Source organism: Helianthus annuus, chromosome 13, assembly GCF_002127325.2.
Source record: "Helianthus annuus cultivar XRQ/B chromosome 13, HanXRQr2.0-SUNRISE, whole genome shotgun sequence".
NCBI classification, from domain to species: Eukaryota; Viridiplantae; Streptophyta; class Magnoliopsida; order Asterales; family Asteraceae; genus Helianthus; species Helianthus annuus.
The window spans coordinates 31578699-31650787 of NC_035445.2; the positions used below are offsets into that span (position 1 = coordinate 31578699).

Genomic DNA, 72089 nt, shown 5'->3' on the forward strand with positions numbered 1-72089 from the left:
CTAAATGGTCCTGAATATTTTCCTGTGTGTTAGGAATTAATTGTGTTACAAAAATATATGTATAAGACGCCTTACGAAATAATTAAACACTTTAACGAAACAGTATCCGACCGAACAACCGGACATTACCCGGGACGCCAAATATTTGTCAAACACATTATTTAATTATTTTTGGCTAGTCATGGTCCCCGTATGCCATAACACCCACCACAAATAAACTGACTAACAAGTGTAAGTTTATTACTTGGAATTTAACTACCTTGTTACATTTTAGTCAAAATTTTTACACTAGACCCCCCCCCCCAACCGTAAATCAGCCCCCATGGACCCCACCCAAGATCTTAACCATACTTCCAATCTCCTAACTAGATTATGATCTATTATTTTAATTGATTTAGCTTGTGAAAGTTGCCAAGATATATGAAACAATCTTTATAAGTATGGAACTCATGGATCCAATCTCCTAACTAGATTATGATCTATTATTTTAATTGATTTAGCTTGTGAAAGTTGCCAAGATATATGAAACAATCTTTATAAGTATGGAACTCATGGATCCAATCTCCTAACTAGATTATGATCTATTATTTTAATTGATTTAGCTTGTGAAAGTTGCCAAGATATATGAAACAATCTTTATAAGTATGGAACTCATGGATCCTCATCATCACAACAAATATCACACTCAACCTCACTACTCTCTCTCTCTCTATTCGGTTCCCCCAAACCGAACCCACCCCTCTCTCTTCACATCTTCATCTTCCATTTTTACAAGTCCCTTTTTAAGCTTAGAAGGATTCAAGAAGGTAGCTACTTGTGGAGCTTCAAGAAGGGCTTTGTCTTGCTTGTTCTTCATCTTTTCTCATCATCCTCCTCAATAGATTCTACCCTAGCTATAAGCTAGTAGTAAGCTCTTGTTTAACCTTTGTTCATCTTATGGCTAACATTGTAGTATGATGCTTATGTTTACAACTAAAATGCAAGAACACTAAAAAATATAAACATAAAGGTTACATGAAGTTTACTTGTATATGAAATGCTATTAGTTGATGTTGTCATGGGTATGTTGTTGGTTAGGGTTGGTCAATACATATATGATGATTGATCGTCGAACTCTTGATAAAAATCCGTTGTTCGGACATGTGTTGATACAATATAGTAACATATTAAACTATAAAGAACATGCTGAATCACATTTCCAGCCGACTTCATCAGGCTGTAAACAGGTCATAAACTCAACGAAAAACTAATATTTCGAGTCTAAAATGTGATATTAGGAAATATGGTTCTAATGGCACCGGAATCATAATTTTTGGACTTCGTTTACTATTTTAAAAACGTCTTTTCGTAACAGCAGCTAGAGCTGCAATTTTTTGCTGAAAAAGTGCGTCTTGTTTTCTGTTATAACTTGTAATCTGTGTGGATTCTGATCACGAAATTTATACCATAGTTGACCACCGATGTATTTGTAATTACCCCACTGGAATTTCGTAAATCGGACACTCGATGAATTTTTAATAAATTGTTCCGTGGACTGTGGTCAGAAATACATAAATCTGAGTTCAGTCCGGAATATGAATTTTTATAAAATATTGGTAGTGAACCGGACCCCGATATTTTTACACAATAAAATTTGGAACGTTTAGGACATTCTGTAAAAATTTGGGAATTTTTGGAATAATTTAACTATTTTATTTAAATGTCTGAAAACAGTCGGTTTTGAATATTAATGCTGAATTGATATAAGTTGTGACTTGCGTGTCTAAATGTCGAGTATGCTATCTGTGAATGACCTAACATGTTATATGTGTTACGTGCACTATCGTATGTATGCTTATGAGTGGGGAATGGATGGGAAATATATATATATATATATATATATATACGGGCATAAACAGTTAAAGTAATGCATGCTATGTGATAGATACGTGTAGGAACCTTGTGCTCTATTTGTAAGACACTAAATGACTAACTGTAAATCATACTAGGACGTGATTGACCGACCTTGACTGTTAGCGATATTTGAGAATCTAACCGAGTAAACCGAGGTGAGTTCACACCTTTCTACAAAGCATGGTAACTTCCCGGTGGGAATGGGAATGGGTACAGGAATAGGGATTCCTCGTCCTTTGGGACGCGTTCAGGAATGTGAATTCCTCGTCCTTGAGACGTGTTCAGGAATGTAAATTCCTCGTCCTGTTGGGACGTATTAGACTTACTGGACTAGAACTCTATCAGCGAAGTCCCTCCCTTTTTGTATCGACTTAATCACCGAGGCTATGGCGAGCGGGTCATTAGTTAATAGCGCTATTAGGTTTAACAAACCTCACACCGTGCCAGTCGGACGGGCGTGTACTAATGGACTATGGCACGTCGGTGGTGATAGAACACCGATGCTAGGGCACAATTGATTTTTGTTAGTAGTCGATATGGTAAACGAGTCTGATAGTTTAAAATACTGGGGTAGCTCCTCACGGCCAAAGAGCCGGGCTGGATAGCCAGGGAAGGTGGACATGGGATGGTTAACTAATAAACGTTTTCGAACTATGGGATAACCCCCACGGCTGGATAGCCGAATGAGATTAAACTATGTTTTTGGAAATAACTCTAAAATGGACAACCAACCGTGAACTCACTCAACTTTGTTGTTGACACTCAACTTTGTTGTTGACTCGTTATTACATGCTTTGCAGGTCATTAAATGCTATGGAGCTTGCATATGGAGGTGGTCGTTGTGGGATGCGAACTGATATGTCTCGTATTTAATAAATAAACTTTATGAACTTATTAAACCTACGTTTTGGACTTTAAACTTATGAACTGCGAACTTATGTTTTGAACTTTATGTTTTACGCTTCCGCTGTTAAACTAAAATCGGATTACTTCCTATTGGTCACCAATCGTATTGTGTTTGGTTTTATTTACTTGATTATGTTGTTCAATATGATTGGTGGCTCGATCCTGGTCATGTCATGCCTCCAAGCGGTGATACTCCGCATGGTGGATTTTGGGGGTGTGACAGATTGGTATCAGAGCCATTGGTTATAGTGAACTTGGTTTTAAAAAGGGAAAAGCTTTTTGATAAAACCAGACTATAACCTATACAGTGCTCAACGATCCACAACGACGCTTCGCTCCACGTGCAAGACTCGACACCATAGGTGGTATGATTTATGTTATACTGTCGGTTAGATAGTTTACACTGTGCATTGGTTAACATGATAACTACTGTTTGAACCTTGTGTGCCTACTCTCTACTGTCGTCCCACACTTACGCACATTCACGACACTTTTCTCATTCACGTTGCTTCGTGGTGAAGATCATGAACGGACGCGGAGGACATATCAACCTAACTCAAGCCCAGTTGACGGCTCTGATCAATGAACGAGTTGTTGAGGCACTCGCAGCTGTCCCGGCAGGAGGTATAACCTGCCATATCAACCCGTCTTAGGACGATTAGATCCTACCTTCGCGAACCGAATCTTGTGCTTAAACTTGTCCTTTATCTTCGCGCCACAGGACAACATGCCCAACCTCCCGTTCCTTCGATCCGCAACCGATATAACAAAACGCTAACAACCACACCACGATTTCTACCGATCACAAGATTACCCCCCCCCTCATTACCTTGTTGGGTAGCTAATTGATATCTTATTTTGATCTACACCCTCGTATACCCAACTTAGCAAGCGGATGCCTCCTAATGATGGGATAGTCTTCGGGACATTCGAGGACGGCGATACGGATTACTTAACCTACATACGAACACGACGAACTACACATTTACCTCACCCTTTTCCCCCCTTACACTACAAGAGTCGCATTTTGATCCTACAATGGTTTATCGTACTTATGTGAAATATTTTCGCTAGCCTTTGTACCAACCTATGCTTAATGCAATGCCTAATTTCTACTATTGACTTACACAGAACCATCATTCCTTTACCACAGTGACGCTAGACACTAATGCGAACTCACTCTAGATTAGAGGGTTTGGAAGGCTCGAATTTCTATCATTGGTGATCACTTATTGAAACCTTGAGCGTGATGATGTGATTATACTCTCTCGAATGCGTTTTCGCGTCCTTTCTTTGGAACCTCACGATTACACAAACGTATTTTTAAATTCATTCACACGACCTAAGGAAACTCCTACGAACTTGATTGCTTACCGACTTGATAAATCGAAAACTCATCTAAGTTCGTGGATCTAGGTGAATTATTCCTCCTTCGCATGTGGGTGATGCAAGCAACGATCCCAACGTTGTGACGGGTAAGTTTCTTCTGGAGGATTCCTTTGTTACTGTTTTATTTGATTCGGGTGCCGATACTAGTTAGTCAGATGCTTAAGCGTACCCCAACACTTTTGAACACCAAACACACGGTAGAACTAGCAAATGGTAAGAGTCTTGAAACCACACACATAATTAAAGGTTGTAACCTCGTCTTAGTTGGTCAGACTTTCTCTATCGATCTTATTCCCATCACACTTGGTAGTTTCGACGTCGTAATCGGGATGGACTGGCTATATCATCATCAAGCGGAGATTATTTGCAAGGAGAAAATCGTCCGCATTCCTCGTTCTGGTAAAGAACCTCTCATAATTCATGGCGACAAGAGTGGTGTTGTTGTGAGCATCATCTCTTTCCTTAAGGCCCAGAAGTGTTTGCGAAAGGGTCACACTGCTATCCTAGCCCTCGTTTCTAATACATCCTCGGAAGAAAAGAAGACAGAAGGCATTCCTATTGTGCGAGACTTTCCCGAGGTATTTCCTGAGGAATTACCTGGTCTTCCGCCTCATCGCCAAGACGAGTTTCAAATCGAGCTAGCTCCTGGAGCAGCACCAATAGCTCGTGCACCATATCGACTTGCTCCGTTAGAACTTGAAGAACTATCCACGCAACTACAAGAACTCTTGGAAAAGGGTTTCATACGTCCTAGCTCTTCACCATGGGGAGCTCCAGTGTTATTCGTGAAGAAGAAAGACGGTACCTTCAGGATGTGTATTGACTACCGCGAACTCAACAAGGTAACCGTGAAGAATCGTTATCCTCTCCCACGCATTGATGACTTGTTCGACCAGTTGCAAGGGTCGAGTTATTACTCTAAGATTGATTTGAGATCGGGCTACCATCAGCTGAGAGTCCGAGAGGAGGACGTCTCCAAAACAGCATTCAGAACTCGCTATGGCCATTACAAGTTTCTGGTTATGCCTTTCGGGTTAACGAATGCACCTGCGGTCTTCATGGATCTCATGAACCGAGTGTGCAAACCTTACCTGGATAAGTTCGTTATTGTTTTCATTGACGATATCCTGATCTATTCTAAGAGTCAAGAGGAACATGAGCAACATCTGAGGCTTATTCTAGAACTTCTTCGAAAAGAGCAGTTGTATGCCAAGTTTTCGAAATGTGACTTCTGGCTTCGCGAAGTCCACTTTCTAGGCCATGTTGTAAACAAAGATGGAATTCATGTAGATCCATCCAAGGTTGACTCGATCAAGAACTGGCCTGCACCCCGCACACCAATGGAGATCCGCCAATTCTTAGGTTTGGCAGGATATTACAGAAGGTTTATCAAAGATTTCTCCAAGATTGCGCAACCTCTCACTTCACTGACTCAGAAGGGTGTCACCTATCGTTGGGGTGATGCACAGGAGTCCGCATTTCAGCACTTGAAGGATAGACTTTGTAGCGCGCCTATCCTCTCATTGCCTGAAGGCACAAACGATTTTGTGGTTTACTGCGATGCTTCCATCAAAGGACTTGGTTGCGTGTTGATGCAACGTGACAAGGTCATTGCCTACGCATCACGTCAACTTAAAGTTCACGAAAGGAACTACACTACCCACGATCTGGAATTGGGAGCAGTTGTTTTCGCGCTTAAGATATGGAGACATTACCTGTACGGTACCAAGTGCACCATTTACACCGATCACAGGAGTCTCGAGCATATCTTCAAGCAAAAGGAATTGAATATGCGACAACGCCGATGGGTCGAGCTCTTGAACGATTATGAATGCGCAATCAAGTATCATCCAGGCAAAGCCAATGTTGTGGCCGATGCCCTCAGTCGAAAGGATACTATACCTAGGCGGGTACGTGCGTTACAGCTTACCATCCAATCTAACCTTCCCGCTCAGATTCGCGATGCTCAGGTTGAAGCATTGAAGGCAGAGAACATCAGAGTTGAGTCCCTAAGAGGATCGAGGCAACGGCTAGAACAAAAAGAAAACGGCGCCTACTATGTTAACGGACGCATCTGGGTTCCACTGTATGGAGACTTGTGCGAGCTTGTGATGGATGAAGCGCATAAGTCTCGTTACTCAGTACATCCTGGTTCGGACAAGATGTACCATGATCTCAAGACTACATACTGGTGGCCTGGTATGAAAGCCAGCATAGCAACCTACGTCGGTAAATATTTAACTTGTGCGAGAGTCAAGGTCGAATACCAGAAACCATCAGGCCCACTCCAACAACCAGAGATACCTAAATGGAAATGGGAGCAAATTTCCATGGATTTCGTTACTGGTCTGCCCAGATCTCAACGCGGAAACGATACCATTTGGGTGATCGTGGATCGACTGACCAAGTCTGCACATTTTCTGCCTATCAAAGAAACGGATAAGTTTTCTACTCTAGCAGACATCTACTTAAAAGAAGTCGTATCAAGGCACGGAGTGCCAACCTCCATCATTTCTGATCGTGACGCTCGTTTTACCTCTGAACTGTGGCAAGCTATGCATAAGTCTTTTGGTTCACGTTTAGATATGAGCACCGGTTATCATCCACAGACAGATGGGCAATCTGAACGCACCATCCAGACTCTTGAAGACATGCTTAGGGCATGTGTAATCGATTTTGGTAACGGCTGGGAAAAGCATCTCCCGTTAGTGGAGTTTTCATATAACAACAGTTACCACACCAGCATCCAGGCCGCTCCGTTTGAGGCATTGTATGGACGTAAATGCCGATCACCTCTCTGTTGGGCAGAAGTTGGCGATAGTCAAATCACTGGCCCAGAACTCGTAGTAGATACAACCGAGGAGATTGCTCAGATACGACAACGAATGGCGGCAGCTCGTGACCGTCAGAAAAGCTATGCCGATAAACGAAGAAAGCCACTCGAGTTCCAGGTTGGGGATCGGGTGCTACTCAAAGTTTCACCTTGGAAAGGTGTAGTTCGTTTCGGAAAACGAGGCAAACTCAACTCGCGATACGTTGGACCCTTCGAAATCACCGAGAGAATTGGCAAGGTCACCTACAGGTTAAATCTACCGAAAGAACTCAGCGGAGTTCACAACGTATTCCACGTGTCAAATCTGAAGAAGTGTCTGTCAGATGAGACCCTCATAGTTCCTCTCAAAGAGCTCACTATCGATGACAAGCTGTGATTTGTCGAGGAACCAGTAGAGATTACGGATCAAGACGTTAAGATTCTCAAGCACACCAGAATACCTCTCGTCCGAGTTCGTTGGAATTCCCATCGTGGCCCAGAGTATACCTGGGAACGAGAAGACCAAATGAAACTCAAGTACCCCCATCTGTTTAAGAAAAAAGCAACCACTACTGAGGCTGAAGCTACCGCAGAATTTCGGGACGAAATTCCAAATCAACGGGGGGATGATGTGACACCCCAGGAAAATCAGAAAAACAACGCAACTTAACTAGCTTCCTCAGTAACCACGCGCTAAATTTCGGGACGAAATTCTCTTAACAGGGGGAGAATGTGACAACCCTCAAAATCCTATGTATTCCGTACAATTTATTATTGATAATTAAAGTGTATGAGGACTGAGTGGAATTACTTAACTGCTCTCTGATTACTGTGATATACTTACATGTGTTTGTTAACGTACTTAGCTTGTGCAGAAAACTTGACTAAATGGTCCTGAATATTTTCCTATGTGTTAGGAATTAATTGTGTTACAAAAATATATGTATAAGACGCCTTACGGAATAATTAAACACTTTAACGAAACAGTATCCAACCGAACAACCGGACATTACCCGGGACGCCAAATATTTGTCAAACACATTATTTAATTATTTTTGGCTAGTCATGGTCCCCGTATGCCATAACACCCACCACAAATAAACTGACAAACAAGTGTAAGTTTATTACTTGGAATTTAACTACCTTGTTACATTTTAGTCAAAATTTTTACACTAGACCCCCCCCCCAACCGTAAATCGGCCCCCATGGACCCCACCCAAGATCTTAACCATACTTCCAATCTCCTAACTAGATTATGATCTATTATTTTAATTGATTTAGCTTGTGAAAGTTGCCAAGATATATGAAACAATCTTTATAAGTATGGAACTCATGGATCCAATCTCCTAACTAGATTATGATCTATTATTTTAATTGATTTAGCTTGTGAAAGTTGCCAAGATATATGAAACAATCTTTATAAGTATGGAACTCATGGATCCAATCTCCTAACTAGATTATGATCTATTATTTTAATTGATTTAGCTTGTGAAAGTTGCCAAGATATATGAAACAATCTTTATAAGTATGGAACTCATGGATCCTCATCATCACAACAAATATCACACGCAACCTCACTACTCTCTCTCTCTCTATTCGGTTCCCCCAAACCGAACCCACCCCTCTCTCTCTTCACATCTTCATATTCCATTTTTACAAGTCCCTTTTTAAGCTTAGAAGGATTCAGGAAGGTAGCTACTTGTGGAGCTTCAAGAAGGGCTTTGTCTTGCTTGTTCTTCATCTTTTCTCATCATCCTCCTCAATAGATTCTACCCTAGCTATAAGCTAGTAGTAAGCTCTTGTTTAACCTTTGTTCATCTTATGGCTAACATTGTAGTATGATGCTTATGTTTACAACTAAAATGCAAGAACACTAAAAAATATAAACATAAAGGTTACATGAAGTTTACTTGTATATGAAATGCTATTAGTTGATCTTGTCATGGGTATGTTGTTGGTTTAGGGTTGGTCAATACATATATGATGATTGATCGTCGAACTCTTGATAAAAATCCGTTGTTCGGACATGTGTTGATACAATATAGTAACATATTAAACTATAAAGAACATGCTGAATCACATTTCCAGCCGACTTCATCAGGCTGTAAACAGGTCATAAACTTAACGAAAAACTAATATTTCGAGTCTAAAATGTGATATTAGGAAATACGGTTCTAATGGCACCAGAATCATAATTTTTGGACTCCGTTTACTATTTTAAAAACGTCTTTTCGTAACAGCAGCTAGAGCTGCAATTTTTTGCTGAAAAAGTGCGTCTTGTTTTCTGTTATAACTTGTAATCTGTGTGGAGTCTGATCACGAAATTTATACCATAGTTGACCACCGATGTATTTGTAATTACCCCACTGGAATTTCGTAAATCGGACACTCGATGAATTTTTAATAAATTGTTCCGTGGACTGTGGTCAGAAATACATAAATCTGAGTTCAGTCCGGAATATGAATTTTTATAAAAAATTGTAGTGAACCGGACCCCGATATTTTTACACAATAAAATTTGGAACGTTTAGGACATTCTGTAAAAATTTGGGAATTTTTGGAATAATTTAACTATTTTATTTAAATGTCCGAAAACAGCCGGTTTTGAATATTAATGCTGAATTGATATAAGTTGTGACTTGCGTGTCTAAATGTCGAGTATGCTTTCTGTGAATGATCTAACATGTTATATGTGTTACGTGCACTATCGTATGTATGCTTATGAGTGGGGAATGGATGGGAAATATATATATATATACGGGCATAAACAGTTAAAGTAATGCATGCTATGTGATAGATACGTGTAGAAACCTTGTGCTCTATTTGTAAGACACTAAATGACTAACTGTAAATCATACTAGGACGTGATTGACCGACCTTGACTGTTAGCGATATTTGAGAATCTAACCGAGCAAACCGAGGTGAGTTCACACTTTTCTACAAAGCATGGTAACTTCCCGGTGGGAATGGGAATGGGTACAGGAATAGGGATTCCTCGTCCTTTGGGACGCGTTCAGGAATGTGAATTCCTCGTCCTTGAGACGTGTTCAGGAATGTAAATTCCTCGTCCTGTTGGGACGTATTAGACTTACTGGACTAGAACTCTATCAGCGAAGTCCCTCCCTTTTTGTATCGACTTAATCACCGAGGCTATGGCGAGCGGGTCATTAGTTAATAGCGCTATTAGGTTTAACAAACCTCACACCGTGCCAGTCGGACGGGCGTGTACTAATGGACTATGGCACGTCGGTGGTGATAGAACACCGATGCTAGGGCACAATTGATTTTTGTTAGTAGTCGATATGGTAAACGAGTCTGATAGTTTAAAATACTGGGGTAGCTCCTCACGGCCAAAGAGCCGGGCTGGATAGCCAGGGAAGGTGGACATGGGATGGTTAACTAATAAACGTTTTCGAACTATGGGATAACCCCCACGGCTGGATAGCCGAATGAGATTAAACTATGTTTTTGGAAATAACTCTAAAATGGACAACCAACCGTGAACTCACTCAACTTTGTTGTTGACTCGTTATTACATGCTTTGCAGGTCATTAAATGCTATGGAGCTTGCATATGGAGGTGGTCGTTGTGGGATGCGAACTGATATGTCTCGTATTTAATAAATAAACTTTATGAACTTATTAAACCTACGTTTTGGACTTTAAACTTATGAACTGCGAACTTATGTTTTGAACTTTATGTTTTACGCTTCCGCTGTTAAACTAAAATCGGATTACTTCCTATTGGTCACCAATCGTATTGTGTTTGGTTTTATTTACTTGATTATGTTGTTCAATATGATTGGTCGCTCGATCCTGGTCATGTCATGCCTCCAAGCGGTGATACTCCGCATGGTGGATTTTGGGGGTGTGACAAGTTCAATTTTTTTATTGGGGGGGGGGGGTCTCCGAGGTTGTAGAACTCACAAACTAACCCAGTTTAGCTTCCCCCGAGTAGAACTCGCAAATTAATCCACACACCAAGCTCGACTAGGTTGTGGCAGTGTACCCACAAGTACCCAACCCGCATTACCCACTTTCATCTGAGTATTATGTCTTCTCAATCGTTAAGGTCATAATAGTAATGTGACAACAACCCTAATAAGGGAAAGAAATCCTTCTAGTCGTTAACAACCATGCCCTCACTCCCTTCCATTTTGAGACAACTAGATGTTATAGACTTCAGTTGCGATTGTTGTTGTATGAGATGATGATTATGTGAAGTGACGGAGCCTTATGAAGTCAACTTTGACGACAGATTGTCCCAATTTGCAAGTCCTGTATGGAGTATGAGATCAATGAGGGACACGCTGCTTGCATCCAGTGTAGTACCCCTTATGATGGTATTCCTTTTTCTGAATCTTGTTTATAATTTTTGCATTATTTTTAAAGTTGTTATGCATTGTTCATTGATGGTATATGATTGTATAGTGAGCTTGACAAAGGTTGGTGTGGCGGAAAAGGAGCATGTAAGGCACAATACTATGGTTGGTCACCTAAGTAATAGTCAGGTAGAAGTCATAACATAATGGTTCAATCACCTTTACTAGAATTTGAATATGATTTATGTTAAATTTTGCATCTTGTTTGTTAAAGGATGTTGGACTTCATGCGAAAACTGTAATCACCGTATCGACAGTTGATAGTGGTGAGTGTATTGAGTTTTGAGTCATATGTATATTTTGGCGCTTTAGTTTGAGATTGAATGAATCCGGTTTGCTAATTAGTTTTTTGTGTTTTCTTTGTTTGTTTGTGAAGATATGATTGATGAAGGTGGGAACCCGATCTGGAAAAACCGAGTTGAAATTTGGAAATATAAGAAGAATAAGAAGAAAAAGGGTGGTGGTAAGGTTGCTAAAGAAGTTCAAGTACCTGTTGATCAACACATTGAAGATAAGCACTAGTAAGTATTTGACATTTTAGTTCATTTTGATTCTTTATTTGTTTCATTTTGCTACTTTATTTGTTATACATATCATCAAACGATCGTTGTTTTTGCAAATCAGCCTACCCAGATGCAATGCAGCCACTTTCACAGATAATTCCAATTCCGAAAAGCCAAATCACACCCTATCGGACTGTGATTATTCTTCGGTTAATCATTGATGTGTGCAAAATGTAACATATAAATTACATCAATTAAGGCATAAAACTAACCCTTTTTAGTACTAATGTTGGAAAAAGCGCGTTTCTTTCTTCCTTTTGAATTTGCAGGATTAAACGAGCTTAAAAGAACAAAAGGAACAAATAAGCAGCCAAAACCAACATAAATACAAAAGAAGGAATAACGTGACATGCCCGACCCCTCGGCAGCATCCCCAAAGCAAAAACAAGAGAACAGAACCTGACCACGGGTCCGTGCCCAGCCAGGCATGGGGCGTGGTCAGCCCCTGCACAACAAGACAAACTCTGCAGAAGCTTATACGCCCACCACGGGGCCGTGCCCAGCTCACCATGGGGCATGGTCAACTCTTAGATTTGCAGAATCTTGATAGTACAACTCTTAGATTTGCAGAATCTTGATAGTCTCACGCACTTTTCTTCGATTCTAGGCCGATTCTTGTAAGTTTTCTCTTAGATTCTTGTACAGCCTTGATCATTCCACAATTCCTCATCTAACACTGATTCTCACCATGAAATCCTCAATATCTGGACTCTTTGGAGGTGATGTCATCTCGGTTCAGTGAGTATGACGTCATTCCATCAAAGTCAGTCCAAATTCGAAGGATTTCACTAGATTTGTACACGTTTTTAGCAATCTAATCATAAACTAAACACTTTTGAGTAATTTCATGCGATTTCTACAAGTCTTTTTCAGTGAAGCCTGGAACCAAACCAGACAAAGGACTTGTTCCTTAGTCTGGAGTAGGCTCGATGATGGATTTCCACCAGAGAGGACGGTCGGATTACGAATTCAGACATGAACACCGTCAAGAACAGATACCTGATCGGACAGGGTGATTCCCATTCGATTAGACAAGCTGAGTCTTGATGAGTTTTCCATTGTCTCAGTGCGTACCATGTCGTCTTCATTAAACTCAAAACTTAGAGATTCTACAACGTTTCAAAGAGATAAGAACATCAAGGACGAATGGCCATCCGATCGGACGGTCGTCCGATCGAATGACCGTCCGACCAGGTGAACTATCTCAGTAAACTTCAATACTTAAACTATTTTGAATCAGAACCTTAAACTTTGAATCTTACACTCGAACCGTCATTCGACCAAACGGTCATCCGATCGAACGACTTGATATCATGCTATAATGAAAACTTCAAAAGATAAACATTTTGGAACACACTATAGGATCGAATGACCATTCGATCGAATGGCCATCCGACCGGATGGCCATTCGATCAGAAGCCTGATCTGACACTTTGCACGATTCTCGTTATTCTGCCGACGCTCATCTGTTATGTGACAACCCTCACTAAACCAGGTATCCGTACGACTTAATTAATGACTAATTACTGCTTAATTACTGTGCTTACTTGAAATTACTGATGAACTGCTACTTGATTTCTGATACTTGTACATACCTGCATCATACTTTAATTACCGTCACTACATTATTTACATACTGAACTCTAGTGACAAACATGATGCACAAAAGCACAGTAGCACTACAAACGGATAACCTATTGAACATGCTGATAAAGCCAGCATCAGGCAGACATTGCCTCTAAGGCCTGTATGAGCCAGAAATATTTCACTACACCAATAGTGAGTGTAGGGATACAAGGATTGTAGAACTGCGTCTCTAGGAATAAGATACAATGACAGGATGTGCCTAGGACATACACTAAGCACAAAACTCAGCACTTTAATAAACAATCCAGCTTTTAGCTAACTAATAAAGTGCCAAAACATGAGAAAAATATTACTAGACACTTTTCAAAGTGTCAGGAATAAGTTATGTCACTAAAAATGGTGTTAACGACACTTTAAAGCTTTGTTAAGCGCTTTAACGGATTACTATCCAACCGGACAACCGGACTATACCCGGAACATGAAAATATTGCCATTAACATTATTTATCTTTTTCTGAGCCAGTTAGGGTCCCTGAATACCCTAACACCCGCCATAAAGCACAACACACTACTAACCGGGGTAATACCTAAACTTAACTAATCTAACCTAACTATTAACTAACTAATAGTTGAAATCCAACCAAGACCCCCCCCCCCTAACAAACCGGCCCCAAGAAGGGGGGACATACCTTGTCCTCCTTTGATTATTTTAATCTCATATGTTTAGTATCTAAGGGGCATAAAATCCAATGGTTCATGAGCTTACAATTGTCTATAAGTAGCTAGCATTACATATCACATTTGATCATCACATTTCACCACTCAAACACACACCTCTCTCTCTCTCTCTCTCAAGGCTTCGGCCGAACATCCCCATATCCATCCATCATATTTTCGGCTTTGATCACCCTATTTCAAGAACACACAAGTGTCAAGGATCACGTATAAGGAGTCTTGGTGCACTCGGAGCTTAAAGGACCTCACTCTCTTGCTTTTATCCACCCTTTTTGCGTTTAGATTCTTCCCTAGCCTCGAGCTAGTGGTATGTTGCTTAAATCACCTTCTTGAACTATCTTAAAGTGGTTAAAACGATTTGTAATGGTTAAAACTAGTAATCTTACAAGATGATACTTTAAAGTTTACTAAAAATGCTTGTAATGATGGATAAAAGCTTATATGGTGTGTAAAACTTGTAGTATTTGATTTGTGTGGTTATTTGGACCCGATCTATGTTGTGGTAGCTCGGATCATCATTTAACCCGGGTTGGTCATGATCATGGATCATGACATAAGGTTGTTTTATAAGTAACAAGGGTTAAAAGATGAAACTCTACCACGCACGAATCATGAACTCGTGTAAAAGTGATTTTACTTACAAAATAGTGTTTAAAACTAGTAGATCTACGGATCTACAAGTGGTATTTTCAAAGGACCGAGTGTCAAAGAAATCATGTTTTCCTAAAGACGGATCTTACGTTAACAAGAATGATTTTTAGAACACACAAGTGTGTAAACACTTGTGTAGCACAAGGTTTCGACAAAATAACAATTTTTGTAAAATTTACAAGAAGATGTAAAGACGGAATTTCTCTAAAACGGGGTTTTTACGAAACCGGACTAATTTATTTAAAGATCTGCTAAAAGTAATGAGATTTACTTCGTATTTTTGAGTAAATCACAAGTTCATGAAATCCTTGCGATTAACATGTTATGGACTAGTTGATGTGTTGAATATTGTTTTGGTTAAGTAAGAAAATGGTTGGTTTGATTTATAAAAGAAAATGATACGCTTGAAAGCGTGGCCACCTCTAGTTACAAAGGAAACTCTGGCGAAATTTTTCCAAAAACCTAACACTTAGAATTATTTTCACTATAAGTGTTAGAAATACTTTTCGACATGTTTTCAAAATATAAGTTTCGCCACGACTTTATTTACAAATATCGGAGGTGGGATTTTCACAAAATTAAACGTGATAAATATATATTTAGTAAATATATTTTTCACAACGTCACTTGTCAATTTTTTTGTGAAGTGTATAAATATTATTTTTAGGGTAAAAATAATATTATCGAACGTTAACGAATCCAAAATAATACGAACGCCTTCACGATAAATATATAAGTTACACCGGTAATTATTATTACCACTCGATCGTTAAAACGTAACTTACGCACTTTACGGAAATATTTATGAACGCGTATTTTTGTTAAAGTATTATTTTGGGAAAATTATGTGAAGCAAAAATATAATATTTTTGAGAAAAATATTTATATTTTGAAGTTAGAAATAAGATATATTTTAAGTAAGACTTAATAATATATTTCGTACGCACATGTATTAAATCCCCCGTCCTTGGGAAGGAAAATAATTACCAAGTATGCGCAGAATGTAAACACGAAATAGTTGTCTAACTATTTCCCAAAACTTAAACCATAAAGTTAAGGCACGGCCGTCCGTCTAATAGAGTTAGTACATGTAGGTCGTTGCACAGCTGCTTGACTTGGAGACATACTTGGTAGAGACGCACCGCTGTGAGTTTATGTCCCCCTTTTCTCTTAACTGTTTTCAGTTTTCTAAACTGCGGGGGTGAAATACATGTTACTATGATTACGAATATTTCTTACATGGTATGGTTAGCGTAAGGAGGGTTGTTACTTAGATCATGTGAATGGGTAGGCGGAAACTTGAGGTCATTGATCCTCAGGATAGGACCGAGGGGCAGGAGCGGTAGATCTATCTGGGTGTAGCGAGCCCAGCCCCAGGCCCAGCATAACGGACCTCGGGGTGACTTTGTACCCAACGCATAAATCTGCTAGGTTTGAGCCTTCCTACTTGCATTTCACACATATCAATGGCCTTGCAAACCATTGGTGATCTCTTTTTCCTTATTTGCTACATACCAGGATTTTTATACAAACAAAGGTTTATTTGCTCACTTACACATGAACTCGCTCAACATTATTGTTGATTTTTCAACTTACATGTATTTCAGGGAATTAAAGGATCTGGCACGGTATGGCACGTTTTCCCGCTGCACTAGTACGAGGTCATCTGGGTTTAGGGAATGTGACTCTTTCCTGGACAAGTCACAGTCCTTAAACTGTGTTTGTGTTATGTTGATGTTTGTGTTTGTTGAACAATGTTTATGTCGTTAGGGTGTGTTTCCGTTGAGACAATGTTGTGATACGTTTGTTTTAAAACTTAATCTACGGATGATCTTGCATGGTTTTTATTTCATATAGCTTTGTTATGATTAAGCTATGGTATTAAGAAGTCACACCAAAATTAACCACGCTTCCGCAAAGCCAGGGTGTGACAGCTTGGTATCAGAGCTCTGATCATAGCGAACTAGGATTCCTTCTCGAGTCTAGACTATGATCACTAGGGCTCTCACGAAAACATTTTTACTGCATACCACTTAAGTCCAGATCCAAAACGTTTTTTTTTACAAACAAATGTTGAGCACATTTTATTTATTATTTTTAGGCTCAGTCTTGGAGGCTGAGGCTCGGTCTTGGAGACCGAGGCTCGATCTAAGAGATCGAGGTAGATGGCTAGTAAGACTAGGAAGAGTAGGCTCAGTCTTGGAGGCTGAGGCTCGGTCTTGGAGGCCGAGGCTCGATCTAAGAGGTCGAGGTAGATGATAGAGCAGTCTTAGAGACTGGGAGGAAATTGGCTAGTGGGACTAGGAGTGTCAGTCTAGGAGACTGGGAGGCTAGTGGGACTAGGAGAATTATGTGATTTCTTACTTGGTGACTAATGTGTTTACCTGATTGTATGACTGATTATTTGTGCATATTTTTGTTTATGTTACAGACACATGGACTCGCCCGGTACTGGCGACTCAGACACCACAGGACCTAGACCCATAGTATCAGATGATCTAGCATCTTCAGAGCACGAGGTGCACACGTCGGACGTTTCTAGCACGGACGAGGACGACTTTCAGCCCTTCGCGCTACCTGACGAGGCTGATGAGCTCGCCGATGGCCCTCTTATTGGGGACCTACCGTTAGTGGAGATCCCTACTCCCATACCCTTAGCTGTTTACCCTGCCTACGATTTACTTCTTGACGCCGAGGCTGATGGCGATATTGATCTGTTTGACGATGATCTCCTAGAGGACGATGAGGAGGGCGAGGCCCTTATAGCCGACGGAGGACTTTTACTGCTCACAGATGCTCCAGCTGCGGAGTCACCTGCACACTCACCTGCTCCAGACTCCTTCGAGTCTGTGGCCTCCGCACCTTCCCACACTCTGAGCGCACAACACTTTTCACATGGTTCGGATCCTGACCAGGCATCCTCTGTTGCCCCTATTCCTAGCTTTGCTTTCGACCACGATGTTTCCTGTTTTAATGCTGATCTAAACTTATCAAAAGATTTCGAAAATAATAACTGATTATCTTTTAACAGTTTCCGAAATTTTATTAGATAAAATTAAGATCAAAAACAGTAAAAAACACCCGCTAATCTAAATTATATTCCAAATCTTAGGGAATTTTCGAGTTTTCTTAGAACATTATGATGAACCCTAAAAAAATATAAACATAATTCTGGGTTCCGAAACCTGAATTTTAAGATTTTTTATTAACAGATTTCGGATATCAATTTACCCATAATGATTTTAATGACTTAAAAAACTTCCGTTTTCCAGATTTTTGATCCCAGAATAATGGATACAAAACCAGAACTGATTTATCAACATATGCTCTGATACCACATGTTGGATCAGTTCTGTTTAAATGTAATGGAAAACATGAATAATACCTGTTACAGCAGACAGGCCAGCAGAGAATCCAGTCAGAGATGCAGCCATTGAGTTCGACATGATTGTCAGGATGATCTGGTTCCTCCTTAGGGTGTAAGTTAATGATGGTGATGAAACCGAAATTAGGGAGGTTTCGGTTATGGAGAGAGAGAGACGAAAATAATGATGTTATGAGGGTTTTGATTGTGTAATGTGTGTAACCCTTTAACTCTCTAATAAGCCCCTTATTTATACACCCAAGAGGAAACCCAATTAGTTAATAAGGGTAATATGGTCCATCAACAATTACCAACTAATTATTAATAGGTTATTAAATATATTTCGATCTAATATAATATAAATGATTATATAGGCTACAAGATTAAATATTACATTTATATATTTAATCTCACATGCGTTAGTAGCGAAAGCTCAGAAACTCCGGAAGAAGGATGGACGATGCAAGATGGAACATCATGGCCCGGAACTAACCAGCGGGACCACCCGAGCATTCTGCATTGAAAGTGAAAACAGAAAGCATCAGATTGTTTTAATATGAATGGGCGGTGGTGTTAGTTCGAGAGTTAAATGATGATGATTGGTGGCTGTTGTGGAAGTTACGTAAAAAGTTTCCATTGGTCAACTATGTCAACAATGTCGGGTCAACATTTGAGTCTGGTCATCTGCGTCGACACGAGTAGGTTACAAGATCATGGGTTTGGTGATGGTTTATGATTTTAGATAATATTTTGTTGCATATTTTTTTAGTTGGCTGTTGAAAGGTTATTTTGTAGGATGTTTGGTTTAATATGTACGTTGTGCTTTTGAAGTATTGAATCACATATATGAGGTGATTATGATTTTAGATGGAATGTTTTGCATATCTTGTTTGTGGAATATGTTTGCCTAATAGAGATGTTAATGCTGAATTTAAGAGCAAATTCGCGAATAAGAATTTTGAAAAAAATAATAAAAAAAACTTGATATTATTCTTTATTTCCTACTTATACATTTAGAAGCTGGGGGAATAGTGCCAGGCAACTTATACATTTAGAAGCTGGGGGAATAGTGCCAGGCAGCTGCCTGGCACTCCCCCATTGGACCAACCCTTTTTAAATTTAATTTTATTTCCAGTTTAAAATTACGCTTTCGTCCTTCGTTTAAAAACACGTTCTTCCCCCAGCTCAAAATAAAATTATAATTTTGCCCCTAGCTCAAAATTACGCTTTTGCCCTCGGTTCAAAAACTCATTTTTAATTTTGTTCTCAGTTTAAAATTACGGTTTCGCCCTTCGTTTAAAAATACGGTTTTGCCCCCGGTTCAAAATAAAATTTTGGTTTTCCCTCTACCTTAAAATTACAATTCTACCCTCAGCTCAAAGTTACGTTTTTGCCCACAGTTCAAAATAAAATTATGATCCCCCCCAAGCTCAAAATTATGATTTCGCCTCTAACTCAAAATATAATTACGATTTTGCCCTCTATACAGACATACATGTTATGAGAGAGAAATATTCGGTTTATTGCCCCGCACTCCCCCATTGGACCAACACGTTTTTTATTTTATATCCATTTTAAAATTATGTTTTTGTCCTTAACTCAAAATAAAATTTACATTTTTGTCCCCATCTCAAAATTACGATCTTGCCTTTAATTCAAAATTACGACTTTGCCTGGCACTCCCCCATTGGACCAACCAGTTTATTATTTTATATCCATTCTAAAATAACGTTTTTGCCCCCTCTTTAAAATTACGATTTTGCTCCTAGCGCAAAATAAAATTACGATTTTGTTCCCAACTCAAAATTACGATTTTTCCCTCCATTCAAAATAAAATTGTGGTTTTGCCCTCAACTCAAAATCACCTTTTCGCCACCAGTTCAAAATAAAATTCTGTTTTTTTTAGTTGGTTGACTCGATTTAATTGTTTTTCGTGTCAATGAGCTGCCTAACACTCGCTCATTATTCGGCCATCGCCCCGCAACGCGGGCGGGGCTATAACTAGTTCACTACAAAGACCAACACCCTTACTGAAGTAAGTGGGCTAAGCTTGATCTGGTTGATCTTGCTGGATCAGAACGGGCCAAAAAAACAGGAGCTGATTGGATGCGTTTACGAGAAGCAGGGTCGGCTCAACCATTTTGGTGGCCTAAAGCAAATTCAAAAACTCGAGGCCATTTTCCAAAAAAAATAAAACACTATTCGAGAAAAACCCTCTTTTACCCAGGCTTGCGACTTGCGACTGGTAAAATAAACTAAAAGGTTTATTGTTAGCGAAGTTAACTTATTATTTTTTGTATTTTTATATATTTTTTGTATGCGTAAATATAAGTTTAGCCCAACCCAAATATCATATTTAATTCTTTTTTAAGTTGGAGGCCCTATTGAATTGGTGGTCTAAACTCTCTAAAGCCCAAGCCTCAAAATAATTGGGCTTGGGCCGGCCCTGAGGGAAGGTAGGTTTGTATTATCACATAGTTCATCATGGCATAATATCATATCATATGCATTATTTCATCAGTTTTCAAAATGAAAGTGTTTAGTTAGTACACTGAATTTGTTCTAGTTGTTCTTTGTGTTATTGTATCATGGTTGTGCTTTTGTTGGCTTGGCGCAGTTCGGTTTGTTTATATCTTTTTAAAATCTTTAAATCCTCATGACCGGTTTTGAAGTACCTTAACCAAAAATTTGGATTTTAGTTATGGCCCAACTGAACTGAACCTTCTCATGCACACCCTTAGAATTACTAACAAGTGTTGTTTTTCCGTTGCATCGCGAATTTGGTTTTGGTTATGGCTCAAAATCGAATTGCCCCGTACATAGCCCTAAACTCACCAACCTAAGTGATATGTTTCCCGCCGCACCGCGCGGGTAAATGACTAGTATAAATAGATAGATAACATGCTTTTTTAGGCTCACGGGTAGTCGAGCTCGGACTCTTCTATCAAATGAACTTATTTTTGGGCTTGAGCTTGATTCATAATCAGTTTGATTCGATTTTTACCAAGTTAATATCAAATAGCTCATAAGTGGCTTGACTCGTTTAGCTACCTACAACAACTATAACAAAAAGGGTTTTAAGAGATTATAAGTTTGTGTAATATATGACCTGATAAAATAAGAGGTTTTAAAAGACATATTGACTTAAGTTAACATCTAATCTAAATATTAATAAAAGACTACAAATAATGCCACATGGCATTCTCTCCTTCAACCTCATAAATAATAAATAATATATAAATATCACTTATCTTTATTTTAATATTAATAATTTCTTTTAATATTAATAACTAATATATAGAGATATCACTTATCTTTATCCTTATCTTTATTATAATATTAATAAATTCTGTTAATAATATTGTAAATATATAAATCTAATATCTAATAAATTATTAATATTTCTTGAAGTAATATGTAAACAATTAATTCATATAGTAAACTAATCAAATAATAATAAATAATTTGAAACCATATCTTGTATTATGCAGATAATAAATAGTATATTCAAGTTTTACAAAAATAAAATTTTAACTTTTTTTATAACTTATGGTGTTGTACCTCATGTGTAGGTTTTTTTTCTTTTTCCATTTCTAACCCAAAACTTTTACTCTTTCGCAATTTAGACCCTTTGTTTTTTACTTTTAAACTAATCTTTTTTATCTTTTGCAGTTTCACCCCAACTCTTTTTATTTTTTAATTTTGGTCCACCATACTTTTCATCATTCTCAAGTTTTTCGTTCATTCTAATTTTGTGAGTTAACGCACCGCAACGTGCGTGTAGGGTTCAACATTTTTTCGTGTATTTTTTCCTGTTTGGCCCGTTGCAACACATCAATATTTCTCCATTTAACAAGTTCGTCGCAACACGCGGGTCCTGGATTGACTTAGTTATTTTTTCTTTGTTTTACATTTCGATTTAATTTCTCTGCAATGAGCGTGCGTGATTCAAATATTTTACGTCTGCTTTTCGCTCGGCTTTATTTTTTTTCATTTTTATTCATTTGTTTTTACGAGCTTTTCTGATGTTGGTGATCGCTGATAGTGGTATAACATTGGTACCACTTCACACAGTTTTACGACAACCACGCAACGCGGGGGCTTAATACTAGTTAACAAATTATAAACTACCAAACATTTATGTCTAGAGGTGTGTACTTCATGCTTTGGGAGGTTTAAAAAAAATAAAAAACAAAAACAAAAATTATGTTTCACTTTTAACCCAAAACTATTTGTTTTTCTACTTATAACATCAAAAGTTTTCATCTCTTGCAATTTAATCTCACAACTTTTGTACTTTTGACTTTAGTCCCCACACTTTTCATATTTCGCAGATTTTTCATTTTAAATTTTACGACTTAACATGGCGTAACATGTGTGTGTGTGGTTCGGTGTTTTTCGTTTTACGCTTCATACTAGATTTTACGAGTTAACACGGCTCAACATGCGTGTGTGGTTCAATGTTTTTACGTTGTCTATCTTTTTCCCATTTGATAGGTTCGTTACAACGCGCGGGGTCCTAAATCTGCTTAATTATAATTTTCTGTGGTTTTACGTTGCAGTCTAATTTTTTCGTATTAACACACCGTAACTTCAGTATTGGTTGTCGCTGGCGATGGTGTGCCCCTAGTGCTAATCGGCACGGTTTTACACCCTCGCCGTATTGTAGCGGATGGTAAATCTAGTTAAGTTATTAATTTACAACCACATAAAATAAAGACTTGCTAACTAATTATCCTTATATTATCCTTATATTAACTTTCAAACGTTTTGAACAGTAACTTTCGATTATTTTAAAATAAAAAATCTTGTATACTCAAGTTAAAAAAACCATATAACAATATTAGTTTCAAAGTTTTTATTCACATTTTATTTTAGACCGTGGGTATGGTGAAGCAGAGGTTTGGGGCATGTCTTGACACGTGGACTTCGAGGGGCACCGCTGCTCAATTGCATGTTAGGTCGGTATGGCGGGGCGTGGCTAGCCCGCGTGGGTTTGGCTTGCCCTTCGAGGGGCACCGCTGCTCAATTGCATGTTGGGTCGGTATGGCGGGGCGTGGCTAGCCCGCGTGGGTTTGGCTTGCCCAAACAGTTGTTTTTTTAAATTTAAATCCTAGCCACCTATAGCCTAGCCAACCCAGCCAATGAGAGCCGGCCACGGAACACCGCTAGGCCCGCCCAACGCCCGGGCTGAAACCCCCGCCCAAGGGGCCACGACGAAACCCAAACGCACCCGGGGTGGTGACTTAGGCGTTTGTAACCCACCCACGCTCCAATCCCCGCCCCATACCCCATAGTCTTATATACCTGAATTTTGGATATTAAAAACATAAGCCAATGAATAGTGTTTTAAACATTATAATAATATATAGTTTTTTTAATAGTTTTATTATCTTCTTTACTTTTAAGTTTGATAAGTTTGTGTCAACCGGTACTGGTATCGAAAATACTGGTACAGTTATCCGTACATGAAGGTAAAAACCGACACCAATCTGGTACAGAAAACGCCAAAAGTCGGTATCGAATTGATTTTGAAAATCTTTTAGTTCGGGAAATTCGGTACTGCTACACGGTACCATTTGCTCATCCCTGATCACGGGTACCGTACGAACAACGATGTCGTGCAACTTTTTTTATTGTTTTTCTTCGACGTTTAATGATTTCTTTTTTTTAGTTTCACGGGTAGGGATGAGCTCAGTGCTAACAAACATCGAATCGGTACTGGTACCGAAAATACCAGTTCCGATACCGGTATATGAAGGTAAAAACCGGTAGCGAACCGGTACCAGGAACGCCAAAAGTCGTACCGAATTGGTACTTAAGATCTTTGGTTTGGGAAATTCGGTATCGGTACCGGTACCCAGTATCATTTGCTCATCTCTGACCACAGGTTTCATACGAACAACATCATTACCATACAACTTTTTTAATTCATTTTCTTTTGGTCATCTTTTAGTGTTTTTTATATATATTCTTTTTATTCTTGTCATGTCAACAGTTCCGTGCGCAACGCACTTGTAGTGATTTCAAAACACATGTAAACACAGACTAAACAAGAAAAGACGTTCGCCGCAACGCGGCGCAGTAAAAAACTAGTACCTTTAATTATACAAACCCATAAAATATTAATAAACATTAAAAAAGGCACAATATTCAAAGAAGACTCACTAGGATCGGCATAATTGAAAATGACTACTAAGCCATCAAGAATACAAATATGAAAGTAACAGAGATGAAGATGTTGAGCCTTGTATTAGGATTGTCTGATCATATAGACCCTTGTAAGAGAGTGTGCTGGTATTGACGTAGAGGTTAGTGATTTTTTTTCGTCTGGTGTTGCTTTCTTAGGTTGTGAGGTATGATTGGAGTTCTCTAGGAGCTTCATTGTGACACGTCATCAACATGTAGGACAAGGGGCTCTATTATATCTTCTCAATAACATGCATAGTATAGATTAAAGCCCCCCAATAGTGCCCCTTTCTATTTATTTATTTAGTTTTACAGGTTTAAAGTTGATGTAGGTCTCACTTTTCATCCGCTATTGCATTCACAAACCAACAATAATGTCCCCTCATTGGTGCCCGTGGTATGGAGGGGGGGGGGAGGGGGGGGGAGGGGGGGGGGTTTGGGCATTATTGATCATTTTCTGGTAAGATAATATGGGGATGTCACCCATACCGTGTAACCTTATATACAATATTACATTTTATAATTTATTTATCACTCATTATTGTTTATTCATCACTTATGACTTGTCATAATATAATATCCATCAGGGCCGTCCCCGAGAAGTCAGGGGCCAATTAGGGCCCTGTGCGAGTAAAAAATATGGGCCCTAAATATAAACTTATATATAAATGCTTTTGTAATAAGACGATAAATGGGTGAAAACATAAGAATATTAATTAAAATTTTTTATTGATAATATTGTGAAAATCGTTTTCTTTAGAGAAAAAAAAAACAGTTCAATTGAAAAAACTTGTTTTTCATTAGAATTTTTCACAAAAATATTGCATAAGTAAATATATAACCTACGGAAAAGTGGGAATGTTGCATAAGTAAATATATAACCTAATGAAAAGTGGGCTGATCCATCCAATGTTGTTAGAAAAAAATAACAAAAATCTAATTAAATTGAATTAATTGTTAAATGAAATGCTATAATAAAAAAAAACAACAAATGACTACTATTATAGAACTTTGTATATTAAATCTTAGCTTGGGTTGTTTTTAACATGAAACCTAAAAAGCCCATGGGTTACCAAAATAACAAAAAATTTGGAGATCCTGGGTTTCGATCTGCACACCTCAACTTTGTTAAACAATAGTACAACCATCTAAGCTACACTCCATATATTAACTAGTTCCGTTTGCATATAATTTATATACATATTACGAAAGAAACAAATTTGTTTTGGGCCCCTAAAACTTTTGGGCCCTGTTCAGTGGCCCACCCTGCACACCCTACGGGCAGGGCCTGATATCCATAGTTTACAACTTCCATTGTATTACTTTGATTCCTCTTGCAAGTAGTTTCCCTTAGGATAAATTACACTTTTCATCCTTTATGTTTATACCGGATTGCAACGGATAGCCTTTAACTTCAATAATTACAGTCATAGTCCTTTATTTGGAAAACTCGTTACATCATTCATCCTTTAGCACTAACAAGGTTAAAATTTTAAGTTAAGTCAGAACATGTGCCTTGCAAATGAGGGTAAATTGGTAATTTCACTTTTTATATATAAAATCCTATATTTTCTCCCAGTCATCTCTTTCTCCCTCTTTCTTAAACCAACCTCCACAACCACAGCCACCACCAGCATATCCCAGTCGCCGCCCTCTTTATAACACCACCACTGGCAGCCCCTCCAAGCATCGTAGAGATCATAAGCAATCACTAAAATTGTATTGAAACTCAACATTTTGTAACAAATTTCGATTCATGAGCTATTTTAACCTTACACATTTTAAAACAGAGTAAGAACAAAGAGTGCTTCACAACTTACATTCCTTCCAATTTTAGGCCCCATATGCTTCCAAAAGCCTTTCAAAACCCTGCAGACTACTTCACCATATTATGTCATTTCCTCCTTTTTCTCCTGTTCACTTTTTTCAGTCCGAATGCAATAATCCACCATAATTAAGTGAGGCCACAAATTGACCTAACCTTTCTTCCATTTTGTATCTATCTTTGTTCACACCAACAATTACCCATTTCAATTCTTGGATTCTATGCGTTCAACCATTCACCCCCTCAGATCTTGAAACAACCCCATGAAGATTCTTCATTTCTACCCCTTCTTGTTCTTCTTCATGTTCATCTGCTGCTGATCGTTTCGCAAAACACTAATAAGCTTCAAGTCAGAGCTTATTGACCCATCTAATGCTTTAAACAATTGGGTTCTCCCTAAAGACCAAAACCCATCTAAAAAAATCCAATCTTGTTCATGGGTTGGTGTCAAATGTAACCAAAACAATCAAATCTTGTTCATAAGCCCTAACGTCAAAACGGTTACAACCAGGGTACTGTCGAGATCGATGAGAAACGCAGCGGTGGTGGTTTGATCGGAAAATGGGATCTGAGTGAGTGCAGTGAGTTGAGTCGGAAAGTGGAAAGTGGAAAGTGAAAAAAGGTGTAGGTTTGATCTGAGAGGGTCTAATGACGTGTTTGCGAGATTCACCATCGTTGATGGTGGTGGTTAGGGGTGGTGGGTGTTGGTGGAGTGGTTTGTAGAGAGAGGGAGCTGAAGGAAGAAGGGGACTGACTTTTTAGGGAGAGATGATATATATTTTATGGTATAAGTTTTTAATTTTATTTTTGTTTTTGTTTTATTTATAAAATATTTTAATTATATTGGTAAAAGACCAAAGTGCCCTTATATAAATAGACTTAACTGAAACTTTTAACATTGTTAGTGTCAAAGGACGAAAGATGTAATAAGTTTTCCAAATAAAGGATTGTGACTGTAATTATTGAAGTTAAAGGCTATCCGTTGCAATTCGTTACAAACATAAAGGACGAAAAGTGTAATTTACCCTTTCCCTTATATGAAATACTTTTTAAATTGTAAGTTTTTGTGAAGTAGTCACTCTATTCCTTGATACAGAGGATAAAGTTTTTCCTTATAAGTTTTTTCAAACCCCAAAAAAAAATATTTTCTTCTATAAGTAAAATTATGCGGGTAGATCCTACAAATGGCTATATTCAAATTAAAAAAATACATGGTTCGGCCATATTCTCAAATGGCGTTCTGGGTAGATCCTCCAAAGTCCAATCAAACACAATTCATAAAAAGCGAATTCACCAAATATCATAAATAAATTAACAAACAAATAGATAAATAAATAAATAAATCACTAAATAATATAATATAATAAATAAATAAACAAACAAATAGATAAACAAATAAATAAACACACACACGTACAAACAGTGGTTGTAGGTGCAGTTATTTGTGGGTTGTGTTGAGGCCTGAGGGGATATTGTATTGTATGGTCCGAAACCAATGGCTACAACTACTGCTCAGATTGCCAATGGCGTCGGCATCCGTAACTCCGGCCGCCCTACCTCCGCCGCTCCCTCCACTCCTGCTCTCACTTCAAACAGCATCTTACTCAGTTTCACTCGTCCACGCGCCTCCACGCTTCGTTTTCACTCCGTAGTTAACTTCGCCGGTCGCTTCTCTGCCTTCCGTCGTTCTCCGCCGCCGTGTTCCTTACGCGCCTCCGCTTCATCCGCCGAACAGCCTACATCTTCAGGTTTTTGTTTTAACTGCTTGTTTGTAGCTGCATCTGTGTTTTTGTATCGTTTTACATGTGCATTTTCAGATTATAATTTCAGTTTAGCAGCTCTATTTGTAGAATTATGTAGATTTTGGTGTCAGTAGTACTAATATGGAGATAGAGCACCTGGAATTAGGTTATGGATATATATAATTTTACGCCTATAGGCTGTATTCTGAAATTATAATTTCAAATTAGTGCATGTGTTTGTATAATTATGTGGTTTTTGATGTGAACATCGGTATGAGCCTTATGGATATGGAAAATTCAAAATTAAATTAGAGCATTATGAATTAGGTTATAGATAGAATTCAACGCCAGTTAATGTTGTATTTGATGCGAACATTGTGTGAGCCGTATGGCTATCCAAAATTGAAATATAGCACCATGAATTAGGTTATGGATAGAATATAAACCAATTAATGCTGTATTTGTAGTTTATCTATAGATCTGCATTCTGAAATTGGATTATCAATTTAGTGCTTGTATTTGTAGAATTGTGTTGTGAACGTTGGTATGAGCCGTATGGATTTCAAAATAGAGCAGCGCCAGGAATTAGGTTATAGATAGAATTTAACACCAACTGATGTATTTGTAGTTCATCAATAGAACTGCATTCTGAAATTAGAGTTTTTCAATATAGTACTTGTATTTGTAGAAATATGTGAATTTGTTGCAAACATTGTGTGAGCCGCATGACTATTGAAAATTGAAATAGAGCATTATAAATTAGGCTATAGATAGAATATGTTTTATCAGTTGTAATGTTCATAATAGTTTGCATATGTTTCTAGAGAAGGTTGGAATTCGTAGTGATTATTTTATTGAGGTGTACGCTCTCATCCATTGGAAACTGCAACTTACCTTTTTTTTATGTTCATGAAAATTAAATCATTCATATATATTTTTTTTTTAAAATAAAATGTTAAAATGAGAAATTGTTGCTATTGATATGGGCCTGCATGGCACGTGTACGTAAATTGTTGCCATTTTTATGGAATGAATGAAAGACCAGTGCAATACAAATTAATCGAAAATGTATCTGTTTTGCTTTTGGGTAATAGAGCGAGTAAAAATGACATCAGTGAGTGACATTTAGCAAAAGGTTAAATATTTCGACAACTACAATAGTTAATCTTCCTACATTCTAGCTAACTTCAATATTGTTATTGCATTTTTTAACATATAATAACTGCTCAACACTAGTCTAAGTGTAATGGTTGGAAGTATCATTTCCTCATAAGATATTACTTCCTTAAATTCGCCTATATGTACAGGACTCTTATTATAGGACCTTTTGCATATTACCTTACGAATAGAATCATAGATTGAGAGACTCAAATAGTTATTTGTGAACTTATAGAACACTGACATATAGATTAACTCATATTATATAGGGGAACAGCAGCACTAATGCGTGTCACGTTTATAATCTTGAATTTTAGTTTTTTTAAGTTTAAAGAGATCTATTGATGATGTACTATCTGACTTAATCTTTTGTTTTAGCAGGGCAAGATGTTGAAAATTTGGTAATCATAGGATCGGGTCCCGCGGGATACACAGCAGCCATTTATGCAGCGCGTGCGAATTTGAAGCCTGTAGTGTTTGAGGGGTATCAAGTTGGCGGTGTTCCTGGTGGACAATTGATGACCACCACTGAAGTGGAGAACTTTCCAGGTTTCCCGGAGGGAATTACTGGTCCAGACTTGATGGATAGGTAAGTTGCTTTTTTTAATACTTAAGTGGTGGGAATTTCCGACTTGTTTCTCATGAATGGGTAGGGTCTGTAAACGAACCGAATGTTCATGAACTTGTTCGGTGGGAAGTTCGTTTATTTAATAAACGAACGGACATGAACACAATTTTCTGCTCATTTAATTAAACGAACGAGCATGAACACACGTTTTGTTCGTTCATTTATGTTCTTTCATTTACATTTGTTTATGTTCGTTTCATTTTAAATACACAAGTAGTTATATTTATATAAATATTAAACATAAAAGGAGCTTTCTAACTACATAAATTATATATATCTTAAAAACCATGGTCGGTGGACCATGGTTTGAAATTGTCTTTTTTTGACCCTCAAATTTACACACTTTACACATCCAACCCCAATCTTTTGGTAAGTAACACATTGATCCTTAACTTTTGTTATTTAACAACTTTGACCCCTTATATATATATCTTAAAAACCATGGTCGGTGGACCATGGTTTGAAATTGTCTTTTTTGACCCTCAAATTTACACACTTTACACATCCAACCCCAATTTTTTGGTAAGTAACACATTGATCCTTAACTTTTGTTATTTAACAACTTTGACCCCTGATTTATTTCTACTTAATAATTTCACACCTCATCTTCCCCGACACTTCAATTCTTTTGTTTAAATTACTTAACTTTACACTACAACGTGCGAGACGTTTTACTTTTTTTAATCTATGCCTAACCACATTAATGTCACTATTGTAATGTTTGTAACAAAGTAAAATACCTGTCACGTCACGCGTGGGCACCACACGTTAATGTCATCATCGTATCGCATGTAACGAAGTCACAACCGTGACGTTGCCGCCGCAACGCGCGGCATGGGTAAAAATCTAGTAATAAATATAACTAATTGGTAATTGGGCTTTCTAGTAATAAAAATGGGGTTTCCAATGGAATTTATCGTAATTAATCACTAATTTATATAAAAAATTACTTTATGTTTGGTCAATTATGTTCATTTGTGTTTGTTCAATTATGTTCATTTGTGTTGTTTATTGTTAAATTATGTTCGTTTAAGTTTGTTTGTTTACGTTCGTGAACTTTTCGTTTAAATTTTAAATGAACGAACATAAACGAACACTAACATGCCCATTTTCTTAATAAACGAACATGAACAAAAAAATGTACTCGATTATATGTACATGTTCGTTCGATTCATTTATAGGCCTATGAATGGGTCAATATGAGTTGTCGGTTGTGTTTACCTTTAACTAGACAAACAGGTAAAATCAAGAAAGTTAGGGTAAATGGGAACAAGTTGAACGGTTGAAAGTCATCCAAAGTATGTCTTTTGGAAGCATAAAACTTCTTAAATTGTTTTTATCCAGTGAATATAGATGTTCTGTGCATATAATACCAACATACCTTATCATTTGTTCCGTTTTAGTGATTGTACTCTTGTTTGTATATTCAAGTCGTCAAAAGATGATTTTACGTCCTGTTTGGGTCTTTCTGTATGCAAAAAATGGTTGTAAAAAATGATTATGTTTATATAAAGATGTTTATGTTTAGATAGATTTATGTATAGTGTTAACTTTATATAATGATATATTATTTAACGCAGCACACAACATTTTAAAGTGACTCATGATTCAAATGTACAAAAAAGTGCAATGACTAAATTGGGACAAATGTAAAGGTCCGTTGATATGTTGTGCAAAAACCCTACTGATATAATTTTTGTAATCATATGGTTGGCACTTTAATTATTTATATAAAAATGTTTGTTTTTTTGACAAAACAATAGGGGTTATCGAGCTTAATTTTTGATGTTTGTATTTATAGGATGCGCCGTCAAGCTGAGCGTTGGGGAGCAGAACTTCATCAGGAGGATGTAGAATTTATTGATGCGAATAACCGTCCTTTTACTGTGCAAAGCACTGACCGCAAGGTGATGCTTAATCTTATTAGCATGTGAATCTTCCAATTTATTAGCTAGTGTAATGTAATAAATAGAAATGAACAAAAAAAATGGGATAATATATACATAGGCCACCTAAGTATTTAAACAACTTAAGAGGCCACTCAAATATCAATGGGTTTTGTTTATTTTACCAGTTTCGACAAAAAATATGCAGACAATTTGGAAAAATGACAAATGCTTCTAAGTTAGAAGTTTTTGTCACATCTAGCGTTGTAAGAATGACAAATGCCCCTAAATCTACTATAAACATATAATGGGTAGGTCCATGCCATTTTACAACTCTAGATGTAACAAAAAACTTTAAATGTAGGGGCAATTTTGTCACTTCACAACTATGCAGTTAATGCGGTAAAATATAGGATATCGGTCAAGGACCGATATTTGAGATATAGGATATCACGGTGGGATATTGGTAATTTTAATATCATGCAAAATTTATATATATAGCAATTTAACATGAACAATTCAGTATACTCTCCTACCATTAACAATTAACCTTTTGCAACTTGCAAAACACCAACAATTGTAGCAAGTAGGTACTGATTAAGACTTAAAACACTAACACTAATAATTAACAATCAAGACTTAAAACACTAATAGCAGCAATAAGAAGAAAGACGAATGGTAGAACTAAGAAGAAGGTACTGATATTGGGAAAATTGGTGATATGACCGATATTCCGATCGATATTTGACACCGATATTGTACATGGGGACCGATAACCGATATCACCGATATTACCGATATTTTACATTGGGATCAATACTTTCTACCAGTATTTTACCAGTTTTTACCTTCAGATACCAACCGTACCGAGCATTTTCGCTACCGGTACCCAATTTTGGCGATTTTCGGGATTGGTACTTTTGGTACTGGTATGGTTCGGAACCGGTACGGTACTGAGCTCATCATATTCACATTTGTAAAGATTTAATATCTTCATTTCTTTGATCCAAGGGCCCTGATGAGTGCTTTCATTTTCAACTTTTTTTGTGGTTCTCAAATGAACTTTCATCTATCTGATGAAACATCATATATAGTCCTAATGAAGAACTTCAAAATTTTTATTTTCTTAATTGTTTTTATTTATTTTCTATACATTTTCAGGTGAAATGCCATAGTATTATAGTAGCTACAGGAGCAACTGCCAAAAGATTGAATTTACCTCGCGAAGATGAGTTTTGGAGTAGGGGAATCAGTGCATGCGCAATTTGTGATGGAGCTTCACCGCTTTTCAAGGGTCAAGTTCTTGCAGTTGTTGGTGGAGGTGATACAGCTACTGAGGAAGCAATATATTTGACTAAATACGCTCGACATGTTCATTTACTTGTACGCAGGGACCAAATGAGGGCATCGAAAGCTATGCAAGATAGGTTAGTTATAATGCCGTTTCATCTACATTTAATTATATTATTATAATATTTGAATTTGTTTGGTTCGTAGGTGTTGTGTAGAGATGTGCAGTTTGAATGGCAATTGCTTAGTATGGGTTGAAAAAGGGCGGGGTCACCTTTTTGTCCATTGTTGAAAAGAATTTGTTACGAAGTAATTAACTACGTAAAAAGTATAATTACAGTAATGATCTAAATCTTTAAATTAAGTGTTTTTCTAACTCTAGCCGTTAGGATGGTTAAGAGCCTAATTTCCCATAACCACCAATAGGATGTGTAGGTAATGCGTTAAAAATCGGATATCGGTCAAGGACCTATATTTGAGATTTAGGTTATCGCGGTGGGATATCGGTAATTTTATTATCATGCATAGCAATTTAACACTAACAACTCAGTATACTCTCAGTTTCTCCTACCCACTAACAATTGTAGCAAGTAGGAACTCATTAAGTCTTAAAACACTAACAATTAAGACTTAAAACACTAGTAGCAGCAATAAGAAAGATGAATGGTAGAACTAAGAAGAAAGGTACCAATATCGGGAAAATCGGTGATATCTCGGTCAATATTGCCGATAATATTGGTACCCCTGACCGATATTTGACACCGATATTTTACATGGGGACTGATCACCGATATATCACCGATGTTAACTGCATAGCCACTGGGTAATTGGAATCTAACTTTTATTGATGATCCTTTCCGAATCATCTGGTAGTTAAAAAACCAACTAGTGGTTGTTATCACTATGTTTTATTTTCTAAAACGGGTGGAAGTTAGACTTTTAACCTTAGCCCTAAACCCTTGACTAGAATGATCTAGGTAGTTGTGAAGAAGCCCCTATTAGCTTAATTGTTTGCTTTGACTTATTGGACTTGTTTTTAAGATGTAACACAACCCAAATTAACCCGTTTATAACTAAATGGGTCGAAAGAGTGACTCAAGTGTTATATGCTTAATTCTTCTTACTATTTGCATTGTTTTTAACTTTTATTAATATGCATTTATATTACAGTAGAATGATTCGTATAAGTTTGTCCATAAATAGGATGCTTGTTAACCAGAATAGAAAGCAGAGACTAACTTTGGTCACCTTTTGATGAAATTACCCCTACTGAAAAGGCCTAACATTGCTTGTTAATATTTTCAAATAGTTGTTTTTATCAGTTAACAACCGTAGTCCACTTTTTCCTTTCAGTAAATGAAAAACTTTGAGGTTTAACAAGCAAGTCTAAGATTCGTAGGTTTTAGGGTTTATTTCTTAGGTTTTAGGGATTAAGGTTTAGAGTTTAGGGTTTAATTTTTTTGGGGTTTAGGGTTTAGTAATGATTAGATAGAGTTTTATGGAGTTTTCTCACAAAAAGGAGTTTTCTCATGATCCGTCCCCTATTACAATTTAGGTCAACCAAAATTTAGAGAATTTAATTAATGCATTTTAGTTTTGAACTCCCTGAATGTTTGTTTAACAGGTTGATTCTGGCGAATGTTTCAGAGTTCTTGACAATCCAAATATCACAGTGCACTACAACACAGAGACGGTGGATGTTGTCAGCAACACAAAAGGACAAATGTCTGGCATAAAACTCAAGAAACTTGATACCGGTGAGGAATCAGTGCTGGAAGCTAAGGGCTTGTTCTATGGAATCGGTCATACCCCAAACAGCCAGTTGTTACAAGGTCAAATTGACCTTGATAGCGCCGGTTATATATTGGTCAAAGATGGAAGTGCAGAGACTTCCTTAGAAGGTGTGTTTGCTGCTGGAGATGTTCAGGTAATATTATATACCAAAATTCTTATTATTCTGTTTACGTTTGATACCTTGTTTTTGTCAATATACGACTTTTTTTTTCATCGGGACCTTTATATCCTTATCGTTTTATGAATATTTTTTTTTTAAATATATATTTAAATCAAAAGCATTTGATAACTTATTTTTTTATTTTCCAAAACAGAATTTAATTTAAAAAGTTTAATAACATGTAAATCATAGTTATCAAGTATAAAGAATGTGGCGTAGAAATTTTGTCTGCTTGGGTGACCTCTATAATACTAGATAGTAGATACAATATCTCTTTTTTATAACAACCGCTCCGCAACGGGTTCGAAATGTAGATAAAAATAAGCAATTCGTGAGAGTTAAAGTTGTTTGATGTTTTAGTTAAGGGGCTAAACATGTCATTACTAAAGTTGTGGGACTACACATGTCTTAATTAAAGCTGAGGGGCTAAAGTTGTTTGATGTAGTTAAGTAGCTAAACATGTCATTACTAAAGTTGAGGGACTAAAGTTTTATAGTTAAAGGGCTGAACATGTCATTACCAAAGTTGAGGGGCTAAACCTGTCATTATTAAAGTTGAGGGGCTAAAGTTGATTAATGCCAAAGTTGGTTGATGTGAGTATGTGACATAATAGCATATTTATATAGTATATATAATATAAACCTTGTATTAATTTGTAACCATCTTCATATGTTCAATTTAAAATTTATTGGTAAGGATCATGAATGGAGGCAAGCAATAACTGCAGCTGGATCAGGATGCGTTGCTGCGCTCTCAGTGGAAAGATATCTTGTCGGCAATAATCTTCTTATTGAATTTCACCAGGTATTTACCAAAACTAGTTTATTATCATTTACATGAAAATGAACGTATAAAATGGTCAATAACTTACATTTAACCTTTATATCTTGTGATTTTTACAGCCACATACTGAAGAAGTTAAGAAAGAGCTCACGCCAAGAGACGTACAGGAAGGATTTGACATTTCGCTTACTAAGCACAGGGGCCAGGTATTTAAAATGGGCGTCTTCATATATATCCACATAAAAGTTTGAAATTTATTATATGTTATGAGTTTTTATACATTTACCCTTTTAAACACTCAAAATAACATATTTACCCCTTGCATGGTAAATAATGTAAAATAATGCTATGTGTTGAGATGTTTCACAATAATAAAGTTGTTTTCCTGTTTGTTTATTCAGTAACTAGGTTAGAAACCTGTCTATTACACGGGTGAATCAAAGAAATATTAAATAGTCAGTAATGGAGATTTTGAATCTGTAAAAGACAAGATATGATTGAAATTACATATAAGAGTGAATTTCAAGTTTTGTCCTTTATCTTTAGGCCACTTTGCAAGTTTTGTCCTTTATGTTTAAATTTGACGAGTTTTGTCCTTTATGTTTAAAAATTAAGCACGTTTTGTCCTTTATGCTTGATTTTTAAGGACAAAACGTGCTTGATTTTTTAAACATAAAGGACAAAACGTGTTTGATTTTTAAACATAAAGGGTAAAACGTGCTTGATTTTTAAACATAAAGGACAAAACTCGTCAAATTTAAACATAAAGGACAAAACTTGCAAAATGACCTAAAGATAAGGGACAAAACTTGCAATTCACTCTACATATAATAACCACTTTAAGTAAGAAAGCAATGGTATTGAAAATGATGGGGCAAAATAAGAGAAACGAGAAAAAGTATCTTGAGGTCACAGAGTTGTGACACGTGACGCAACCAAATACTTTTTTTACAAATGACTTATTTTATTTTATTTACAGTTAAACATGAGATTTTGTGTTTGGAATGGGTAAACATGATATTATGAATGTGATGCTGCTGGTTTTTCTTTTTTACTTTCGTCAGGATATCTTTCATTTTTTTACATCAGTTATTTTGGCTCCATTTCCTTTTCATGCAGTATGCATTGCGAAAATTGTATCACGAAAGTCCTAGACTCATTTGTGTACTATATACATCACCAACCTGCGGTCCATGTAGGACATTAAAGCCAATTTTGGGAAAGGTAATGTTAATCCTTTTCGTATTTATATATTTTTTCTTATGTTAACTTTTGATCTGATGTGGACTAATATTATTAAACTTTAATTAATGGCAGGTTATAGATGAGTTTGATCAGAATGTTCATTTTGTTGAGATCGATATTGAAGAAGATCCCGAGGTTGCTGAAGCCGCAAATGTTATGGGTACACCATGTGTACAGTTCTTTAAGAACAAAGAAATGATCAGGTTTGTAGTTTCCTTTTTTTTCTTTTAAGGGGCAATTACATATGAAGTTATGTGTTATTTCACTATTATCTGAAACAACTTATTCACAAGTGAATGGGTCGAAATGCGTCTAGTGTTGTTAACTTAATCTGTGATACGTTATTACATATATGAATGAATATGCAGGACTGTATCAGGGGTGAAAATGAAGAAAGAGTACAGAGAATTTATTGAAGCAAATAAGTGAGTTTTTCCTTATTTCTCCTTACACTAGCTCATGTTGTCATTTTGTGTTTCAATTTTGATATTGCAAATTGGCTAGTTAAATACTTCCTTGTATTTTTTTAATATATCTACTGATTAAGTAACTTCATCGCGATATAGTGTATTATATTGCAATGCAGCTTTAAAAAATGTGATATTCGATTTTGAATTCAAGAAAAGAGATTTGAGTTTTTGGTTGTTACATGTATAGAGATCGGAATTTCCGACATGCCAACAGCTTTAGACTTTAGGTAGCGTTTGGTATGCAGGAATGAGAGGTGGAATGGAGTGGACCATTGTGAGGGAATGAAGAAAAGAGTGTTTGGTTGGTCGGTGGAATGAAATCGCCCATTCCAAAATGCATTCCATTCCCTCAAAATCATTACATCCGTCCCTTTTTTTTCCATTCCATTTCCTCTTCACCCTTCATTGACAACACCATAACCCACCACCGTTGCCACCACCCACCACCACCGCCATCCACCATCTCCGCCTGCCGTCGTCATCCACCTTCGCCGCCACCCGCCGACGTCACCGCTACCACTCCGCCAGCTCCCACCACCACCACCACCGCCACCCATCGGCGACACCACCACTGCCACCGCAACCATCGCTGCCTCCACCCGCCACCACCACCCACCATCGTCGTTGCTACCTCCGATCACCACCGCCACCCACCTCCGCCACCATTGTCCACCGCTGCTGCTAGGGCTGGCATATCGTGTATACCCGTACACGATAAGACACGATACACGAAATCCCATACACGAACACGACACGATATACACGAAAATTACCTGTTAATACCTGTTAACACTACTGTTTGACTGTTTTACACGAAAATTACCTGTTAATACCTGTTAACACGAACAAAAACACGAACACGACATGTTATCTGAGAGTTATAGAGGGAGTTTAGGGTTTTATATTTTTTGAATTGAATGAGGAATGAAAATAAAAAGGAATTAATGAACCCAAACGCACATGGCTGATGAGTTTTATTTAATTTAATTTCTTATTGTGTACTAATGGGTATTAACAGGTAAACATGTATTTAACCTGTTTATACACGAAAATTAACAGGTAATCTCGTGTCTACCTGTTTGGTACACGATACCTGTTAAGGCCATACGCGATACCTGTTAACTTCGTGTAGGTTCGTGTCGTGTATTCGTGTAAAATTGCCAGCCCTAGCTGCTGCCCCCACCCACTGCCACTGCCACCTCCGACCACTGCCGCTACCCACCTCTGCCGTCACCCATTACCACCACCGTTGTCACCACCCTCCATCGCCGCCGACAGCTACCACCTATCACCACCAACCATCATCGCCCACCACTGACCACCGCCATCCAATTTTATTCCTTCGTCTTTTCTTGCCAACCAAACAACAAAAAGTAATGATTCATTCCTAACTAACAAGGTAACCAGACAAGACATGAAATGATAATGATTAGTTCCACTACCTCATCCCTTTCATTACCTCGTTCATTCCATTCCATTACCCCATACCAAACATACTAAACGGGCCAAGCCAGTTTTGGGGTGAATCCACGAACGCTTTTAGATATACGGGTGTCTCGGCTCAACTTTACAGTTTTAGTACATGAAACTGAAAGAGACATTAGTTAAAGTTTAATTCATTTGGTTTTTGTTCGAGAGAGATAATGGATGTGTATTTGAGTTGCGCAAACGAGTTGAGTTGAGTTAGAGGTCGAGTTTGACCCTATAGTTCAACAATAATATATATATATATATAGAGAGAGAGAGGGAGAAAGAATGATTTAATTGTTGTAAAAATCTCGACTAGGTATCGATTAATCAACATTAATCCAAATTAATTTTGATTAATCGTTAGTCCTCACCCTATCGCCCGACTAGCATTTACTTCAACACTGAATGGTTTATCATTTTTAAATTCTATGCTTCTTATATACGTGTAAGTTAGTTACATGAAAACAATCAAATTAAAATTTTTCTATATATTTTATTGTACCATTTTCCTACATATATGTAGGCTTGATTTTAGAACAGTGACTCACTCTGATCCTACTTCTAAATCTATATCTTTTGTCAACCGTGGAACTAGACCTTGTCCTCACATCTTGGTGTTGCTAGGCTACAAGCCCTTTGGTATATGTAGGTAGCATGGTTGTAGAAGTCGCTAGGCGTTCCGAAGTTTGGATAAAAATGACAAAAAAAAAAAAAAAAAAAACTCAAAAGTGAAGGGTAATATGATACAAAAAGTTGTTTTGGATGAAACTGACAAACATGCCCAAACCTCATGAACGGTTTTGGCAATTTAATCTTTTTATTTTTTAAGCCAAGTTCGGCCCTATTTGACCAATAAGAACCTATTCTGGCAGAGGTTGACCGCGTTTGATTGATTCCAAGTAATTAGGCAGAGTTGAAGAAAATCACCCCGACAACCTACCTTATAGCGATTATTCAGCCTCCGAGACCTTGTTTTACAACATTGATAGGTAGTATAACCTACACATAACCTACGCGTGTGTATGTCATATGCATAGACGGACAATCAAACTAGTTTATCCTATGCATAGGTTATATATATAAACTAACAATCAAACTAGCGAAAAATAAAGCTAGTTTCTTCATGGATATATTTTTTTTTAGTTTCAGAATAGCAGGGCCGGCCCAAGGGTAAGCCAAATGAGGCTTGGGCCTTAGGCCACCAAAACTATAGGGCCTCCACAATTTGATGAAACCATAGTCCATTTATAAAGGATTTAGGGTGTGGGTTATCAACAGATTGATGGTTGGTAGTGTAGTGGTTTTGTGTATGTATGGATGTTGGTTAGACCCGTGTTCGAATCCCTGGTTCAGCATTTTTTTCCTTGTTTTTAAATTTTAACACAATCTTTCAAATAATTACACTTGGGCCCTTCAAGTTTAACTCTCAATTATATACATTTTTTTGAGAAAAAGGCCACAAGATTTTACTTTGCTTTAGGCCATCAAAATGGTTGAGCCGGCCAATAGCTGGGTGAGAATATTACCTTTATACTATTTTAACTTTGTTTGAAATTAAAAACATGAATGTCTCCATATGTGTCAACTCGAGAAATATTATAATACAAGTTGAATATAAGATAGTGAATTAGTGACCATTATTGGGTAATATTTAAATGGTTAATCATAGGGTACTACTCTCATGAAACAACATTCCGCATAAAAAGGTTGGCAGCCCAAAGTAGGCAAGATTCCTAACACGCACATGCACATTGTACAACCAATCATGCACACAGAACAACCATACAATTTTAAACTTCTTTTGATGCAAATTTGTGTATAGTTAGTTGTAAAGAAGACCCCCAACATCAAAGCAACCGACCAAGGTGCAACTTAACATCAATCATATATTTATTTAACTGTGACACCCATCCTAAGACCATATGTAGTCATAAAGCCCCTTTGAAGACGTTATGTGACAAGTGACGAAAGTTGGAAGGGTTTTATATCACAAGAGGGTGTAGTGGTAAGATGTTATATAACCCCTTCAATTATACATACATATGTGTGTATATACATGTGTGTGTGTGTGAGTGGGGGGAACATTGTGCAGAGGATGACGTCGCGAAGTGGATAACGGGAGATGGAAAAACCCGCCCCATAGCGTCCGCCGTAGTGGTGTTGGCGGCGCTATGGGGGCGCCATATTCAAATTTGGCGTGATATAACGTGCCACTACAGGTGGCCTAAGACGTACTTCTTCTAAATTCCTAAATTCATCTATTGTCTACACTCGGGGACTCAAACTTTGATAGAGATAAACACCTGGTGTCACTAGACCAAAAGGTCGTTTGCACAAATAATCATACATAATATACAACTAAACCATAATGAAGTTTCGGAAAATTAATGTGATAAATAGGTTCATTAATTAATACGAGTCAAGCCACCCGTAAATCACTTGAGAACAAAATCTATGATAAGTATATCATTTTCGGTTAACCAAAAATCCAGTATTAATCAATCAATACAATGTAATAAAAGAATAAAGATTTTCTCAACTTCAATAAAAAAAAAAAATCAAAGAATACATGTTTCCCCCTTTCCTATGATATTATGTACAAAAAAAAAAAAAATTCAACTACTAATTCCTAAGCTATAGTGTTCCCCATAGTTGATCTTCACACATTGGCATTATGGTTAGGGTCGGATTCAGGCCCAAGCTTGATCGGACTCGGATTCTAGCCCGAGGTCACTTCAGCTCGGGCATGACTTTGAGCCTGGTTTCTTTTTGCCATGATATATAAATGTGACCGAACCAAATGCTTTCTAAACCTTGTCAGATTTAATTTCACCTTTTGTCGATCAAGATAAATCTTCTTAGTGAACTCCCATCCTCGATCATTAACACTATCAGGGTCAGTCAAAACAGCATCGTTTCTTTCATATTCGTTGTACAACGAGCTTTCTTGTGGAAGAATCTCATACCCGATATATCGCAAACCAAGCTTCTTAGCAGGCCCACCATAGTACGTCTCAGCGGCCCAACTTGTACCTAAAGGCACAACTTGGATGAACACAGATCCGGGCCTCATGAACAAAAAGTGAGTCATCGCGGCCCCATGTACTCCGATCATGACATCACTCGAGTTCAGTGACCGGTAAATTTTCGCCAACTCAGTCGTTTTGTCGGGCCACAAAATCTCCACATTGAACCCGATTTTTTCCGCCATTTTTGCTAATAAGTTTTGGTTCGTAATGGCCCGAGACCCATTTCTCGATATGATCACGAGCTTAGGCTTTTCTGGTTCAAGGACCGCGATCGGTTCTTCTTGAACCAAATCCTGAATTCGCGGCATGTACGCTTTATCTAGAACATCATGAAAATCTTCGATAGTTTCGTTGTTTTTCATCAACGTAGAATTGATCGCGAGCTCATCATGGATTCTTAACCCGATTATAGCTTCCGAGAAACAATGTGTTCGATGATCCCCGTTAAAATCTATGGGCTCGTAATTGGACAACCTAGAAACAACATCACCATACTTCATAATCCACCAATCATGATATTCAAGAATCACAAACACAACTTTCTTGTTGAACTTCTGAGAAGTGATGTAAAGCGGGATCAACCCGTCGTTGAACTCGTGATAAACATTGCCCGTGAAGCCTCCAGTGGAGAAGAAAACGGCTGGAACGTCGTGGGTTACATCGCATTTAGGCCGGTTTTCGACTGTTGAACCGTTGGAATTCTTGGAAATGAGAGTTAGTTCATCAATTGTGGCCATGGTGGATGGCTCCCATTTTCGAGTGTACGGTTTGATCTTTTCGTGCTGGAGTTCATCGTCTCTGGGGATAACATCACCAGAGACGTTGCCCGAGGTGTACAGGAAGATGGAGAATGAAGAAGAGTTTGTTCTTATGTCCCCTTTCATCATACATATATCTGATCGAACACTGGTTCTGTCGCAACAAATAGTTCCTGCAAATCAAACCCACAAAGATTAAAAAAAAAAAAAATTAATCCATTGGTTTTTGTCATGTAATTACCAGGAATTTACAGAGTATACTCGAGAGTTTGTTAAAAAACAATCTCCAGGATTTCCAAATACATATATAACTTTATTACCCAATGAAATTAGAAATATAAAAACAAAAAAAATGTTTCCGAGTGGAGTTTGGACACACGGGTATGCGATTTTTGGTACCAAATACCAAACCCATCCCATGCCCGTGAAATATTTTAAACTAATACCATATCTGGTCCCATAGCCGAATACCCGTTCCATACCCACGAATTTGTTGGATACCGGGTCCCATATCCAAATACTCGTACCATTACCCATCAGATATGTTTCATATTTCGGATTTACACATCGGGTTCGGGTCAATCTGCCAACCGTAACAATAAAAAAATCTACAGAAAATGAATGAAAGAGAGAGAGAAAAATGTTACCATCTGCAACAGATGAACAAAGGGGAGCTTTATAACCACCAGAAAGGGACTCATCATCATCACCTTCATATGAATCTACAAACCCCATTAAAAAAAAATATAAACATTCATCTCAAAACATACATATAGAGAGAGAGAGAGGGGGAGCTTACATAGGAGAGAGAAAGTGGAAGAAGGGGAGGTAGAAAAAAGGGAAGGAAGAAGCAGCAAAAAACAAGACAAAAGAGAGCAAAAAGTGAGAAAAAAGAGAAGCTTTGGTCTCGATCTTTTGATGGTAACACAACCATGTTCTTCATCTACATGAATTAATGCCAAGTTTACACCTTTTTTCATCTGGGTATGCCTGTGACTGTGAACATGATAATCCACCATATTGTTGTTGTTGTTGTTCAAGATTATGCAGGGAGGGAGGAGAAGTGGGAATAATAATAAGAGTTGGTTTTTGGGTTTTATGGTGAGTTTTGTGGGGTTGGTTGTGTTTCTGTGTTTGTTCCTAGGATTGATTGATTGATGATCTAGATGAAGATGCTTGTATGTATGGTATGCTTGCTTGTTTGAATAGTCAACTATGCGCGTGATGATACAAAAATAATATTCTAAATTAGAAAGAAGAGTGGCGGCGTGTCTTAAGATGTAGAATGTGTAGGATAGAGATTTTTTTATTAATTTGGCTTTTTTTTAAATACCCATATTTTTTATAAAAAAATATACTGAAATAGTAAAAAGTATACCGAAATTTTTCAAAAATAAACGTGCGTGGGTTGAGTCGATGCTTCTCATCAAAAGCGGCACTTTTACTAAAAGCGCAAGCTGAGCTGATCAAAAGAGCGGGCTGAACCAGCTTAGCCGACATTTTTCATCAAACGTATAGGCTTAATTGACACTTTTTGCCAAAATGTATAGGCCAAATTCTAGTAGTCTTAGTTGGTGGGGTTGATGCGGCAACTTCTGATTGGAAGAAATAAGGGGTAATTATTTTGGTGAAGACTAAAATGTAAAATGCGATATTTATTTTTGAGTTTTTCTGGTTAACTTTAACTACTTTAGAAATTGAACTTATTGTAGTATTTTTTTATTTATAACAATGAAGGTATTTTTAACCAATATCTCTCTTCATTATATGTTTATGAGTTTGTGTGTTTACGCTTGTTCACACATGTTACGTGTAGAGCGTTTATGGACGTATTTTTAGGAGAGAGAGAATGACGTAAATGAGAGAGTTATGGTGGATGTTTTTGTACAAAAACACCTTAACAAGTTTTGCGAGAGGGAGGAGGAGAAAGAAGACGTGCTAACACAATTTTTACACTTCCTTATGTGTTATCACATGTCTGCTAAAATAACGTCTATGCTTACACAATGTAAATTCCGTAAGTATACTATTGGTGTAGCGTACGAACATAGCTTCACAACGCGACCTACATAACAACTGAATGTAAAACCTATAGTAGAAGGAATCCTGATCATTCATTTTGATTGAGTTGAGACTTTGCCACACAATCAATGTCCATAACGCTATGAATGAGACAGTTATGTAACGTATTGAAAACATGTTAGTGATAGGGAATCTTCAAGGGAAAATAAGAGTTGATGTACTTAGATAATCCAAAATACATAAATATATGCTACACAACCAATGTCCATAACGCTATGAATTGACGTATTACTAATCTCAAATAAAATTGAAATGTTCAAATAGACCCTTTAACATAAATAGGGGTACAACTTAGATACCCTCAACTATCAAAAATTATTATTAGATGCCTAAACATCTTAATTATTTATGTTTGAATCCTATCGATTATTGTTGAGTTGAAAAGATAGTTTGAAAGCCTTTTTCTATTGAATAACTAGATGATCGTAAAAATAAGTACATTAAGAGAACGACCATTGGAACAACACAAATTACTGGAACTATTCATGTATGATTACCGTAATGGTAAGAGTCATCTACTAGCAGATATATAGTAGTTATTTTATATATAATTAGAAAAAGTTAAATACATTACAAGTTTTAAAGAATTTAGTTACTATAATGACGGATTCAGAAATTTTTTGCAGGGGGTTTCTTTTGGTATATTCTCACTATTTTTTTCGAAATCATTCAAGGTTTCCACTAACTTTTCCATTTTTTCCAAACAAAGGGGGTTCCTGTGAACCCAGGACCCCCTCCCCCCTCCCCCCCCCCGATCTGCCACTGCTAATAATGACATCGTCAGTTATAAGTTACGAGCATAATAACAGGAATGACAAACGTGTAAAGTTAAAAAAAAACAACATAATCATAAGGGGAATTGGCCTGTAATAATCTTACCTAGACCTTATTGACCATTAATAATCCCATCTCAGAATATTCCCCCCATCAGTCCCACCTTTCACCTATTTTTCCTACAATGGTCCCCCGTTAAAAAAACTTAACGGAGTTAAGTTTTTTTCCAAATTACAAACAGATTTTTTAGGGCTTTTGATCAGAACGATGATACAAGTCCATTGATGTAAAACTTAGTTCGAAATGGTGCTCCAAGTGACTTGATTTTGGTTAATTGGAAATTTAAACACCTGAATTGAAGCGTCGTTTTCATCGTTTGGAGCACCGTTTCGAGGCAAGTTCTACATCAATGGACTCGTATCGTCGTTCTAATCAAAAGCCCTAAAAAATTTGTTTGTAATTTGGAAAAAAACTTAACTCCGTTAAGTTTTTTTAACGGGGGACCATTGTAGGAAAAATAGGTGAAAGGTGGGACTAGTGGGGGGAATATTCTAGGGTGGGATTATTAATGGCCAATAAGATCTAGGTGAGATTATTACATGCCAATTTCACTAATCATAATATAGTATTGAATCTAACTTTCAACTAATAATATTAGAATAAACGTCATTCTTTTAATTACTATTTTAGTGCTTATTTTAATTTTATTAATTATTTATCTTAGGATTCAAAATGCTAAGAGTGTGTTTGGTTCACATAATTCAATGTAATTTGCATACGGATTTCATTTGTTACCAGTTTTGTTTACAGTATTTGTTAAAATTTGAATGTAAATTCTAAGGATATCATGTTTGGAATGAAATCAAAATTATTTCACTTAAATTTCTTCAAATTCCAATTCATTTAACGAATTCTAATTTCTCTAAAAACTCGACGACCAAACACACCCTAAAAAACGTTAGCTTTGATAGAACAATAACAGGTTTTATAACTGAGGGTATGTAAATGTTATACATGCATTAATTGTGGGTTATAATGAAACATTGAAGGAACATGTCTGTATACAGAACAATATTTCCATTTTCCAACCGAAACCGTGTAGAATAGATACCAAATGTACTAGTGGCTGGTCAAACTTTAACACCTTGTTTGAAAGATGAATATTTCACTCAAGTATTTCGTTAAAGATACTCCAAACTTTTTATAAACTACAAAATTAATTTAAGTTTAATATTATTTCATATTTATTTGTAAATACTAATAAGAGTTAATTACTATTTTTTCCCTGTGGTTTGTCAAAAATCACTATTTCAGTCCATTAGTTTAAAAATTGCGATTTCAGTCACTCCCTGTGGTTTCACTTTCGTAACCATTTCAGTCCCTGTGGTTTCACTTTCGTAACCATTTCAATCTATTATTCTGTTAAGTACAGCGACTGAAATGGTTACGAGGTGGACTGAAATGGGGTTTATCGGCGTGATAGTAGATTAGAGAACAATTAGATAAAGAAATGGGGAATTGGCCTGTAATAATCCCACCTAGACCTTATTGGCCATTAATAATCTCACCTCAGAATATTCCCCCCACCAGTCCCACCTTTCACCTATTTTTCCTACAATGGTCCTCTGTTAAAAAAACTTAACGGAGTTAAGTTTTTTTTTCCAAATTACAAACAGATTTTTTAGGGCTTTTGATCAAAACAATGATACGAGTCCATTGATGTAAAACTTATTTCGAAATGGTGCTCCAAGTGACTTGATTTTGGTTAATTGGAAATTTAAACACCCGAATTGAAGCGCCGTTTTCATTGTTTGGAGCACCGTTTCGAGGCAAGTTTTACATCAATGGACTCGTATCGTCGTTCTAATCAAAAGCCCTAAAAATCTATTTGTAATTTGGAAAAAAGCTTAACTCCGTTAAGTTTTTTTAACGGGGGACCATTGTAGGAAAAATAGGTGAAAGGTGGGACTGGTGGGGGGAATATTCTGAGGTGGGATTATTAATGACCAATAAGGTCTAGACGGGATTATTACAGGCCAATTTCCCTAAAGAAATAGCGATTTTGTTTTTGGAGGGGATGTGTGTTGTAATGTGGTGTATGCAAGGGCGAAGCTTTACCCCGGCCCCCATCGATTTTTCGCTTGTAATGTTGTTTTTATTGAAAATTTCTGAATTTTCTTTTATAGTGTAAAATATTGGATTTTAAGAGTTTGGCCCCACCAATTTAGATTTTAAAAATCTGGCCCCACTAAATTTTAGTTCAAGTTGCACGGTGTATGTGCTTTAATAAAAATAAGAATGACAATGAGTTGGATTTGATACAAGATTTGTGAATCTTTGTTGCATAACTATTATAAAACTTTATTTGCATAACCTCAAGTACTCGATTACTCATTAACATTTGGGTTCACGAATTTTCTTAGGAATATCGTGAATTCTCATTGGTGGTTAAAACTCATCCATTGTCCATTACCCCAAATCCACTCTCAATAATATTTAAAAGCCCATATGAAATATCAAAGAATCATGTACAACTAGGGATGTTTATCGAATTGAATCACGAATTTTAGAATTATTCGAATCAAATTATTCGAATTTTAATTTTCTTTACCTGAATTCGTATTAGTTTCGATTCATTTGGTATTTGAAACTCGAATTCGAACCGAATTCGAGTAAATTCGATTTAGTTCAAATTCACCCTAAACAATAAAAATCTGTATTTAAAGTATTTATGAGAAAGAATATTATAAATCCAATAAACTTTGATTATGAATAATCTCATTACGTTTATACTTACCAACATATTTGTCACACCCCAACCAATGGCGGAAACATCGGGATGAGACGAAGTGTGAAGATTGCTCGAGACATCATAACGCTAATAATTGTGACAAGTATTTAAATAATCATTTCTAAAGAATCAAGTATAAGGTTTTGAAACAAAGTACAACAACATGAATAATAAAATGATACAATACGAATACAATTCTTTCTAAGTGGGTATCTAAGCATCCTACTAGATTTCATGCATCGTCAACATCCACCTGTAACATGTTAAAATAAAGTTCAATGCAAAAGCAAAGACGAGTATACAAGTTTGATACGTACATAGCAAAAGATAAGTTTTGAACAATTCCTCATAGCAAGCATGTGATTCAAGATAAGCCTTTAAATATGGTATGTGTCTAACATATCAAACCAAGGAAACGCAATATGCTCATGACATAACCGAGATAAAGGGGCGGGTCGTTAATCCTATAGCGCTACATATGTCACGGTTTGGCTCGTACGAAGTTAATGATAAATTCAACAAATAAGATAAATCCAAGTTTAAAGCATCAAGCCATCACGTATACAAGCATGTTATAGGAATGTTCATGTGTTTAAGCAAAATGTTCATGTGTAAGTTTGTTGATAGATAAACATGTTACACCCCAAAAGTGGTAAAAGTAAAAAGGGGGAATACGAGTATACTCACAAAGTTTGCATATGCTTTCCAATTATCCAATTATTGACGAGTTGATGAGGTTGGAAGATTGAATGTGTAGGGTTAAAGTTCAAGTATGCTTAGAGTCGAGATTCGGTATTCAAAACAACATAAAAAGTAAGATATGTGAATAGCATGTGAAAATAATCATCTTCAACACTTAACACTTGTATGACACTTGGTAACCACAAGGGTTATGATAATGTTTTCATGAGTTGAACACCCATAAGAATCACAACAAGGTTTAGGTCTTAGGTGATGTTCTACTACTTTAACATATAAACATGAGTTCAACATCAAAGGTTCGAATGAGTGTATATATATATCTAGGTTAAGTACTACATATTATTTAGTCCAATAATTCAAGTAGGAGGTAGAAGATTAGAATCTTCATTTAGGCACCTCGTGTTATCATAGATGTCATGTATGGGGTAGGAAGGACATGCTTCCATTTAGGAACCCCTTGAATGTTCACCACTTCACTTGGTGTAACAACAACCAAGGAGGGTCACGAACTAGGATTTGCACAATAACATAAACAACCTAACTATAGAGAAATCATCAAATCACGTGAGGATTGTATGTAGGACAACCCAAGTTGTTCCCTAATCACTCATGTATCAAAGGCTATGTTTGACATGATTTGTGGGTTGAAACCCTAGACAAAACACCAAGTTTATGAGGTTTAATCCTCTGATTTTAAATGTCTCAACCTTGTTTTTAAGCTTAACCAACCATGGGATAAGTTGTAAGCATTAGGACATAGGTATGAGATGTGTTGAACACAAGTTACATAGGTATAAACAAGTTTTTGATGAACATAAAAACAAACAGAAAGTTTATGGATGATTTCGGGGCATTTCCAGGTCTGATTTCTCCAAGGAGAAGTCTAGGAATCGAACCCCATGATTATCCAAGTAAGTAGGAAAAAGAATCAAGTGATTTCGTTAAGAAATGAGTGAGTTATGCTCATTTTCGTGAAGGGGTGTCAATCTGCTCGAACCTTTGCTTTCAGCTACGATTTGGAGGATGTTTTGAGAGTTTTTAGTGTTGCAAAAGTGGTAGAGAGGCTGGTTATAAGTGGTATTTATAGGGGGAAGGATTAGGGTTTCAATGGGTTGGGCTTTGGAAGTGTTTAGAAGGGGTTACACCTTGAAACTAGCCCACAAAACCCAACTATATGGGGCTGAATTTTGCTGAATTGGGGCTGCCATATTTCTTTATTTTTTTATTTTTTTAAAACATTATAATGAGTAATTTTGTTAGTTAAGTTGTGTAATAATATGCAACAATGTTTCCCCTAACTTGTAACAAGGTGAAATATGAAATAAAACATGATTTAACTAGGTAAAAAGTGTAATGTACAAGTATGTAACATGTTTGTAAGTGACAAGTATATGTCACATATTAGATGATTAACCGTTGTATAAATAAGCATATTATTAGGGGTTTTTAGGTATCAACAATTTAAGGACAAGCATGGACATGCATCGTGAATAAGTATCGTATAAGTATGAATTACAAATAAGGATTCGATGTACAATGAACTCGAACGTATGAACATGTATGAATATGTAGATGGTGAATTTAAAGAAATACGAATTTTATTTATGATCCAAGTCTCGGATTTTACAACGAGAAGACGACTATAATAATACAAGATTTCCAAAAATAACATTACAAGGCGAGCTTTCTAATTATGGAAAGTACGTAGAAGCAGGGCGTTACAATATTAACTGAACATAATAGGCGTGAGACAATGTCTCTTTTTTTGAACCTTTCCTCATCGTTAAGTAAATCTGCCCATGCGCTTATTATAGATTTACAATTATATGTAGGGTGACTCCGGAAAACAATGATTCCAGCGGAGACCTCATCACCGGCACACCCTTGGCAGTTTTAAACACAATAACCCTAATATTAAACGAGTATTGAAATTTATCATTTTGAAACATCAAGTGTGTTTAATACAATTTGTATTTTAAACTAATTGTTATATAATTTCAAATTATATTAGTTTTCTGTGTTAATGTGTTTTAAAAAAGTTTGTGTTTTAAGATCAGTTGTGTTTTAACATCATAGTTTATGAGCTAAACTCAAAACATGAAATATGATGTTAAAATCAACTGTGTTTTGACATCATAATTTATAATCATTCGGTTAAAATCAATTGTCTTTTAACATCGAAGTCTACGATCATTCTGTTAAAATCAATTGTGTTTTAAAGATCATAGTTTCCTTAGTCAAAAAAACATACCACATATTACCTCAGGCCGAAAACATATACGCGCTGACTGATTCCTCAGCGTTATCAAGCTTTTTCCTTAGTTCGACCGCTCTCTTCACGTAGGGAGACCTCAGTACCTCAGTTAATTCAGTTTATCTTTGCGGCCTAATTTGCCTTTTCCAAGGTCTAGGTGCTGTATAACTTGCCCCCTTTCATTGCAAACTCATATTCCTTGGCCGTTTTTTGTGAGACTGGCGCGACGTCGAGTAGTTGTTTCTCCAAAACCTTAACCAATTGATTTTTAGTCGTGGCATTTTTTTCAACAATCTTCATGAACTCTTCAGCCTTTTCGACCCATGTAGACATCCATTGCGACATCTGCGGCATATCCATCTTCTCCTTATCTTTGTTATTTTCCGGTGTTTTAGCTTCAGGAGTCTGTGGTTGTCCAGTTGTCATGTCTACGGACGCAAGTTTCTTCAGCATGTCCTTCCAATGTGTATGTTTTTCTCTAATTTTTTCACTTTCTGGGTACAACATAAACCTATCGGCTAAAGTGTTGTTTATTCTCTTCACACACTCTTCAAACTGATTAAAAAACACGTCTAACATACATGCATGCAGCTGCATTAGATATTTTCACACAACAGATTAGAATCATGCAAGAACAACATAATTGTGTTTTTCGAATAACAGATTTTTTGACTTATGTTTGTATAAGGGTTACGAAAGTACCACTTCACTTTGACTCGTAGGTGGCGTTGACCCATATTGCGATACCATTGGTATCCTAACCTCGCCGTCAAACCCTATGTGTAACCCAGGCTCTTGTTGCTCATTTTGTGTTTGTCCGTACTCACCGGAGTTAAAGTAGTACTGGGCGATGTCGTCTAGATGGTATTCATCAGCAGTTTTTTCACCATCTATGTTCATATCTTCTTCATTCTCAATAATCTTTTGAGATTACTAGGAATCTCTTCGTCATCCTCAGGAGTCCCTTCAATCACTTCAACATCAGATTTCTTTTCGACATCAGCAACAACTTTGTCAGCAACTTTTCACTCGGTGCTTTATTTGGTTTATCCGACTCTGTACATTTATCATGTATTTTGTCTAATTGATTCACCATAACCTTTTGCCTTTTTTCCTTTGTAGCTTTTGGATTGTGTTTTACATTCTTGGATACATGTTTCTCATCAACCTTCTTTTCACTCGGTTGAACTGTCTGATCAGCCTTCTTTTTGGGTTCGGCCCAGCTTTTTCTTCCTCATCTTCCTTTTTGGCAAAAGGAAACCTTTGAACCGGATGCAAACCTTTTTCATTTTCCAATAGTTGCTCAAACCTCACTGTGTCCTACTTGATACTCAGCGACTCTATATCGTGTTGCACGATATCTTCAATAAGATGTATCAACCTTGGCTCATCTGGGTTGAACCTCTTTTGGTCATGCATCAAAGCTGCCTACAAGGTTGGAACCAATAAAGTTAGCCCTTTTTTATTTCAGATGGTGTTTTAAGTTGGTTTCTAGTTCACATATATCATGAAGTAGCCAACTGTGTTTTAAGTACATGTCTTTCAGATTGTGTTTTAAATTGGTTTCCAGTTTACAGATATCATGTATTAGCCAATTGTGTTTTAAACACACGTGTTTTATGGTGCTTACAAAGAAAATAAGCATCATATTTATAATTCTTTTGTTTGTATATCATGTGTTGTACGAGTGATTTCCTACTGTGTTTAAGAACAGTGTGTACATACAAAAGTGTGTATATATTCGAAACAAACCACTAATAAAGCCATAGGCCCAAGGAAGCAGTCTTTTGGTAACCATCCATCCACATTCCAATCCAAACACCTGATCATGTACTCACATCAGTTGAAATTCTTTATATCAAGTCCGCGATGCAATGCGGGAAGAAACCTCATATTAATTGATGAATTGTGTGTTGTCTCGCCAAGGAGTGTGTTGTAGAAGAGCAGGAAGTTGAACACAATTTTTTTCTGCTTGCATGTTGTAACACCCCAAAAATATTAATTTATAAATATAAATACATAAAGACGTAAGTTGGTCATAAACAACGGTAATGTAAGTAGGAATAATTCACCTAGTTAATTTAAAAGGTTGTAGATAATAAAGAAGCTTGATTTAGTTAACCTTCTTTTATAAATTCGGAATTAGAGGGACTAAAATGGTCAACTTTAAAAGTGAAATAACAAAAAGGATAAATGGACTCAAAACACACACTTGGTTTGTGTTTTGGTCGACGCTTTCACAAGGACAGGAAGGGGGTTCTCCCACTTGAACCCTAAACTCACAATTTGATCAAAATCAAAGGAGAATCAAGATAAGAAATTAGGGATTTAACTAAAATCGTGATCACCTAAGCTAGGAGATCACAAGGTATGTCAAATTTCATCATTTGGTGATATCTTGAAATTTTGATAAACAATCATAAATGAAATTCATGCTTGAATGTTGAATGTATGAGTGATGTTATGTTGAATCCATGTCTAGGAGCAAACCCTAGTTGAAAGTTTAATGATTTAGTGATGAAAACTATGAAATTGATGAACACCCATATATGTGTTAAGTGGGTTTTATATCATTGTGATGAACATATGATCTTGTATGTTAGATTGTGAGAAAACGGATGTTATGATGCAAGATAGTGATATTGTTCATGAATACTAGACCAAGAGCTTGATTTTGATAATATAATCTTGGTTAAAAGTTAGTAATGAACTAGATAGAAAAAGAATAAAAATCATGCCCACAAGGTGTTTGTTAAAATGCCTAAACGAATGCTAATATGTCGAAAATTTCGAATGAAACGCGTAATTGAATAATATGGCGAATTACGTGTAATATGAAATGATATGAGTTCTAAACACGATGTTGGTTGAACTCTATAGGCAAGGTGGTTGAATCTTCAAGCGGTCAAGTAAGAGCGGACGCGCGCTTGAAGGATAAGCTTTGAAAGGTACGTGACTTGTCGTCTCGTTACATTTATGTAGACAAGCTTAGTCGTAGATACGTTTAATGTTGATATAGTGAAAAATAGATATGTTTGGTAAGTCAATGAAGTGATGGAAATCACTCAACAACCAAACGGGTCAAAATATATAGATTATGTTTAATGCTGTTATAGCGAAATGTATGTGTTTGGTATGTCATTGAAGTGATGGAACTTACTCGACAACCAAACGGGTCAAAATAGATAGTTAAAACAATAGCGATTTAAAGTGACTCAAATAAGTGCGTAGCTGAGAAACGGACACGCCAAAATTTGATTGATGAACCCTTTGATTTGGGTCAAATCTTAGAAAAACCTGATTTCATTGAATATTGATAAAAGTGTATGCTTGAATTGTAGATAATAAGCATGACGTAAATGCGTGCGCAAACCATGTAATGGGAGCGAAAACGTTAATATTTGACAAGCCCGAGATGGGTAAAAATAACAAGAAATGACCATTGGTATATAACATGTAATGTGATGTTAAAATGAAACGGGTCGAATAATCACATAAAGGATTTATAAGCCAATAGCTTATAAATCATATTTAATTGCAAACCGAGGTGATAAGCGTATCCGTAATTGTAAAACGGACGTGTAGAAACAAGAATCGCGTAAAACGGATATGTAAATTGAAAGTTATGCTAAATTTAAGTTGGGAGTTGGATTAAACACATAGTTGGGCAATTGCAGCAACAAAAAGAAACTTTCTATCGAAGTTGTGTCCTCGAGTCGCGCGACAGGTGGGGGGGTATTACCGTCGCGGCACGCGACAAAGGAACACCAAACCCGTCGTGGCACGCGACGGGTGTAGAACCTGCTAATTTTTGTTATTTTGTTTGTTTGACTCAAGGGACTTGTTGTAACTTGTTATAAAACTATGAAAACTAACTTTTATGTTGGTTTTGATTCTAGGTGAATGTTATAGGCCTCCAGATGAAGATCAAGTGACGAACAAGAATCGAATACACGTCTAAATAAAGCTTTCGCATTTGATCTTGTTTTGTTTTATAAAAAGTGAATTATGTAAACACTTTTAACTATGTTTTTGGATGTTATAAACATGTCTGAATACTTATGATGAATATTTTTGTTAAGTGGCATTTTTTATATAAAATGCTTACTTTAATGATATGGTAATGTTAAATTAGAATGGGTCTTACAAGTTGGTAATCAGAGCTTAAGGTTGTTGACAAAGTGTGTTCGGTTCAAGACTTGATCTCATAATCCGGTAAGTATAATCCTTAAAAGAACGATCCAAATTAAGTTGAGATTGTTGTAAATAAGGATTGAAATTATTATGGGAGCACATGTTGCTCCCAATGTGTTGGTAAAAGATGGTTAGGTAGTATAAAGCCTAACCATAGATTGATTATAAAATGAGTACTTGTAGAATAAGTATATTTGAATGTATAGTATAATAATACGAGCAACATTAAATAACAAGATTATTAATAAATTGAAATGTTTAAATGATATGATGACCGCATCTGAAGATGACGGGAGTTAAATGATTTAAATGGCGGAAGGTTCGGAAGCATGACAGAGAACATGCTAGTAAAGAACGTAAATCAAATGATGATTCGAAACAACGAAGTACATCAGGGCGAGTACCAATCAGGTACACGTTCTAAATTATGATAAGACAAGTGGAATGCAACAATTCACATGATGAATGATAGTTGTATATGGGCATATATGATTGGTGAAATGAGTGAATTATGTTAAAAAATGCTGAGCATGTAAAACCGAGGTAAAAGTAACCTCGATAAATATTGCAATGGGAAGGAGTGCGTGTACACTCGAACCCGAGAATGCAATGAAAGATAAGTGTCATAATGGGAAGGAGTGCGCGTACACTCGAAACTGGGAAGAAAATAAGTGTAATAAAGGGATGGGGTGTAGTTACACTCGAACCTGGGAACTTAATGAAGTGAATAAATGTTGTATTGGGAAGGAGTGTAATTACACCCGAACCCGGAATTTGCAATAGTAGTAAATGGCGAAGGCAAGGTTATAGACTTTGCCAAACTAAATAAAACATGTAGAAACACTGTTTATATTGATAAACGATGAAGGTAAATTCCATACAACGACATGGAATAATAAAATGAAATGAATTGATTTCTGTTATTGTTACAATGGAATGATGTCAACCGAAGTTGGCGACGATACGGTATCCCTCATGACTGAGGAGATGCGCGAAAGGATCTATGGGAAAGTCGGAAAGGCTACTGAAGCCGTTTAATCCGGAGTCATGGAAAGGCTACAAGTCACCATGATGACGGCAAGGAAAGAAAAGATGAACGAGGTGAGAGAAAGCCCATCGGGGTGAGTAACGCATGTACACGTTATAAAATTACAACAAGATAACGTTAGGCAACAATTAGATAATGGATTAAGGTTATGAATGAGAAATTAAGACTTGGGCGGAAAATACCCTCAAGGAAAACTAAATGGATGATACGTATTATTCGCTACTGTGAATAATAAAGTATCAATAAATGCGGATCTAGAAACTTGGGTATGGGTAACCACCCAAGTAAGACATTATTAACCAAAACCTTACGGGGAAGAACGATGATCACATTGATGGGTGTGATTGTATAAAAGATTAGTAAAATAAACGTTTTAAAAGTGTTGGAACAAAAACGGGTAAACCCCAAAAGCTGTGTAACAATAGAAGTGGTTTTACCAAATAAAGCTTAAAAAAGAAATGGACCTTAAGGGTCTCGCCTCAAAAGAGGAAAGTTAAAGTAATAACCTATGGGGTATAGTGCGTGGGAGTCGGTCATGATTCTCCACGTAAAATGTGATGAAAATAAGAAACAATCAGTTGTCAAACTCTCAATGCGAGTAACTGACTCAGGGAAGAAGAGTTTAATTAAAAGTCTTAACGGGCTTGCACTAATAAGTGCAAGTTGAAGTTTCGAGACGAAAAGTTTTTGAAACATGAAAAGTAATAGAAACTCAAGGTGAGGTGACGCGATCACGCTAGAGACACATAATGGGGGGGCACCCAAGATAAAGAAGTATATAATTGACCGGTGGGTGACTGGTAATTATAACCGGAGAGGCCGATAACGGACAAAACGCTATAGGACCTGGTTATGGTGTCTGTCGCAACAAGATTAATTTGAATAATTTTGTTAACAAGTTGATACGAACGAATGACCAGAAGGTGAATCGTTCTAGTAAGTAAATAAGAAAAGCCAATGTAGTGGCGGATGCGTTGAATAAAAAAGAAGAGTATTCTCCCATTCGGGAGCACTTAACGCAATTGATAGTGACCTCGGGCTTACTTGAATGAATCCGAGAGTCACAAGTCGAAGCCGTAAAATAAGGGAATTGGAGGAAGGAACAGATAGTGGGCCAACTGAAGGAATTAGTGGATAATAAAACAGGTTAGAAACCCGCTTCGGTAGAACGTGGGTTCCTAATACGCGCAGTGTTAAAAGCTTCTACTTGATGAAGCTCACAAGTCACGTTATTCTATTCATCCGGGGGCAACCAAAACGTACCGTGATTTGAAACAAAATTATTGGTGGCCGGGAATGAAAAGAGATGTAACCAAATATGTAGAGAAATACTTGACTTGTTGATGTGCGTTAGGTGTAATAGATTTTTAATGTATATTTTAAGCCATTTTACACTTTTTAGCCAAGTTTTAAATTTATAAAACACGATATTTACTAACACTAAATACACATATGGGCAAGTGCACCCATCGTGAGCGTAGTATAGTGTTGGTAAGATACCGAGGTCGTCCAAGGATATAAGAGCTTTTAGTACCGGTTTATCCTCAACGTCTAATCAAATCAAAAGTTAGAAAAAGATTTTTAAACTAGAAAAATAAAACTAACTAAAATGTTGAAAAATAAAATAAAAGTAAAAACAGATAGACAAGATGAATCACTTGGATCCGACTCGCCTTTAGTGTAACCTTTGATTATTTCCGCACTTTTGCACTTTTTAAGAGATTATCTTAGTTATTGTAGTAGGCCCCTCTTTTGAAGGTGACGTTACCCTCAACCCAGTAGTTTGAGTCAGCAAGGATACAATCCTAAAGGGCCGGATTATTGAAAGATAATTAATTAAGTTATTAATGCATAATGTGGTAGGCCCCTCTTTTGAAGGTGATGTTACCCTCAGCTAAGTAGTCTGAGTCAGCAGGGATACAGTCTAGGTAGCCGGGTTAAAGTTTTAATAGTAGTTTATATATGAGGGGGATCAAAGAGTTTGGACCCCCGCCATCCAATACCATTGGGTATTGTAGGAGGTCCTACTAAATTTGACCCATGTCCTTTGCAGGATCTATACACTGAACAATGACAAGACTCTTACTAAACCATTCCCTTAACCCCCAACCAGGTAGCCAACATATCTCCATATAGACCGTGGAGATATGAATGGTGAAAATCTTTTATTTTATATAGACAGTAAAATAATGCCAAGACACCACGGACAAATGATAAGGAAGAATCACCTTCAACATATAAAACTAGTTATTAAAGTCATTAATACATAACCAAATAAAAAGTGCGAAAAGGTTAAAACCAAAAAGTATTACACTAAATGCTTGTCTTCACCAAGTGATGTAAGAGACTTAGGCAAACATGACCTTTGATTGTCAAGAACTCTTATGATCAATCTTGGATCCCGAGACGACTCACACACTCTATGATGGATGATGGATGATGGTGGTGGATGATGGTGTTGTGGTGGTGGTGGAGTGTGGGTGAAGTGTGAGAGAGGTGGTGTGCCAAGGGGTGATTTGCAAGTGAGCCAAGCACCCCTATTTATAGCCTGAACAGAAGCTCGGGCACGGCCCCGTGTCCATTGGGCACGGCCCCGTGTCCATCCCTCTTCTCTTTCTTCATTAATTGCAGTTTGTCTGCATTAGTTGATTACGCCCCCATGTCCGCTGAGAACAACCCCGTGTGCAGAAGCGTATCTGTACTATCAAGATTTCCCCAGATTCTGCAAATCTTAGAGTTAACCACGGCCCCGTGTCCAGTGGGCACGCCCCCGTGGTGGGTGATAGAAGCTTCTACAACTTTGTCTTTTCTGCTGACACTTGGGCACGCCCCCATGCTCATTGAGCACGGGGCGTGTTCAGCCTTCTGTTTACTTTTTTTGCTTGGGAACATGTTGTCGGGGGGTCGGGCATGCCACGTTTGTTCCTTTTCTTGTATTTATGTTAGATTTAGCTGCCTTTTTGCTTCTTTTGTTCATTTGAGCTCATTTAATCCCGAAAATACAAAAGGAAGACAAAAACACACTTTTTCCAACATTAGTACTAAAAAGGGTTAGTTTTATGCCTCATTTGATGAAATTTATATGTTGCATTTTGTGCACATCAAATACCCTCACACTTGAATCTTTGCTTGTCCTCAAGCAAAACTCTTTACGATGTGGCTTTTACACTCCCAAATGGAATGGGTAGAAGACAAGGTTTTTGGGCTTGTCATAGAGTGTCGGGATTTCCAAGATTTTTATTAGGTTTTATTTTTATTTTATTTACAATCTTATTCGTCATGGTTTATTTAAAACATTTCATAAGATAAATTACTTATTAGGGCATAATATGCCTTTTTAAAATTCCATATATATACAATTCTAATTATCACCTCACTCTTTCATGCCCACTTGTCAAATTTCGGGACGAAATTCCTTTCAAGTTGGGGATGATGTGACAACCCGAACCTTCAAGGTTAGAAACGCTCCTCTCATAACCTTTAACTTTTATTTACCTATTATAGTAAACTTCTATTTAACTCCTTGCTTTCACAAACTTGGCAAATAGGAACATACGTGGCTGTGTCTAAGTGTATGATTGGGTTCTCTTAGTGCTAGACTTGTTAGATATGAATATATGAACCCGGGTAGCGTATATATATTTTTGGGCCGCAAGGGTATTGAGCGCACCCACAACCGAATACTTGGGCCTCACAAAGATTAGTACCTCAAACCTTTGTTACAACCTCTTGGCCCATATATGATCTGCTTGGCTAAAAATAGGGGGCGGCCCACTTAGGGGAACGTTGGCCTTATAATTGTGCATGCGTGACTTTTATATATAATAGTCTCAACATATTAAACAAAACCCTATTCTCTTTTTCTTGATTACGGGCGGCAGTGAACAAACCCCTACGAAACACCATTCCATTGGATCAAGCCTTGGTGGTTAGTAATTTAATTTCATGATTAAGTCTTATTTGTTTGGTCTGGTTATATGTGTGATTGATTTACATGATAACTATGTTAATTATGCTACCTGAAAGATGTAGGCTGCTAGAATGATGAACGAGTAATTGAATGTGTGAATTAATGATTAATAAGTTAGACAAAAGAAATCGAAACTGCAAGTTAGTAACTAATTCCGGTTTGTGTGTTGGCATATTAATGTATAGTCTCACCTTGTGCGAGTCACGGTGTCTCGGGTATGGCTGGGGGCGATAATCACGTGATCGTCTTCCATTTAATCCTACTCGATTTCGAATATGTGTTAACGCATGACTGTAGGTGCAAACCACGATGTCGGATTAAATGACTATAGGCATTTGTTGATTGAACAGTGGTACTCGATCCGACTCGGTTGGCGAGGGAACATGTATGAACTGCTATGATAATCTTAATGTAACATATTGAAAGTGACTCATTGAAAACCTGAATCGATGACATAAGAATGGGATGATAACAAGTGATGTTTGACTGGAATGTAACATGTTCTGCAAATGGGATGAATCGAATTGGGAATGGGCCGCACCGTACAACCTGACTTGGGCGGTTATAACCGGACGGCCCAACCGGCCACACAAAGACATGGGGGCTGCGTAATCAGTTGGGTTGGGTAGTCTTGGATAGGAGGTCTTGTATGCGATGACCGAATGTTAGGCACTTCTTGACCGATGTAAAACTTATATGAATTAACTATTAGTTGATAAACAAAAGTGGTACAGGCTATCTATGCATGCTGGTTGCATTAATAGGTCGTACACTCCCATGTTGGGCCGCATGAATAATTTGGGCTTGGGGCAATACGTGGGTAGTGGTGGTAAATTAGGGGCCTTGCTTGCAACTAGCAACTAGAAATATATGTAACATACAGATTTGTGAGACATACTGACCAAATGAGGTTTCCTGTTGTAGCTGTTATGTGATGTTATGTGGACATCTTTTATGTGAAGGTTGAAATGTTGCATGATTAAATGTTATAAAGTGCATGAAACTAAGTGGGTGTTATTCATGTGATATAAACATATTCAAGGAATACCTGGTTAGAGGCTTACAAAACTAATTGTCATTGGTAATTGCCATAGGATTTGGTCGACCCACTTGGAATACGTAATTTAATCTACCGAGCAAACCCAAGGTGAGTTCACTACATTCGAGCATGCGTCCCAGTGGTTGGGGACAGTCAGTGGGTATCCCATGGGGGGGGATAAGTCCTTGGGTAAAAACGGGTATATTGGTTAATATTCTCACCTATCATCTTTTGTAAGTCCCTCATCGGGTATTAGTTAGTAGCGCTACTTAGGTTTGGCACCCTCACCCCGTGCCTGTAGAGGACGGAGGTGAACTAATGACCCAGTCTGGCCCAGTACTAGATAGGAGTACGTGGGAAGGGCAGTCGTGTATTTCAGGAGCCGTCATTGTTCGGAATTGAGATATTAACAATATTACTTGCATTGGTTATTGAACTGTTTTACATACAACGGGTAACAAACGTTTTCTAAAACTGTGAACTCGCCAGCTTTGTCTGATACACGTGTTACATGCTCGCAGGTCCTTAGGTACTTGGAACGCAGGAACTTGCTGGCTGGAGGGCGCGAGTGGTCATGGTTGCATTGTTGAGTTATTTAACAAACATTTATTTACTTTGGTTGTGTGAAACATATACTTTGTGATACGTTAATGCTTCCGCTGAACTTAATGGTTTCGAACAACTTGTGCTTGGATTTCATTACTAATAATTTATGAAACTTTGTTTTGACCTTGTGATTCAATGTAATTGGTGGCTCCTAGCTTGTTGTCACACGCCTAACAGGGACACTCCCTAGGTGGTAAATTGGGGGTGTGACAGTTTGGTATCAGAGCCACTGGTTATAGTGAATTGGTTTTAAAAATGTTTTATAAAACCAGACTATAACTGAACTGATACGACATACTGATACGACATGGACCATGACACTCAGCTCCAGGCAGCAAGGTTCGTCTCTTGTTTACTATTGCATAGCATAGTTAGTACATACTCATGATTAGTATCACACTCGAATGCACGCATGATATTACAATACGAATTACTATGCTATCTGTCTATACTACGTGTTTTTAAGAATAGAACTCTTCTTGGGTTTACATGCTCTATGTTGTGATATCGACGGTCGTACTGTATGAATTTGGGAAACCTTTTTAACATGAGTAGGGAGGAACTGAGATAAGCATGCAAATCAGGTTATTATTATGGGTGCACACATAATAACAACGTGAGGTGCATGTGAGTCCCAGTAAATCTCGACTAGTGTGAAAAAGGAATCCCGCGTTGTTAGTCAATGTTGTATTAGAACCTCGAAAACTGTGAATACTATAGCAATACTTGACATCCGCTTGAAATGGTCTGTTAATTTGTTACTTCTTCCCATACTTATAGAATCATGAACGGACGTGGTGGACGCGGTGGACGTGGTGGAGGCCGCGGTGGTGGACATGGCGAAATCCATATGACTCAAGCTGAGCTAGAGGAATTACTCAACGCCCAGGTGGCTGCAGCCTTGGCAGCTTATCAGGCTGGTATGACATGTACCAGACATTCCTTCCTTTGAATCGTGAACTTGAGTCTTACTTGTTGGTTTATTTTCTCTCGTTAATAGGTCAGCCGGCGCCACAAAACCAGCCTCACCCACCGGTCTGCACTTTTAAAACTTTCATGGATTGCAAGCCACAGACCTTCAGTGGCACTGAAGGGGCTGTAGGACTTATACGCTGGTTCGAAAAGGCGGAGTCAGTGTTTGCGATATGTAACTGCCCAGTTGGGGATAGAGTAAAGTTTGCAGCAGGCACGCTTGAGGATGGTGCCTTGACCTGGTGGAATGCCCAGGTCCAACTGCTAGGTATTGAGGCGGCGAACGCCACTACGTGGGATGATTTCAAAGAACTGATGAGAGAGGAATACTGTCCTCGAGACGAAATACAGAAGTTAGAGAATGAGTACTACGATCTAAAAATGGTGGGGTCTGAAATTGAGGCGTATGTGAAGCGGTCGTATGAGTTAGCTGATTTGTGTCCGACTTTGTCCCGACCCATGTCCCGAATAATCGAGTTGTTTATTAAGGGGTTACCTCCACGGGTGAAGGGTTTAGTTACAGCGGCGAACCTCAATAACCTAACTCAGATTGTTAGATTAGCACATAAGATCGTTGACCAGGAGGTGGAGAGCGACTCATTGCCACCTCGTATTTCTAGCACTACCACAGCTGCCACTACTTCCACTGCATCTGCTGCTGATAGCAAACGTAAGTGGAACGATACGGACAAGGGGTCCAACTCTGCACAGCCTCAGAAGAAGATGGATACTGGCAGCACCCGCCGTTTCAGTCAGACAGCATCAGTGAATCAGAACTCGAGTAACAAATCAGGGCAGGGATCATATGCGGGGAAGCTACCCTTGTGCAGCAAGTGTAACTATCATCACAAGGGACAGTGTGCTCGGGTTTGTCATCGATGTAATCGACCAGGGCATATGGCCAGGGATTGTAGGACCACACTTCCAGCTCAGCAGCAGCCAGCGCAGCAGACGGGTAGGCAACAGCCTCAGCAAACTCAGGGTACTCAGAGAGGGTGTTATCAGTGTGGGGCCGAGGGGCACTTCAAGCGAGACTGCCCTCAGCTGAGGCAGAACACAGGGGGTGGTAACGGGAACAATAATGCGGGGAATAACGGGGGTAATGTTGCGCGTGGGCGCGGGTTTGTGCTGGGAGCTGGGGAAGCGCGGAACGACGGCAACGTGGTTACTGGTACGTTTTCAGTGAACGGTGTTATTGCCTCTATTTTATTTGATTCTGGTGCCGACTGGAGTTACGTGTCTTTAGAGTTTAGTTCTCAGTTAGGGTTAAGTCCTACACTTCTCGTAATGAAACACATAGTAGAAATCGCAAATGGTAAAACAATCGAAGCTACACATGTTCTATTTGGGTGTAAAATCGATCTTCTGGGTCAAGTATTCGACATTGACTTAATACCTATTACTCTTGGAAGCTTCGACGTGATCGTTGGAATGGACTGGTTGTCCAAGTATCAAGCGGAGATTCTCTGTAAGGAGAAGATCATACGTGTTCCCCTTCCTGGTGGGGAATTTTTATCAGTGCAGGGTCATCGCAGTGGGACCCCAGTTAGTATTGTTTCGGCAATGAAGGCTCAGAAGTATTTGCGTAAGGGCTATCCTGCTATTTTAGCTCTTGTCACTGATTCACCGTCTGACGAAAGGAAGATTGAGGATCTTCCAATTGTTCGTGAATATCCTGACGTATTTCCTGAGGAACTCCCTGGTTTACCTCCACATCGTCAGGTGGAATTCCAGATCGACCTCGCCCCAGCGGCAGCCCCGGTTGCTCGTGCTCCTTATCGTCTTGCACCAGGAGAACTGCAGGAACTATCAAACCAACTCCAAGAGCTGTTGGATAGGGGTTTCATCCGACCTAGCTCCTCCCCCTGGGGAGCTCCAGTCTTATTTGTAAAGAAGAAGGATGGGTCCTTACGAATGTGTATAGATTATCGCGAGCTCAACAAGATGACAATCAAAAACCGTTATCCTTTACCTCGTATCGACGACTTGTTTGACCAGCTGCAAGGGTCAAGTTTTTACTCCAAGATCGACTTAAGGTCGGGTTACCATCAAGTGCGAGTCAGGGAAGAAGACGTTCCCAAAACCGCGTTTCGGACGCGATACGGTCACTATGAGTTCTTGGTTATGCCATTCGGGTTAACCAACGCACCAGCGGTCTTCATGGACCTCATGAACCGCGTGTGCAAGCCATACCTTGATGACTTCGTTATCGTTTTTATTGACGACATCCTAATTTACTCCAAGAACAAGGAAGATCACGAACGGCATCTACGCCTTATCCTAGAACTCCTGAGGAGGGAGCAGTTGTACGCGAAATTTTCGAAGTGCGATTTTTGGATACGGGAGGTACATTTTCTGGGGCATATAGTTAACGAGATGGGCATACATGTGGATCCTGCCAAGATTGACGCCATTAGAAATTGGGCAGCACCGAGGAACCCTTCGGAGGTGCGACAATTTCTCGGTCTAGCAGGGTATTATCGTCGTTTCATACAGAACTTCTCAAAGATTGCACAGCCACTCACCTCGTTAACACAGAAGAAAGTAGTTTACTCTTGGGGGACGAAGCAGGAGGATGCTTTCCAGCTTTTGAAACAAAGGTTATGCAGCGCACCAATCTTATCTCTACCAGATGGCACTGAGGATTTTGTAGTTTATTGTGATGCTTCGATTCAGGGCCTCGGTTGCGTGTTGATGCAACGCGAGAAGGTGATAGCTTACGCTTCTCGACAATTGAAAGTTCACGAGAAGAACTATACGACACACGACTTGGAGTTAGGAGCAGTGGTGTTTGCGCTGAAGATTTGGAGACACTACTTGTACGGTACGAAATGCACCATCTACACCGACCACAAGAGCCTTCAGCACATCTTTGACCAAAAAGAATTGAATATGCGACAGCGTCGTTGGGTAGAGTTGTTCAACGATTACGAGTGTGCCATCAAATACCACCCGGGTAAAGCTAACGTAGTAGCTGATGCACTCAGCCACAAAGAGACAAAGCCTAAACGTGTTCGCGCATTACAACTCACTATTCATTCCAACCTTCCTGATAAGATTCGTACGGCTCAGACTGAGGCATTGAAGGAAGAAAACATCGAAGCCGAGGGTTTACGCGGTATGGAAAAGCAGTTTGAGCAGAGATCTGATGGTATCTACTACATCATGGAAAGAGTATGGGTTCCTCTGTTTGGTGATCTTAGAGAACTTGTGATGGATGAAGCACACAAGTCACGATATTCTATCCACCCGGGATCGGACAAGATGTATCACGATCTTAAGGTTATGTATTGGTGGCCGAATATGAAAGCCCTCATAGCCACATACGTGAGTAAATGCTTAACTTGTGCTAGAGTTAAAGCGGAACATCAGAAGCCTTCGGGTCTACTGCAGCAGCCAGAAATACCCACATGGAAGTGGGAACAGATCGCTATGGATTTCGTTACTGGATTACCGAGGACTCAGGCTGGAAACGATACTATATGGGTGATTGTTGATCGACTCACGAAATCGGCGCACTTTCTAGCAATTAAGGAAACAGATAAATTTTCGCAACTTGCAGCAGTGTATCTTAAGGAGGTAGTTGCTAGGCACGGAGTGCCAACTTCTATCATCTCAGATCGAGACCCGCGTTTTACTTCTGAATTATGGCAGTCTATGCACAAATTGTTCGGTTCAAAACTTGATATGAGCACCGCTTACCACCCACAGACGGATGGTCAGAGTGAGCGCACTATTCAGACACTTGAAGACATGCTGCGGGCATGTGTGATCGATTTTGGGAAGGGATGGGAAAGACACTTGCCGTTAATAGAGTTCTCCTACAACAACAGCTACCACACAAGTATTCAGGCAGCTCCGTTCGAGGCATTGTATGGGCGGAAATGTCGTTCTCCTCTCTGTTGGGCTGAAGTAGGTGACAACCAACTCACAGGTCCTGAACTCATTCTTGAAACTTCACAAAATATAGCTCGGATCAGAGATCGTATGGCAGCAGCGCGTGATCGTCAGAAAAGTTATGCTAACAAGCGTAGGAAGCCTTTGGAGTTCGAAGTTAATGATCGGGTCATGTTGAAAGTTTCACCGTGGAAGGGTGTTGTACGCTTTGGGAAGCGTGGCAAGCTCAATCCCCGTTACGTTGGGCCATTCAAAATTCTAGAGCGGATCGGTAAAGTCGCTTACAGACTCGAGTTACCTGCGGAATTAGGTAATGTCCACGATGTGTTTCACGTTTCTCAACTAAAGAAGTGTCTGGTTGATGAGACACTAGTTGTGCCATTCCAAGAGCTCAAGTTGGACGACAAGTTGCAGTTTGTTGAAGAACCCATCGAGATCATGGACCGTGAGGTCAAAGTGCGTAAACACAGTCGCATTCCCATCGTTAGAGTTCGTTGGAACTCAAGACGTGGACCGGAGTTCACGTGGGAGCGCGAGGATCAGATGAAACTAAAGTACCCTCACCTCTTTCCCAAAGACAAAGCTGAGTCAAGCAAAACTGGTGAATCTCGGGGCGAGATTCCCCTTCAAGTTGGGGATGATGTCACACCTGAGCAAAATCCGCAACAATTCTAATTATCACCTCACTCTTTCATGCCCACTTGTCAAATTTCGGGACGAAATTCCTTTCAAGTTGGGGATGATGTGACAACCCGAACCTTCAAGGTTAGAAACGCTCCTCTCATAACCTTTAACTTTTATTTACCTATTATAGTAAACTTCTATTTAACTCCTTGCTTTCACAAACTTGGCAAATAGGAACATACGTGGCTGTGTCTAAGTGTATGATTGGGTTCTCTTAGTGCTAGACTTGTTAGATATGAATATATGAACCCGGGTAGCGTATATATATTTTTGGGCCGCAAGGGTATTGAGCGCACCCACAACCGAATACTTGGGCCTCACAAAGATTAGTACCTCAAACCTTTGTTACAACCTCTTGGCCCATATATGATCTGCTTGGCTAAAAATAGGGGGCGGCCCACTTAGGGGAACGTTGGCCTTATAATTGTGCATGCGTGACTTTTATATATAATAGTCTCAACATATTAAACAAAACCCTATTCTCTTTTTCTTGATTACGGGCGGCAGTGAACAAACCCCTACGAAACACCATTCCATTGGATCAAGCCTTGGTGGTTAGTAATTTAATTTCATGATTAAGTCTTATTTGTTTGGTCTGGTTATATGTGTGATTGATTTACATGATAACTATGTTAATTATGCTACCTGAAAGATGTAGGCTGCTAGAATGATGAACGAGTAATTGAATGTGTGAATTAATGATTAATAAGTTAGACAAAAGAAATCGAAACTGCAAGTTAGTAACTAATTCCGGTTTGTGTGTTGGCATATTAATGTATAGTCTCACCTTGTGCGAGTCACGGTGTCTCGGGTATGGCTGGGGGCGATAATCACGTGATCGTCTTCCATTTAATCCTACTCGATTTCGAATATGTGTTAACGCATGACTGTAGGTGCAAACCACGATGTCGGATTAAATGACTATAGGCATTTGTTGATTGAACAGTGGTACTCGATCCGACTCGGTTGGCGAGGGAACATGTATGAACTGCTATGATAATCTTAATGTAACATATTGAAAGTGACTCATTGAAAACCTGAATCGATGACATAAGAATGGGATGATAACAAGTGATGTTTGACTGGAATGTAACATGTTCTGCAAATGGGATGAATCGAATTGGGAATGGGCCGCACCGTACAACCTGACTTGGGCGGTTATAACCGGACGGCCCAACCGGCCACACAAAGACATGGGGGCTGCGTAATCAGTTGGGTTGGGTAGTCTTGGATAGGAGGTCTTGTATGCGATGACCGAATGTTAGGCACTTCTTGACCGATGTAAAACTTATATGAATTAACTATTAGTTGATAAACAAAAGTGGTACAGGCTATCTATGCATGCTGGTTGCATTAATAGGTCGTACACTCCCATGTTGGGCCGCATGAATAATTTGGGCTTGGGGCAATACGTGGGTAGTGGTGGTAAATTAGGGGCCTTGCTTGCAACTAGCAACTAGAAATATATGTAACATACAGATTTGTGAGACATACTGACCAAATGAGGTTTCCTGTTGTAGCTGTTATGTGATGTTATGTGGACATCTTTTATGTGAAGGTTGAAATGTTGCATGATTAAATGTTATAAAGTGCATGAAACTAAGTGGGTGTTATTCATGTGATATAAACATATTCAAGGAATACCTGGTTAGAGGCTTACAAAACTAATTGTCATTGGTAATTGCCATAGGATTTGGTCGACCCACTTGGAATACGTAATTTAATCTACCGAGCAAACCCAAGGTGAGTTCACTACATTCGAGCATGCGTCCCAGTGGTTGGGGACAGTCAGTGGGTATCCCATGGGGGGGATAAGTCCTTGGGTAAAAACGGGTATATTGGTTAATATTCTCACCTATCATCTTTTGTAAGTCCCTCATCGGGTATTAGTTAGTAGCGCTACTTAGGTTTGGCACCCTCACCCCGTGCCTGTAGAGGACGGAGGTGAACTAATGACCCAGTCTGGCCCAGTACTAGATAGGAGTACGTGGGAAGGGCAGTCGTGTATTTCAGGAGCCGTCATTGTTCGGAATTGAGATATTAACAATATTACTTGCATTGGTTATTGAACTGTTTTACATACAACGGGTAACAAACGTTTTCTAAAACTGTGAACTCGCCAGCTTTGTCTGATACACGTGTTACATGCTCGCAGGTCCTTAGGTACTTGGAACGCAGGAACTTGCTGGCTGGAGGGCGCGAGTGGTCATGGTTGCATTGTTGAGTTATTTAACAAACATTTATTTACTTTGGTTGTGTGAAACATATACTTTGTGATACGTTAATGCTTCCGCTGAACTTAATGGTTTCGAACAACTTGTGCTTGGATTTCATTACTAATAATTTATGAAACTTTGTTTTGACCTTGTGATTCAATGTAATTGGTGGCTCCTAGCTTGTTGTCACACGCCTAACAGGGACACTCCCTAGGTGGTAAATTGGGGGTGTGACAGTTGCTAAGGCACGAGTCCATCCTAAATGTAGCATGTATCAACAATCATCTCAAGACAACACCTGAAACATGTGTAAAAATAGGTACGTCAGCATAAAAATGCCTGTGAGATACATAGGTTTTGTGAAAATGGGATTCATGACTTGAGTTTAAAGAAAACGTTTAATAACAGTCAGTCATGAACCTTGTAATTTGCTTTGTCTTGTAAATCATTTGAAAAACGATAAGATTGGATGATATGTATAAATAAGAGAACACTGTATTGTTAAACGGATAACCATGTAAAATGTGTTTGTATAAGATAAGTCGTTTGTAAAACAATGTCTCGTGAAAAGTGTGTTATTTGTATAAAATGCCATATGTCTCAAATTGAAATGATTCAAATAACGCTACGATATGTAATGCCATACAAACACTTATATATAGGAAGTACCAGCGGCGTATCCACCATGCTTGTATCATATTACACACGCCTCGTTACTTAAGTCACTTACGCAAACCAAACCACCAATATAGAATGTTCATGTTTATACCAATAGTCCAAGGTTATTGTATAACTCAAGTTAAATGTAAACCACGTAATGTATAAACAAAAGTTATGTATGGTAAGTGAAATGATGTAAGGTTAATCGAATAACCTTATAGCAGCATATTAACAGTATACTTTGGATTTGTAAATAACATATTAAAAATATGTTTTGGTTTGTTGATAAAATGCTTATGTTGGTTCTGTACAATACCACACATGAGAGTATATCAAACTATACTTTTTGGGAGTATATCAAAATATACTTTAAAGGTGCGATTTAAGAATTCATTCAGACCTAGTGCATCAAACTACACCTTTGAGACTATAAGGATACCACAAAGGAAATCCCTATTTGGATGGAGAAACAAATTGGTTTCAGACATTCCATGACAACAGGAATGGGGTGTCTAGTCCTATAGCGCTATATCATACTACCAATCGGTCTGGTGAACAAAATAAGTACTATTCCAACAATTACTTTTGTAATCTTTGAGAAATCAGTGTTTAAACCATAGATAGTCATTTAGTTTGTCAAAAGATAAATACTAACCTGTATAATCAATTATACTTTGAAATCATGAAAATAACAGATAGGTACACATGCTTCACCCAAAAAAGTTGAAAACAGTAAAAGAGGGGAACTATGTACTCACCTGAGATTGCTTTTCTTGTATAATAACCAGATAATGCTAAAGATCATGGGATATCAAACGGCACCTAATAGGTAGCTATGTTAATATACCAGACCAAATCGGAAGGATCGGATAGTACGCGGGTTCGTAAACCAAACGAGTATGGAGACTCGTGTAATATGGTTTAACAAAGCCTACATACTAAAATGAAACTTAACCTAAGTGCTTACGGTCCATCACGATCCGTTTAGGTAGCTTATGCTACCCTAACGCGTCGTTCGCGTAGAACGCGTCTGGAACGCCTAACATCGTGACTACAAGGTATAACCTCAGAAGGTTATAGCTATGGTCACCTAATGTGTTTGGTCGGATCATAAAGATCGACCAAATGGGTCGGGTTCAAAAGTATAAGCGATGGTTTAGATCGCTTACCTTACGACCCTATATAAGCACTATACTAAAAGTGACGAGCTAAGCATGCTAGAACATGCTTAACTAAGTTTAGAAAACAGGTTTGGCATCAAAACAAACGGCTTTGATGCTCACGAGTAGTTTGGTTACAAAATACGCGAGAATGCACATTTTGGCCGAAACTACGACTCGTCACTGAGCCTAGATAACGTGGTGATCAGTAGGTATAGTCACTACGGACTATAACCATCGTGATCACGCTCACGTTATGAAGTTCCATGAACTTCGCATCGACCATAAGCTGGTCAATGCAGAAAGTCAACAAAACGTTGATTTTCGGGCTCG

General features: G+C 37.9%; 2 protein-coding genes and 1 long non-coding RNA gene across 4 annotated transcripts; 2 read left to right on the top strand and 1 right to left on the bottom strand.

Annotated features, from left to right (window-relative positions):
- The first annotated feature begins 27676 nt into the window (after positions 1-27676).
- On the top strand, positions 27677-37615 carry LOC110898030 (thioredoxin reductase NTRC). 2 transcript variants are annotated; one of them, XM_022144767.2, is made up of 10 exons: positions 27677-28042; positions 29573-29783; positions 31624-31729; positions 32870-33135; positions 34646-34925; positions 35649-35756; positions 35855-35941; positions 36855-36959; positions 37053-37183; positions 37349-37615. In XM_022144767.2, exons 1-10 carry the CDS (start codon positions 27790-27792, stop codon positions 37407-37409), a joined length of 1608 nt encoding a protein of 535 aa, XP_022000459.1. In that variant the 5' UTR covers positions 27677-27789; the 3' UTR covers positions 37410-37615. The 2 variants fall into 2 exon arrangements, with proteins under 2 accessions (XP_022000459.1, XP_022000460.1); XM_022144768.2 differs by having other exon boundaries at positions 29576-29783.
- Positions 37616-41396: 3781 nt separating this feature from the next.
- On the bottom strand, positions 41397-43863 carry LOC110898029 (beta-1,2-xylosyltransferase XYXT1). Its single transcript, XM_022144766.2, has 3 exons — positions 43507-43863; positions 43355-43429; positions 41397-42880 (listed from the first exon to the last, which is right to left on the bottom strand). The coding sequence occupies exons 1-3, from the start codon at positions 43724-43726 to the stop codon at positions 41640-41642; spliced, it is 1536 nt and encodes a 511-aa protein (XP_022000458.1). The 5' UTR covers positions 43727-43863; the 3' UTR covers positions 41397-41639.
- A 9680-nt stretch (positions 43864-53543) lies between these two features.
- Positions 53544-55390, top strand: LOC110902751. The gene is made up of 3 exons (XR_002571393.1): positions 53544-53678; positions 54191-54258; positions 55210-55390. It is a non-coding gene; the product is annotated as an uncharacterized LOC110902751 (long non-coding RNA).
- The last annotated feature ends 16699 nt before the right edge of the window (positions 55391-72089 follow it).

What these genes read in the sequence shown, in the direction of transcription:
- LOC110898030 (XM_022144767.2), top strand. Translation starts at nt 27,790, where the DNA reads ATGGCTACAACTACTGCTCAGATTGCCAATGGCGTCGGCATCCGTAAC. An exon ending in TTGCTGCTGGAGATGTTCAG is followed by an intron (nt 34,926 to 35,648) that starts GTAATATTATAT and finishes TTTATTGGTAAG; the next exon opens with GATCATGAATGGAGGCAAGC. An exon ending in AAGAACAAAGAAATGATCAG is followed by an intron (nt 37,184 to 37,348) that starts GTTTGTAGTTTC and finishes ATGAATATGCAG; the next exon opens with GACTGTATCAGGGGTGAAAA.
- LOC110898029 (XM_022144766.2), bottom strand. Translation starts at nt 43,726, where the DNA reads ATGGTGGATTATCATGTTCACAGTCACAGGCATACCCAGATGAAAAAA. An exon ending in TTCCACTTTCTCTCTCCTAT is followed by an intron (nt 43,430 to 43,506) that starts GTAAGCTCCCCC and finishes TGGGGTTTGTAG; the next exon opens with ATTCATATGAAGGTGATGAT. An exon ending in TTGTTCATCTGTTGCAGATG is followed by an intron (nt 42,881 to 43,354) that starts GTAACATTTTTC and finishes TTTGATTTGCAG; the next exon opens with GAACTATTTGTTGCGACAGA.